General features: G+C 39.4%; 2 protein-coding genes and 1 non-coding gene across 9 annotated transcripts; 1 reads left to right on the forward strand and 2 right to left on the reverse strand.

The window, feature by feature from the left end:
- The first annotated feature begins 3009 nt into the window (after positions 1-3009).
- On the forward strand, positions 3010-25773 carry Trnt1 (tRNA nucleotidyl transferase 1). 5 transcript variants are annotated; one of them, XM_063286084.1, is made up of 9 exons: positions 3010-3137; positions 12795-12968; positions 16534-16727; positions 17700-17838; positions 19281-19407; positions 21141-21334; positions 21972-22225; positions 22365-22648; positions 24980-25768. In XM_063286084.1, exons 1-8 carry the CDS (start codon positions 3107-3109, stop codon positions 22611-22613), a joined length of 1362 nt encoding a protein of 453 aa, XP_063142154.1. In that variant the 5' UTR covers positions 3010-3106; the 3' UTR covers positions 22614-22648; positions 24980-25768. The 5 variants fall into 5 exon arrangements, with proteins under 5 accessions (XP_063142154.1, XP_038963555.1, XP_008761414.1 ...); XM_039107627.2 differs by lacking the exon at positions 3010-3137 and adding an exon at positions 3208-3391; XM_008763192.4 differs by lacking the exon at positions 3010-3137 and adding an exon at positions 11996-12138.
- On the reverse strand, positions 11260-11370 carry LOC120102573 (U6 spliceosomal RNA). Its single transcript, XR_005504209.1, has one exon. It is a non-coding gene; the product is annotated as a U6 spliceosomal RNA (small nuclear RNA).
- Crbn (cereblon) lies at positions 21473-42795 on the reverse strand. 3 transcript variants are annotated; one of them, XM_063285861.1, is made up of 12 exons: positions 42032-42795; positions 41488-41596; positions 38551-38666; positions 37738-37940; positions 36931-37080; positions 32978-33137; positions 27685-27747; positions 26711-26795; positions 26219-26334; positions 25762-25826; positions 25036-25167; positions 21473-24402 (listed from the first exon to the last, which is right to left on the reverse strand). In XM_063285861.1, exons 1-12 carry the CDS (start codon positions 42251-42253, stop codon positions 24222-24224), a joined length of 1602 nt encoding a protein of 533 aa, XP_063141931.1. In that variant the 5' UTR covers positions 42254-42795; the 3' UTR covers positions 21473-24221.
- Positions 42796-72089: the final 29294 nt, after the last annotated feature.

Below are 72089 nucleotides of genomic sequence, written 5' to 3' on the forward strand. Positions count from 1 at the left end.
ATATTTTGTTTCAGTGAAGAAGCTCTTTTGTGTCTGAAGTTGTCCATTGCTGTGCATGTCTCACTCTAGCCCCATAAACACATTTTACAGGTGTGTAAACTGAGGCTTAGAGAATTTACATAGCACAGCCTCTTTGTGATGCCTCCCAAATCCCATCGCCTGGAATGGCAGAAATATTAATTCTACAAGTATTGAGGTTGTTCTAGAAGATGATAACTGTTTGATTTAGAAGGAATATTTAGTTAGTAATGGCTGGTGAGTAAGTTTTCTTGAGAACCCTCTGACTAATTCACTAATTCACAATTCAGTCTGAATGCCCTCTCGTCCATGAAGCCATTTCTTGGTTCCCTCCTCCTCACTGACCTGCTGCTTGTCCATTTCTATTTTGTGTTGTTACTGATGTTTGTACTTCTGTCTCCACTGCATCCTGTCTCGACTCTGGGTGGATCATGTTTGTTTTAGTCCAGCTTCAATATTTCAGAATCTTTGCTAGGAGAAGGGACACAAAGCAGGTTTGGGAACTGCAAGGAAGGAGGTGGTTTCTGCCTTGGCAGTAGATTGTCTCGTGTGAACCTCCACTTAGAGCTAAACAATGCAGTAAAGAACAACACTAAGAATCTCTTTAGACTCTTTCTTTCTCTGATCTGAGGCTGCAGAAAACTCAGAATTTTGAAGGTGATTATTTTCAGTCTTTACCCTTGGGCCTCTGTTCTCTTAACTGTTATTGAAGTCCCATCTTTTAAAATTAATGACCCGGTATGAAATTTCAGAGCAGCTAAAATTGATTTGTCTATTTACTTACCTCTTTTAAATGTAAAATAAAATTGCATTTGTGTGTAAAATCCCCCAGCACCAATGGAAACTGCGATTCTACATTTGCTGAGAAATATCTTTATTTGTCCTCTGGGAGATCTTAAACTTTAGTTGGCTTCTATTAAACTTTTATGAGAACAAAACTAGAGAATGACTTTTCCTTCAAGCAGGTACGTTTTGTTGTTTCACAAAGGAGCACACATACCTGAAACAGAACTCCCCCACCCCCAACAAATTAGGGTGTTCCACTTACAAAGAAAAGATCCAAAGTAGGAACGGGTAGGGGAGGAGACTAGCAGAACTCCTGAATTGCAGACTGTCACATCAGGTCACAATCTTTTCTTCATGACTTATCTAAATATTGCCTAAAATGTCTTCCTCAAGTGGATGACAATGTTATTATCTCCTCACACAGTGAGAAGACTCCTTCTGCCTTCTCTGTAGTGTTCAAAGATGTCGATGTTTCTAGCAAGGATGGCAAAGTGAGGGGGTTGGGTGCACAAAGGGCGTGTCCCTGAGTGAACAGTCAGTGGGGAGTTCTACAGTTAGCTGTATTTTGTTTTAGTATGTGTGTGTGTGTGTGTGTCTGTCTGTCTGTCTGTCTATCTTTATATAAAGGTACACATGGAGAGGAGTGTGTGTGTGTGTGTGTCTGTCTGTCTGTCTTTATATAAAGGTACACATGGAGAGGAGTGTGTGTGTGTGTGTGTGTGTGTGTGTGTGTGTGTGTGTGTGTGTGTGTGTGTGTTGTGTGTGTGTTTTCAGGAGCCTTGTCATCTAATCTGGGGTGATAGTGTCTATCACTAGCTTGGCACCTGTCAGTTCAAACTTCCCTGATTGATCATGGGTAAGCCAAAAGTTATCTACCTATTTCTCCTTCCCCAGTTCTGGTACTACAAGGCATGATGTGTGTGATCATGCCTGGCTTCATTTTATATGCGTTCTGGGTTCTAAACTTAGTTCCCCATGCTTGGATATCAAGCATATTACCAACTGAACTATTTTCCCACTCCTTCTGCCAAATTTGTACTGGAAATCACACAACCTGCCTAAAAGCCAAAAGGGGAAAGTACTCAGTATTATCTGAGGTGGCTAATGGTATTGCACCTTGGTGGATCTTCCCATGGTGTTCTTGTCCTCCCATCTGCTTAGCCACTCAAAATGTAGCAGGCTGATTAATAGGAGAACCCAGAGACCACCCTCCTTTTGTAAAACACAGTTCAGGCGAGACATTTTCTGTAGATTGATCTTATGATATCTAGATAAGCAAATCCAGTTTTTAATATCCTCATGGCCTGGTGGCAGAAAAAAGCAGGGAGGAATGACCCTGTGCCCTGAGCTTTGAAGATAGAAAAAGGAATTCTCTTGGAGCCAGAAAAATCAATCTTGCTGAGTACTCAGAACACCACTCAATGGACTTATTTTAGGGTTTTGACTTTGAGGTGGTTTGAATTAGAAGTCTCCCAGAGGCTCAGACATTTATATCCTTGGTCTGCAGTTGGTAGTGCTGTATGGGGAACTTTAGGAGATGTGGCCTTGATGGAGGAAGTACATCACTGGGAACCAGCACTGAGACTTGGTAACATTGCCCTGCTTATAGTTTGCTTTTCTCGCTTGCCTCTTATTGCTATGCTTCTCCACAGTGACAGAGGCTAATCTCTGAAACCATAAGTTAAAATAAACTCCCCTTCCATAAACCTTTTCTGGTCCTGGTGCTTTTTCACAGCAGAAGGAAAGTAACTAACCCAGATGTCCAGAGACATGAAATATATATATATTTATGTGGTTTCAGTCTTATATTTTGAGTAGTGGTTACAGCAGCCATGGGAAGCTAATGCAGCGGTTGCCAATCATTTCCTCTCCTCGGTTCATCTTTGTCTTTTCTCAGTTTTCTTATAGTTACCATTCATCCCCCCCCCCGCCCCCGCCATCCTCCCCAGTGCTACCAACATGGCCCATGTACATAAAGATAGCAGCTTCAGCCTCCTTCCTGGGCCTCCATGCTTCAGTGATCACCCTTGGGAAAACACAAATGGGTTTATAGAAACCCCTACTTCAGTAAAACCATCAACTGCTTACTATGAAAGTTAAAAATAGGTCCAGTGTCATCCTGTCTGATCTGATCTCTGTGGCCTCCCCCTATGTAATCATTGTTGAGTAACAGTTCTGAATCAGAATGTTTGAATCCAAAATTCCACTTGAAGTCTGTGATGGCTATTCTTGGTTGTCAACTTGACTACATCTGAAATTTACTGAAACCTGCAGAGGATTTTTACTAATTAAATCATTTGAAATGGGAAGACTCTTAATCTGGATCTTTAGAGGTAGAAAGATAAACCTTAATCTGGATCTTTTGAGGTGGAAAGAGGTCCCAACATCTACTTGTAGCCTATATAAATGACATAGAAGAAGGAAGCTTCTGCTTGCTGTCTCTATAGTTGGGAAGTACATTTTTTTCACTGTTAGTAGATCCTACTTCTTTGGAATTCTGTTATCCTGAAGACCAGCTGGTGTATACAGACATCCAGCCTAATGACCTGAATAAGTACTAGACCTTCCACTGCTGGATTAATAGTCTGTAAGTAATTACACACACACACACACACACACACACACACACACACACGTAACGTATGTGTGTATGTATATATGTGTATGTGTATGTATATATGTATATATGTATATGTATGTGTATGTGTATGTATATATGTGTAGGTGTAGATATATATGTGCATATGAATATATGTGTGTACACATATAAGTATATACACACATATTATATATAATGGTAGACACACACACACATATATATGTCTAGATGGCTTTTATTACATATTGTCTTCTAATTGATGATTAGTAGTCTTGACCGTGGTTTGTGTCTGAAATAGTAACCTTACACAGACCCTTACACACTGTACTCTGTACCATACTTATCTCAGAGTATAAAGCACAAACTCAGAGAGAATTCTTCCTGGGCTGTTTCTGTACTGAATGCCAATTCTTCTGACTATGGAGTTTCCATTTCCTTTAAGGTTGGTTTGTAGTAAGAGATCATAGTAAATATCTTTTGGGAAAGAGAGAGTTTTGGATCTTCAGAGATCCTCATAGCATCCCGATAGTTCAATTGCACATTAGATGCATAAAAGTTTCTTTTAATTAAATAGCCTCAGAGTTCTTGATCTTGCTTTTGTAGACACTTCAATCGAAATACAAGCATTTTCTTTCAAGTGGAATTTTATGTTCTAATTGTTTTTCTAGTACATAAAAAGATATTTGGGGAGTTAAGTTATTTGATGTATGATTATGTACTGAAAAATTACCTTTTTTCAAAATCGTTTTTTAGTGTACTCTGTGTGTGTTGACAAGTTATATAGTCACAAGCTATGTCATCCCTAGGACAGTGCTTTCCTTTCCCTCCCTCTAATTTTTTTCCTGTTCTTTTGTAGTAAACTCCCTTTCTATGTTCAGTCCTGACTAACAAACGGTTCGTTTCTGTCTCCAACCTTCTCGTTTTTATGTGCCGTGTGAATAGAATCGTGTGTAGCCTCCTGGATCCGGTTATTGTTTTTAACGAAATCACAAAAGCTCAATTTTCCCAACAAATACCCAGGAGCTAGATGCTGGGGTCAAAGCCTGCTAGCTCAGAGGCAGAGAAAGTACTCAACTGACCTTCTTTCTCAGTGGAAGTCCTCAAGGGAAAAAGAAGTTCTTTCCCTCTCTCTCTCTCTCTCTCTCTCTCTCTCTCTCTCTCTCTCTCTCTCTCTCTCTCTGTCTCAAAAACCCCTCCAACTGAATGCCCCTCCTTTGTACTTCCTGTGCGGCTCTCTATTCATCCTTCTGAGTTCCTCTTACTCTCTATGGTTTATCCTATGTTCACTCCATGTCAACTGGTTGCTTGCTGGGCCTCTTGACCTATGGTTCACCTATGTATTAATGTTTTTAACAATGAACAGAAAACTCTTGGATTAAAGGTGTGAGCTAAGGCTGAGCCATTCCGCAGCTAGAAACAAGTTTTTTTTTCTAGTATATAGCACAATCTCACAGTTCACGGTGTGATTAAATATCCTGCAGTAAGCTGTCTTCATTTAAGAGTGGAATGTGCTGCTGGGGGTATTGGTAGAATGTTCTTCATTGCCAAGTATGATTTCATTAAGGACATACTGAAGTTTGCCTGTTTATTTATATGTTGGAAGAAATTTGGGATACTTAGTTTGGGATATTATATATAAAACTATAACCATTGAAAAATTCTTTGAATTGTGAACAGATTTTTCACATCTTAGTATTGGGGGGGGGGTTATAAGTTATCTTACAATACTAAGCTTTTTTCCAAAGTAGTAAACAAATTGTTTTCTTCAACAATGCATGAGAATTTTGCTCATTTCAAATCCTTACCAATACATGATAATGCCAAGTTTTTCAATTTTAAACATCATGCACATTTTTAACAGTGACTCTGTATGATTGTTATTTCCCTAGAAATTTGATGATATTGAATATCTGTACACATTAACTATATATTTAGTTCTACATATTTATTTATAAATAAACTGTGGATGTTTTCATTGTATACATTTTGCTGCTAGAATGTAACATCATATTTATATAGTTAGCTTGTATCCTGAGACCTAACATATTACTTGTGATTTTAGATTTTTTTGTTGTTCTTTTCTATGATTTCTTTTTTTTTCATTTTACATAAGTAATAAAACATGAAAGACCTTGTATTAGTCCCCCCACCCTTTTGTTGTTGTTGTTGTTGTTGTTGTTGTTGTTGTTGTTGTTGTTGTTGTGATAAAACATACTGAGCAGTATTAGGTCCAAAGAAGATTCTAATTCCCCAAACTCCAAAAGGCAGTCCCAACATTCAGAAATGCTATCAACCTAAACTATAGGAAGATTTCTGGTGGTGAGATAAAAACCTGCATTCCTCAGAAACTTGTGAGGTCAGTCTTTCCATACCAAAAAAACTATCACTGGGAGAAGGGACAAATGAATACATATGGTGCCTATTAGCATTAACAAAACAAATGCTGGCCTCCAGGCTCCCAAAAGGATTCCAGTCTTCCTTCCTCACTTCAGAGACCATGACAGTCTAGCATCCTACCCCTGCTCATCTTCTCTGGAATTTTCGCTTTCAGATCTGTGATCTACTTACAGTCAGTTTTTTTTTTGTGTGTGCAAAATGAGAGGTAAGCATCTAGTTTCATTTTTTTCTACTTATGATATCCACTTTCCTCAGCACTGTTTGTTAAAGAGCCTGTCTTTTCTCCTGTGAGTATTACCAACACTTTTGTTAAAAACAATGCATTTGTAGCTGTGATTGTTCATGTTTGGGTCTTCCATTTTGTTCTACATTCTAGATTTGTGAAGAAAAAAAAAAAGAAGGAAAGGAAAGGGCCATATGGAACTAACCTAAAATTAGGGCTCTAGAAGTCCGGCAGCAGCTGGCCTATCATAGCTGCTTGCCACGGACTCTACCCATGTTCCCAACAACTGCCCCCTGATATTTAAGATAGAAATTCCCAACTACCCAGTGAAATCATGACTCAATAAGCTGTAATTTTACAATTAGGTTTATATGTTAAATTCTCAATCCACAATACATCCACACAATAAACTCACAACCAAATGATAAAGATATAAACTTCCCACCTAGATAAGATAAATTGACCTATAGAAATCCAGCTCGTAAAAAATATTCATAACAACCTGTATCTATGTAGAGATGTATGGTGAAGATCATTTACATCTGCCTCCATGTTGCCTCCAATGACAAGCCTCATTTTATCTTATGTCTGCCTTCACCTACATAATGACATCAACCTACAATTGCTCCTGGTATGTTGGAGGAGAAAGTTTATTATAGATATATGGAAGAGCACAGCTAGAGTAAAGACATCTGGGATAGTCCAGAGTGGTTAGACCATTGAGCCATGTGGGGAGAGCAGGAGGCAAAAGGTGAGGAGATCAAAGGAACCAGGTCCAGCATCCAGGAGGCCAAACATACAAAAAAGGGAGGATAGCCAAAATATCTAGATTATATAGGGAAGGACAGCCCAGTCCCTGGAGAATTCTGGTATGTCAGCCACACCCTTAACAAGTGGAAATGAGGGGTGCTGGGAGAACCTAGAGGACAAGTCCAGTTTCATAGTTAAATGGGCACCTTATCCTTTGTCCCAGGTTTAAACTTACTAAACGTCTATTTTTGAACTAGTATCCTGCTGTTTTCATAACTGCCTTTGAGGTGTAACTTAAGTCAGGTGTGGAATGCCTCCAGCATCGTTCCTCTTGCTGAAGTTTCCTTTAGCTGTCTCAGTTTTGTGTGTTTTCAAACACATTTTCACTTTGTTTTACCTATGTCTGTGAATGTTGACATTTTGATGGGGTTTGCATTATTTTTAGTAAAATGGCCATTTTTCACAAAGTTCATTCTATCAACCCGAAAAGCTTGGAGGTCTTTCCATCTTGTGTTTTCTTCCATTTCTTTCTTGAGTGTTTTAAAGATTTCATCATATTGTCATTCTCTTCCTAGGTTAGTTTTAGTCTAGGTACTTTTAGAGACCATTTTGAATGATATTGTTTTCATGATGTCTTCTCTGTGTTCATTATTGGCATATACAGACATGGTTTTTTTGTTTTTTTTTTTTTTGTTTTTTTTAATGTTAATTCAATACTCTTCCATTGTGCTGCAAGAATTTATTAGTTGCAAGAGTTTCCTAATGGGATTTTTAAGGTCTTTTGTATATAATCATAGCACTGATTTCTCCCTATCGTATGGCAAGACAATTATAATTTCCTCTATATTGTTGAGCTCGAGTATTTTTCTTTCTGTTACTAACGGGAAATTAACATGATAGAAATCAATGCTTATACTTGAATAGTTGTTAAGCTCCAAATATTAAGGGAAGCATGATCCAAATTCTCCCTAATCTGATGTGAGCTGTTGATATTTACCCGGCTGTCTTTTACTTTACTGTGGAAGTCCTTTTTCATTTTAATTTTCTGAGTGAATGTATAAAAATTGAAGAAATAAAGTTTCATAGTTTCATAGATATGAAAAACAAAGTTGTGTAAACAAGGTTTTGAGAAATACATCTGGTCAGGATGCCTATGACAAACTTGTGACCTTTCTGAGAGATACATCTGACATCACGATGCCCAGTGATATGATAAAGTTTTGGTGATCAAGATTCTGACTATGCTAATTAGGACAAGATGAAACAAAACAAACAAAAAAACCAACTGTTCTCAGAAAGACCCCCCTACCCCTCCCTGTGGTAAATTCCGAAAACTACAAGATGTCATCCTGACCCTGCCTGAACACCCAGTTCACCCCTCCCCGCCTTCTAATGGATGTGGCAACTTAGCCCTTTCCCAGTGATTCACCAAGGTCAGGTGAGGAAAAGTGACAAACTGAGCCAAGAACAGCCCCTTGAGCAGGTCAGCCAATACCTGACCAGATCCTTTGTCCTGTTTACCACCAATGAGAATAGGCCAGCTAACCCTGTTGCTGAAGTCTGCCCTCTGTAACGAATAAAAGTTGTGTGCTTTTTGGGTTCTGGGTTGCCTCTCTCTGCAAGGATGAGCAACCCCATGTATGTGGATTAAAAACCTTATGCCCTCATGCTATTGCAGCAGTCACTTTGTCAATCTGTGCTCCTGAGGTAAGGCCACTATGGGGTCTTACAACAAAATACAAGAGCTCTTTTATGTCTCTAGGGAGACTTAATGGCTCTTCTTTTAGCACCTGTTGGTATGATGAGTTACCTCAACTGGTTTCTGAACTTTTTTTTAACTTGGATATTATTTAATTTACATTTTAAATGTTATTCCCTTTCCCAGTTTCCTGGACAAAAGCTTCCTATCCCATCCACCTCCCCTTCTATAAAGGTGTTCCCTTACCCATAAATCCCCCTTTCCTGTCCTCTCCCCTCAACATTCCCCAACTTGGCAGGACTAAGGGCTTCTCCTTCCATTGGTGCTCAACAAGGCCATCCTCTGCTACAAGTGCAGTTGGAGCCATGGGTCAGTCCATGCATAGTTTTTGGGTAGTGGTTTAGTCCCTGGGAGCTCTGGTATTGTTGTTCTTAAGGAGTTGCAAGACTCTTCAACTCTTTCAATCCTTTCTCTAATTCCTCCAACGTGGGTTCTGTTCTCAGTTCAGCAATTCGCTGCTAGCATTTACCGCTAGCATTCGCCTCTAGCATTTGCCTCTGTATTTAACATGCTCTGGCTGTGTCTCTCAGGAGACATCTATATTCAGTTCCTGTCAGCATGCCCTTCTTAGCTTCATCAATCTTATCTAGCCTGAGTGGCTGTATATATACGGGGGCACATGTGGGGCAGGTTCCTTCAGTCTCTGCTCCAAACTTTGCCTTCATATCCCCTCCTATGGAAGTTTTTGTTCCCTCTTTTAAGGAGTAAAGTATATGTGTTTTGGTCATCCTTCTTCTTGAGCTTCATGTGGTCTGTGGATTGTATCTTGGGTAATTTGAGCTTTTGTATACAAAATATCCACTTATGAGGGAGTATATACCATGTGGGTTTTTCTGTGATTGGGTTAGCTCACTCAGGATGATATTTTCCAGTTCCAACCATTTGCCTATGAACTTCATAAAGGCATTGTTTTTGATAGCTGAGTAATATTCCATTGTGTAGATGTACCACATTTTCTGTATCCATTCCTCTGTTGAAGGGCATCTGGGTTCTTTCCAGCTTCTGGCTATTATAAATAAGGCTGCTATGAACATAGTGGAGCATGTCTCTTTGTTTTATGTTGGAGCATCATTTGGGTATATGCCCAGGTAAGGTATAGCTGGGTCTTCAGGTAATGCAATGTCAGAGCCTCCTGGGTCCCCTGCAATGTTTCACCCCCCTTGTCAGACCCTTCTGGGTCTCCTGCAGGGTTTGACCCCTGCTCAGCCCTGCTGATGCATGTGGAAGCCTTTTGTTCCTAACAACGGAGTAGTTGGGCCTGGTACCAACACACCTGGGCAATGGTCAATTCATTCCTACCTTTTGTCGTCTCGGTCTTTGTCTTTGAGATTTAGGCTGGTCTTCCTGGATTTCTCCCTAGTTAAATCAGGGCATGTAGTCGGTCTTTTGTTACCGAAGTCCCAAGTCAGGGTTTCCCACTGTGCTTCCCAGATATTTTCTACCTGGTGAACTTGGGATATATAATTGGTGAATAAAGCTACAGGAGCAGGAGCCCCTTCCTCTTTTGGCTTGACACGAATAACCGTGTGTGTGTGTGTGTGTGTGTGTGTGTGTGTGTGTGTGTGTGTGTGTGTTTCTTTAATCCCGAAGGCTTTCGCCTGTTTCTCGGTACCATGTTGGTGGGGGCATCGACAGTGCAATGTCCAAATTTTCTGAGGAACCTCCAGACTGATTTCCAGAGTGGTTGTACCAGTTTGTAATCCCACCAAGAGTGGAGGAGTGTTCCTCTTTCTCCATACCCTGGCCAGCATCTTCTGTGGACTGAGTTTTTGATCTTAGCCATTCTGACTGGTGTGAGGTGGAATCTCAGGGTTGTTTTGATTTGTATTTCCCTGATGACTAGGGATGTTGAGCATTTCTTTAGGTACTTCTCAGCCATTCGATATTCCTCCGCTGAGAATTCTTTGCCTAGATCTGTACCCCATTTTTCAATAGGTTTATTTGGCTCTCTGGAGTCTAACTTCTTGAGTTCTTTGTATTTTTTGGATATTAGCCCTCTATTAGGTGTAGGATTGGTAAAGATCTTTTCCCAATCTGTTGGTTGCTGTTTTATCCTAATGACAGTGTCCTCTGCCTTACAGAAGCTTTGCAGTTTTATGAGGTCTGATTTGTCAATTCTTGATCTTAGAGCATAAGCCATTGGTGTTTTTTTCAGGAAATTTTCCCCAGTGTCCATGTGATTGAGACTCTTCCTCATTTTTTCTTCTATTAGTTTCAGTGTATCTGGTTTGATGTGGAGGTCCTTGATTCACTTGGACTTAAGCTTTGTACAGGGCGAGAAAAATGGATGAGTTGCAATCTTCTACATGCTAACCTCCAGTTGAACCAGCACCATTTGTTGAAAATGCTATCTTTTTTTCCACTGGATGGTTTTAGGTCCTTTGTCAAAGATCAAGTGACCATAGGTTGTAGGTTCATTTCTGGGTCTTCAATTCTACACCACTGATCTACCTGCCTTTCTCTGTACCAATACTGTACAGTTTTTACCACTATTGTTCTGTAATACTGCTTGAGGTCAGGGATGGTGATTCCCCAAGAAGTTCTTTTATTGTTGAGTATAGTTTTCGCTATTTTGGTTTTTTTTTTTGCCATTCCAAATGAATTGACAATTTGCTCTTTCTAACTCTATGAAGAATTGAGTTGGAATTTTGATGGGGATTGCATTGAATCTGTAGATTGCTTTTGGCAAAATGACCATTTTTAGTATATTAATCCTGCCAGTTCATGAAAAATATGGACCTGGACCGCTTCACAAATTTGTATCATCCTTGCGCAGGGGCCATGCTAATCTTTTCTGTATAGTTCCAATTTTAGTGTATGTGCTGCCAAAGCGAGCACTGGTTTCTGAACAATAAGTCCAACTGGTATTTCTTAGATTCACTCCTAAATAATATTAAGAACAAATCCTCTGTATGTTGTGCAATTCGGTTTGCTAATATTTTATTTTTGTTATTTGTTGATATTAGTTGGAGATTGTTAAACATTTTAAGTTATATCCGTACAGTTATCTCTTTTTGTAGAATTTACCCAAATATCCACTTAAGTGTGCTGGGCCAAGGGATCTGAACTTAGTTTCCTTTCAGGCTTTGGACTTTGTCTCATCAGAGTTGGACAAGCAGTCTGTCGTTTCAAAAATTAAGACACCCATGTCCCCTGAAGACAGGGTAATAGGAAACAGAAATACTATGGCGTATGCACGTTTTTTTCAAGGAAAACTAGGAAGATTAAATCACAGGTCTGTTTTTCCATTCTCTGCCAGTCTCTCCACTCTGCATAGCACTGAATAAAATTCAAGTTCTTCACGTTGTACGCAAAGCTGTTAACTGCTTGGATGAAGCGTTTTGACTGTGTCTCAAGTACCAAGAGAGGATCTTTGCTCCTTTTCTCTCCTTAAAACCTGGGGGGGGGGGGGGGGGGAGGTATGGAAACGCAGCCTCTCTTTCACGCAGGCGCAGGAGGATCTGGCGCCACTTAGTAAAACCGAGCCCTGTCCGGAGGAAGTGGGCGGGACCCGTAGTGCCGCTTCATTCGCTGCGGCTCTTTAGTGCGTGTAGACGTCACTGTGCCGCGACCCGGAAGTGCGCGTGCGGCCGGGACAGCGGACGGGTAAGCCTGTCCTCAGAATAGGAACGCCACGTTTCTAAGGCACCTTTCGACCCCGCTGTGCAGCGTGCGTCCTAACGCGCCCTTGGGAGATGGCGGGAGGTGGAGGCTGCTCCCCAATCTAGGTGATGCCCGGTCTCTCTTCTTTGAACCGTGGGCGGCGGTCGTATCTCAGGGCCGTTTCCCCGCGGTTTTCAAGAGTTAGAGAAAGCAGGTGGTTCAGACCTGCCTGAGGGTAGCTGTCCTCGCGGCGCCATACTTTCCTTGGGGTCCTTTAAGAGCTTCCACCTCTTGGAGATCGAGCAGAAGGCGAGAACTGACGAGGCAACCCCGCAAAGTTCCACACCGGGGGGCAGTAACCTAAAGGCAGACGTTGGGTAGGGGAGGAGGGTGATGAGCACATGTAACTGATGTGTTCTGGAAACCTGCTCTTCCTGCCAATCCAGTATTTTATTTTCTGGCACTCAAGCCCCTCCTTCCGATATAGTAAACGTAGTAAGAGTACTTGGATAGCTGCCATCGAAGTGGTGTAGTGTTCCTTAAAGGATCACTTTGATATTTTTGTACGCAGAGATGAGCTTGCTAGTTGAGCTGCCTGACAGCATTTGTTTGCCCTCCTTTTGGAGTTTAATTAGCATCCCCGTGTGTTTGCATTGTAGATGTGTGGTTGGTGATTTGTCTCCCGATGCAGAGCCTCTTGTACCCTTGGCACAGGCAGGTCCTGAGCTGTAGTTGGAGTAGATTGTGCCTTCTAAAGCGATACCTATTTACAATGAAGTTGCAGTCTCCAGAATTCCAGTCACTTTTCACAGAAGGATTGAAGAGCCTGACAGGTGAGACGTTAAGGTTGCCTTCCGGGGTTTGGAATTGTATACCACAGAAAATTAAAGGCAGATACTTTTCTGCCAACATTGAGATATTTTTGTGGCACCAATGAAAGAAAGACTTACGATATATTGAAAACAGTGGGAAGTTGACTGTAGCGTGAAGCACGACTTTTCTGTGTCCCCTCAAAAATTCCGCTTACCATACATTATGTAATGAGATCCAACACCTTTAGATATGTGTTCTCCTGAATGGAAGAGGAAACACATGCTTAGAAAGTGAAGTGTCTATCTATTTGTCTGTTTCCCTAATAACTCATTGAAGGACTTGGATTTTAAATTACAGAGTCTGTCATACAGTTTGTTAACATAGAAGCTGTTTTCCTTTGTGTAATTGCTCTCTGAGAGAACAGAAGGAAATAGAAAAAAATTTCCCTCTATTTCTGTATATGCACCTATAAAGCTTGTCTGTGAAGCAAACCGAAAATTGCTGCTGTCACCGTTTGGTCAGCATTTGGTTTTTATGTGGTCAAATGATGTTGAAGCAGCCTACAGCTGCAATTTAAAGCCTGCTGGTATGTCAAAAATGGCTTCCAGAAATATATTGTGTGGTTGTGTCAGAGACTTACATGCACTTGAGTTGCCTTTTTATTACTGGGGTGAGCAGGGTGCACGTTCTGTGTTGAGCTCAGGAGACTATTTGTAGGGGTCAGTAGTCTCCACTGAATGTGTGTTCCAGGAATGCAACTCAGGTTATCAGCCTTGGTGACAAGGACTCAGACATCTCCTAGGCCCTTGAAGTACTTTTAAAACAAATGCTGGGATTCCAGTGCCCCTTAGAAGGATGAACAACTATTAACTTCGGTTTTGCTCCATAAATTAGTTATGTTGAAAAAACTAGGGGAAAACATTGCTTTAGGACTAGGCTACTCCCAAGACTACTTTTCTGCTCTTGAAATGAGATAATGGTATTTTAGGTACCTAGTGAGGAGAACATTTAAGTTCTTTAGATGAAGTAGAGGGTTTCTATGCAAGGTTATGATGCCGTTTACACTGTGTTTTAATCAGGGTGGAAAATGCCAGAAATTCTCTGTCCAATAGAAAACTAAAAAGTAATGACTGAAATTAATAGTGTATGTAGAATATATCTAACACATATAACATGTCCATCAGACTGACAAATTTCAAATGCTGAGTAACCATAAGTGGTTGGCAGTGCCTAAACCCTACAGATATAACAGTTCCAATTTGGGCTAATTAAACCTGTTACTTTTTTCATATCTTCTCCCAGCCCCTAGTTTTCCCAGTCTCTGTTGCCTCCCCTTTAGAAACAATACTTAAGATGTTAAATATTATAGTTTCTTGAATATTTTTTAAAGATATTTTCCTTTTTTGAAAGTTTCATACAATTTGATCAGAATGAAACTAATTCTTAGTTTTTTCTCCCAAGTTCCTTTTTTAAAAATAACCCATCAGTTCCAATTTGTGCTGCCCATGTATTTATCTTACCAGGAGCCATACGTTTAAACACTATCTCACTGTTTTCTGTAAGTAGTTGATGTTACTGGACAGGAAGTTTGACCACTAGCCAGTGAGCAGGATTGAACAAGGCTGCCTAGAGTGAAGTACTCAAGGCCAACAGAGTTGGAAGTGAACTGCAGGGAGAGTTTGTTGTAGGTAAAGTGCGAAGCAAAGATCAGAGAGAGGAGACAGAAGTTGGATATGGGAGCGTTTGTTTACTGTGCTGGAGAACTCAGACATTGCAGTGATAATCTGTGGGAGAAGTACTTGGCGCGTGTTTACTCTGGGGCTTTAGAGTAAGCCAGCCATGGAGGCTGGAGTTAAGGGGCCAGTGGCTTGGTGCTGGAGCAAGGAGGTAAATGAAGACACCGAGAGCTCTGGATCAGAATAAGCAGAGGGGAGCAGACTGCTCTAGGAATTAAAGGTTTGCACAGCTTTTCTGTTGTTTGGGACATGAATGTCTTCATTAATCTTATGAACTTTGGAGATATAATTTTTACATTTTAAAGACTCTTAACTGGGGAATGGGTTGTGAGACTTGATTGGGAATTGAGGGGACGTGAACCCTTATTGTAGAGAGCTTATGGAAGTGTTACCTTGTACCAGAGCCCTTGTTTACCTAAGGCAAGAATGCTTAGTCAAGCCATTTTAGAAAATCTACAGAGGGAGGCAGTTTGATTAGAGTAGGTGGAAGAGTAGGATTCAACAACACACGTTGAGGATTATATTGTGAGTTGTGATTAGGGAAGGGTTAGGCTGAATGCATGATCCCCAAGGATACACCAAGCTGCTTCTCGCAGGAAAAGACGAATGCTGCCTACACCGGCCCACAGGAAGGCTTTGGAACTGACTTTACAACATTGGGACCTAGATTAGTTTGTTTTGAAAAGAATTTCGGAAGTGGAATCTGCATTATGGTTTCAGAAAGTAGAGACTATCTTTGATTACCAACTTATAATCTACAGCTCTCTATTCTAAAGGGCAGCCATTTTAGTGTCCATATCTGAGAAAAACAGATTTAGGTTACCCCAAGTTCATATTTCAACATGGAAGCAGGTTCATGAAGTTTTATAGTTCTATAGAACAGAGAAAGTCATAAGTCAATGCAAGTTTAAAATACACACAATGGGTGTACATCCTCTGATGTATTTTTCATAGCTACAATGAACTGAGGGGAGCTGTTCTATAGGACCAGGTTGCTATCTGATGGCATTCTTAGCTTTTGGATTGATAGAAGCTATTTGCTTTGTAGGCTGTCTTGAGCTTGTAGCTGGATGGTGAGAACTCAGATTAAAACTGAATAGAAAGCCAGGGTAATCCTTCATGAACTGTGCAAGGCATGCTTTGGATACTGTTCCCACTGTACATAGAACAAGTACATGTTGGTTTCAAATAATACATAATTTGATTTTTTTAAAGATTTATTTATTTATTATATATAAGTACACTGTAGCTATCTTCAGACACACCAGAAGAGGGCATCAGATCTCATTACAGATGGTTGTGAGTCACCATGTGGTTGCTTGGATTTGAACTCAGGACCTCTGAAAGAGCAGTCAGTGCTCTGAGCCACTGAGCCATCTCTCCAGCTCTAAAGTTTGATTTTTTTAAGGTTTCTTTGCTATAATATTTTTCATAGGTCTCCTGCATAAGGGTACTGTGTCTACATTGTCTCAAAGAGAAATAAGAGTTCCATTCTGCAGTATATACACACATACACCATAGAGAAGCATGCGCAATTGTTTTCATTGCTTTTTTTTCTGCTGTGATAATCATACTTACAGTGATGATTCTAAGGCCTCTTGGAATTCTGAACTGTCTTCCCAATAAGAAAGAAATCTCAAAGACCTCTCCTGCAGTTCTAAGGGCCAGTCTACAGAAGGAGAACCATTTCTGGAGATAGGACGTGCTTTCACTCTCACACAGACTGCTCAGTTCAGTGATCTGGATTACTTGTAATATATGACAAGACCTTGTCCTTATATGATTCTTAGTCTTTAATCACACATTGTGCTAAAACAAAACAAAAACCAGAAAATCCTTCTTTCCTCAGAATTATTTGCCAAAGAGAATCATGAATTAAGAATAGCAGGAGGGGCGGTGAGAGATTTACTAAATGGGGTGAAGCCTCAGGATGTGGATTTCGCCACCACTGCCACCCCTACTGAGATGAAGGAGATGTTCCAGGCGGCTGGCATTCGCATGATAAACAACAAAGGCGAGAAGCATGGGACCATCACTGCCAGGGTGAGTGAAGCTGGCCTCACTGGCTGTGCTAGTCTGTGACTATTGAAGTGTAACGTTTTTGTCCAATTTCTAAAAAGTTTAATAGAAATGTGCATGCCACCTACCCTCTGGAATCTTCCATATTCTTCCATTGGAGCTACTTACGTAAGTTTGATACTTTGCTCACTTTTACATTTTCTGAGGAAAAACCAAGTAAGTTCTCTGTTGTAGATTATGTTTTTAATTTGTAGGTTGGAAGATGCTCTTCATTCCTGTGATTTAGCTTCCTTGCCACCCCTTTCTCCACAGCAAGCCCATATAGTTCCCCTTTGCCCATCTTTCTAGGGTATTGATACTGTAGTTTTTAATTCAGGTTCAGAGTTTGCATTTATGATGAGTTATTAATAGTTGCATTCTGGAAATGTATTCAGGCAGGTCTCCTGGGCCATTCCACGGGACATTATTCTTATCGTGGGAAGGACAACTCCAACTGTATAACTCCATAAGACCTTTCCCTGGGCCGCAGTGATGCTGCTGATCCTCTCCACTCTTTCCTTCCCCATAGAATTAAACCAATCTGGGCTTTTTTTAAAAGGAGGGAGTATGATTTACAACAGGACATAAACTTTTTATAGTTGTATCTTAAGTTTCAAAAACGATTGTAAAAAGTTTTAAGTAAATGATATGACATTGCCTAACAACAACTTTCTTAGAATATATCTCCTTTTTAAATGAATGACATTTGATATACATTAAAGTAACTGTAAGAAATGTAGTGTGGTAAATACAGAAACTAGTAAAGAGTTTGTGCTGGCCAGTGTCGTGGCTCAGTAGGGAAAGGCACCTGCTCCCCAATCTGACAACTTGACTTTTGTCCCCAGAACCCCAGTAGTGGAAGGAGACAACAGATTTGGGTACCTTGGCTGTGCCATGCACATGGATACTTAACTAAAAGTTCAGACAATAACAACAAAAACTTGTGTTTAATTATAGCTTCATGAAGAAAATTTTGAGGTTACTACACTCCGGATTGATGTTAGCACTGACGGAAGACATGCGGAGGTAGAGTTCACAACTGACTGGCAGAAGGATGCCGAACGAAGAGACCTCACTATAAACTCCATGTTTCTAGGTAATCTCTTGAGAAGATGGGACAGCTCTGTCTGAGTGCTTCCTTTCTGTGTTAACCTTGTGCTATGAAGATGTTATCCAACATTTAATAAGCTGAACTTACCAGAGTCTGATGGCTGAAGTGAACATCACTAGCTGTAAATGGAGTGTTTTGGTCAGTTTCCATTTTAGTACTATAGTGAAGACTAAGCAAATGTCAGTGCTTAATGAGAGGGGGAGATGAATAGAGGGAGGGAGGGGGGAGGGAGGGAGGGAGAGAGAGAGAGAGAGAGATTGCTTGCTTGAGAGATTTTAATAGGCTCACAGAGTTCAGTGGAACCCAGAGTGAGGGAAATCTGAAAAATTTTTCAAAAACTTGTATTTTGACTTAAGGCTAAAATGTTATTTTTTGAGTTCTGGGTATCTTATTTATATGGTCTGCTTTTTGTTTTTGAATTTTGAATGTGTTCAGGTTATCTTAGAAACTCTTCTCAGTGTCTTGAATGCTGAATTAATATGTTTTGCCATCTTGGTCTGTTGTTTTGTTTTGTTTTTTTTTTCAAAATAGCTTTTGCATATTAGGGAAATTAACCATTAGTATCTTAGTACTGAGATATTTGTAATTTTCCCTTTTTTTTTTTTTTGCCAATAAACTCATTTATATTTTCAAAAAAATTTAAACCTTTTTATTCTTTTTGTAAATTTCACATCATGGACCCCAATCCTACTCATCTCCCCCTCACCTTATATCAGCCCTCCACCCTTGTAACCTCTCAACCAGAGGGGGAAAAACAAAACCTCGTGGAAGCTATACTGTTTCACAGTATACTGTTTTATCCACACTTCACTCCAATGATTCCTTGGTCTGGTACAAGGCCTCTGGCTTGTGCCGCACCATCAATACTGAAACCCCACTGGGACTCCTCTTGGAAATCCTGTTGTTGCCTTGGGTCATGAAAATCTTGCAGCCTTGGTTTTGTAGGACCAGCCTGTTCACATGCTCCAGCAGGTCAGAGATGGGGTAGATGTTTTTACTACTATGTCTGTTCCAGTGATTTAAGAGTTTCTTGTTTCTTAGTGTATGCAGATGTGTGTGTGCAGAGGTTGGGAAAGGCACTGACCATTCTGCTTTACTTCCACCTATTCAGGGTCTCTCCTGGTATTCTTATTTTAGGAATATTAAGTCTTATGTTTAGAAGATCATCTATTGCTGCCTATGTTCTGTGTCTATCTGGTAACTTCCCCTCCATCCTACTTTACAGACGTGTGGTAAATTGATTTTGTTTATTCTTGAAGGTTCTGTCTCTCATTTAGTAGTAATATACTTGAATACTGTTACAACCTAGGTTTTCATTTTTAAGTCTTACTCTTATTGAACTTTACTGCTGTGGTAGTTTTCAGATGATTTTTTCTTCCCACTAAATACTTGCTAATGATGTTTCTTCGCTCTTTTCTGATGAATAGGTTTTGATGGTACACTGTTTGATTACTTTAATGGTTATGCAGATTTAAAGAATAAAAAGGTTCGATTTGTTGGACACGCTAAGCAGAGAATTCAGGAAGATTATCTTCGAATTTTAAGGTATTTCAGGTAAGAACTTATAAATTTCAATAGAAAATTTGTTTTTCGTATCACTTCTTGAGGCACCCTAAGTCTCTGTCTTCAGTGTTGAGTAGCACCCTTTGGCTTTTATTCTGAAGTAAACATAATTAAACCAATCTTTGTGGTATGTTCTGTATAAAAGCTTTAAATCATTAATGCCTTTTTTGTTCATTGATCCTGTGGCTTGAGTCCTTACCACAGCCCAGGTACTGTGCTAGGTGCTCTGATTACAGAGAAATGATTTAAAGTGTCTGCCCTCACAAGCTTAAGAGTCCAGATGCTCTAGAACATACCTGCTGCCTCACCACAAAGTAACACAGAAAAAGAGATGCTATTAGTGAGTGCTACAACAAATCAGAGTATAAAGATACTTAAAAGTTGGATAAACTTGCTAAGTGTGAAATGCATTGATAATTGTGTAGCTGTTAGTGGTTTTAATTTTTGTAGATTTTTAACTGATGCATAAACACTAGCTATACATGTGTATGTACTTACTGTCTTGATAAATTGGAATTGAAGGTAAGCACATCTCTTCCCGTAAAGCTATCATGTTATGACAAAAGCATTCAATCCCCTTCTGAACTTTTTGGTTATCTATAGTCCCTCTACTCTGCAGCAGTGATGAGAATGTCACCGTGTGTCCCTGTCCCTGTCCTCATGAATATATCACCTAACATCCTAGTCCTCGGCTTGTGAGCTTAACCTAGTTTGGTTGCATGTGCATTATGCATTACTTAGCTTTTCGTGTCTTGATTATTTAACTCTTATCTCTAACTTTGTTTATTGTTATCAACGACAGGATATTGCTTCTAGAGTGGTAGATGTGCCTATAGTCCTAACACCGAGGGAGCCTGAGGCAGGAAGGTCAACACCAGCCTTGGCCACACACTGACTTTGAGGCCACTGCACCACATTTGGTGTGTTTCATTTCCTCTCAGTTGACCATCAGTCCATTTTCATTTTTTTGGCCACAGTGAACACAGGAGAGGCAGATCACCCCCGACACTGACCTGACTTCCTTTGGTTTATATTAAACTCTAGGGTGCATCTCTGTTCAGTCTTCAGAGGAGCTTCCCCAGTTTTCACAGTGCTTGTACTAGTTTAGTTCTGGTTAGCTTTGCGAGTGGGCTTCTGTATGAACCCCACTTCTCTTGAACTTGTTAACTTTGATAACAGCTATTCTTATTGGAATAAGATCCTGTAATTTCATGTGCATTTGAGTTTCTTGTATAAATAATGCCTCATCAGATGTACCATTTTAAACATATTTTTTAAGTTAGATCTTGATAGTTTCTTACCAATAACTTTTTTTTTTTAAATCCAAATTCTAAGGGAACTACCCTCCCCCTAAAAAAAAAAAAAAAAAAAAAAAAAAAAAAAACAAACCGTTCCTGGCTAGTAAACACCTAAGAACATTCATTGTCACTGATTGAGAGCTCAGAGCCATGTAGTACAGCATACTTTGTCAATAAGTCCAAGTTTTCTAAACTTGAGTCTATGCACACAGTCTATTTAAACAGGCCAAACATCAAGGCTTAAAAGTGTAGCACTGTTTATGCTTGGTTGATGGATCCCTCACCTAGATTTAGAGAGGACAACCCTAATAAAAATGGAAAATATTGGAAGTTGTGATCCAGGTGTGCACAGAAGTAACAAAACTCTGAGGGTATATCTCTTTTCTTTGTAATGAACTTAAAAGTCACACATCAAATGTCTTACAGATTTTATGGCAGAATTGTCGACAAACCCGGTGACCATGACCGTGAGACTCTAGAAGCAATTGCAGAAAATGCCAAAGGCTTGGCTGGAATATCAGGAGAGAGGATTTGGGTAGAACTGAAGAAAATTCTTACTGGTGACCATGTAAACCATTTGATCCACCTGATCTATGATCTTGATGTGGCTTCTCACATAGGTGAGAACGGGTTATACAATGTGTGAATTTCTAGCAACAAAATACTTAGTGTAAAGAGTACTCTTACTCTTGGGTTTTGTGTTACATACCTAAGGAATTTAAAGTAGTGAAATGAAATTCTGAGATAAACTTGGGGAGTAAGGATGGAAACTGTTTATTTATGGGTAAAGAATAGCTGAGAGAACACTTGAATTTGATGAAGCTGTGCCACTTTGCAGGTCGGGTTGGTTTATCATCAAAAGGTCCAAAATAAAAGTTACTTCACAGAAAGGAGGAGGAAGCAATAAGTTAATGCATAATAAGCGCTTTTACAAGCATACTTTATATTCTAGACAGTAACTTTGACTCTATTTCACAAGAACATAAAATTACTGAGTATGGAATGGGTGCAGACACGACCATGACGAAGAAGGCATATGTTGTGTACCTGCCATGATCACAGCTCCTAAGCTTTGAACTACATTTTGCTGTGGGACACAAGAACATAAGATTTTCTCTAGGAGTTAAGGGAGTGGCCAATGGGCTGATAGTGGGCAGTGGAGAAAGAACACTGTACATTCTTAAAAGTCTGCATAGTTGAAGAGATGAGTGAGGTTTGTAGTTAACAAAAACATGACTTTTTCCTTTTTTAATACAGGTTTACCTGCTAATGCAAATTTAGAAGAATTTAACAAAGTCAGTAAAAATGTTGAAGGCTTTTCACCGAAACCAATGACTGTTTTGGCCTCTTTATTCAAAGTACAAGATGATGTCACAAAACTGGATTTGAGATTGAAAATTTCAAAAGAGGAGAAAAATCTGGGTTTATTTATAGTTAAAAACAGGAAAGATTTGATTAAAGCAACAGATAGTTCAGAACCATTGAAACCATATCAAGACTTTGTTATAGATGTAAGTATGTGTTAAGTTTGATCAGAAAATAGTTCTCACTGGAGAGAAGTAATTTTTTAAACTGTAGATTTGATGTAAGTATTTAAATAGTAGAATGAAGTTGTAAGTGCTTAGTATGTGATAAAACTGTGTCACTTAGTCTAGGGAACCGGATGCAACTGCCCGTGTTTGTGAGCTGCTGAAGTACCAAGGAGAGCATGCTCTTCTCAAGGAGATGCAGCAGTGGTCTGTGCCGCCATTCCCTGTGAGTGGACACGACATCAGAAAAGTGGGCATTTCTTCAGGGAAGGAAATTGGGGCCCTGTTACAGCAGTTGCGTGAACAGTGGAAGAAAAGTGGTTACCAAATGGAAAAAGATGAACTACTAAGTTACATAAAGAAGACATAAAAAACGAGCTCCGTATAAAACAGTGGGAAGTCTTGGTAAGACTGGTTTTCTTCTGTCTTACTGAAACCCTAAGAAACAGCACGAGTATACATAGACAAACTAAGCTCAAGCCTGCCTTCTCTTAATACAGCTTAACTGAATTTTCCAACTGCCAGTGCCACGTGAGAAAGTCATAGCTTTCATTTCATAACTCATTTAGACTGTTGATCTTAAAATGTGGGAACTGTAGAAGAAAAAATGTGTGTGCTAAATGTTGTCTTAGCTGTTTCCTGAATTTTAAAATTAAGTAGTCCATAATGACATCTATTTATACAGGATTGTTTGACTTCAGAAAGTTGCAGGAATAACAGGAGGGTGGTGTTGAGACTCCTGCCTTTATAACTATCAGGTGCCACAGATAGTGAACACAGTTTATTTTACTAATTAAATGGATATGGCTTAGATTTTTGATATTTTATAATTTATAATTAACTCTACTTACTGCATAGCCACTCGTAAATATCTGTGTACTGTGTAAGCAAACAGCAGCTTTTGGATTTGAATTTTCTTATAAGTCAAATAGGGTTATGTTGTATAAAAGGGGGTGTCAAAATCTACTTCACCCAGGTCAGTAAAGACCTGGAGGATTTTAAACTATGGCATTCCTGCCTTGTCATCTGCACAGATGGAGTGACATCAAAGCTGCTCTGTTGTGTAAAATTGCTTTAAATGGTACTATCTGAAAGTAATGGTAACCAGCATGTGGATCTCCTCAGGTCATACTGCAGCAGTAAGGCATAATCCCCCCACTTCATTACTGCAGCTTCAATGTAGAGAAGTAGAACTTTAAAAAAAAAAATGACATTGAGGAGAAGCCTATTCTTGAGTTACATTTTATTACTGTACTTACACTTTAAGTATTTTTACCTGATTACTTTGACATAATTCACCTAAATAGAATAGATTTGGATATAGGTAGTGTTGGCCAGGTTTATTTAAATAATGCCCTTCAGTTGCTTTAACTTTATTTCCTGAATGGTATAATCCTAGAAATATATACTATTCACTTATATTTGCAAATGAAATGCAAATTGGACATATACATTAAAGGGATCTAGCACATGACAGGCTCATCAAATAAATAGTGCAAATACACCGAATGCTATTATTTTTTTCTGCTCAAACTGCTTATTTTACTCTTTAATATTTTCAAAATTTACAAATCAGTATCTTAGACAAGCTAAAGAAAATTGAAAGGAGCAAAGTCCTTTTACAATTACACTGCCTTGCCTCTGTCTTGTGCTTACCAAACCAGCTTCTGGAACATTCATCATTTAGAGCAGCGATGCTTTTTTCCTGTTCCATAGCCATTCCCATTATTTCACTTGTGTATTCTTTTCCTATCAATGACATATATCCAACAGGATAATCACTGGGACCAAGCGACTAACAGCAAGTACTTCTGAATCCAACCTTGCATTTTATACTGCTTTCTCATTCCCTAAACAGGTTGCTCTTGAACTTGGTAGCCAAATGCTGTAACCCATTATACATATATATCAGAGGCAGTGATGTCTGGGCAGATCTGATTTGAGAAAGTATGTCAGAAAGTCACTCCTACAGGTGCACTTATAAGCAAAGTATTACTTTGTCTGGACTTATTTCATCTTCAGTCTCTGGAATTGTAGGTAACAGAGCAGAGCGAGTTAAGCCCCAAAATTTTTGAGGTGACATGTCTTTTTTGGTGGCTGTAAATTTCCATCCAATGTGGCTTGCACAAATCTTACACTGGGCAATGGTCCATGCATACCTATAAAAGGAAGGAAAGACATAAGCTAATGAAGCCTACCTGGTTTTAACCTTTGGTCTAGGCTTGTCATGAAATTTCTCCTAAACCTCAAATTTATAAAACTACCTTGTTATATATAATTTGATACTGTATTGATATTAATGATTTCATAATTTACTGTACCCATCTTTATGTTGCCTTTTGCTCCAGCTCACTGCTTTCTTTTACATTTTGTTGGAAATGCAGGTGAGGTAGATAAAGGAGAGCATGAACTCCTCAAAAACAAGGCACTTTTTGCTCTTAAGTTACTATTTTTCTCAGGTGAAGGGTTGTGCATATAGCACTTAACATCAGCAGATTAAATCCAATGCTAGCTTTATAGTCCTCAAGGATGAGGCCACATAAGAGGATTTTCTTCTTCAAGAGCAAGGATAAGTCACTAATTCTTCTGCCACTTCCAAAGTAAAAGGGAGACACAGATTAAAAAACAAGCCAGAAAAGCAGGATTTACGGTTTCTATATCTCATATGTCCCTGCTTTAATCTATTGATGAAATGATCAAACTATTCCTGTCTTGTTTGTTTTGTATCCTTTCTAGACGCTTCGTTTAACACTAAATGAAGAGTCAACAAAAAAAGTAAACAGCCGTATTACCCGGGAAACCAGCTGTGCACTGTAGAAGGCCGGCCTATCAGATTCAGGTTGGAAGCTTTATACACAGTCAGTGTCTCATGTACATATCCATGGGGATTCACATATGCTGCCATTGGACCACATAAGGATAAGCTACAAACAAAGAAACAATGTGGAGAATAAGACAAAAGAAAAATAGTAATTCCAGATTTTTACTTATTTGGGATATAAGTTATACTTTTTAACCTTTGAATTTTAGGTATTATACAGTACTTTGTGCAAAATGTAAGACCAGTACAGGAGGTTGGCAGATATTCTGTTGGCTTGCAAATGTTCTTTGATGATTCAAAGGGAAATATTCTAGTGTTTATGAAGCCTAGTGAGGTCACGTTTTTATCTTTGGACAATTAGCTACTTTCCCCAGATGTCAGTTTCCTTAACTAAGTGTTATGTTTAACAGCATTGGCACAAGTTCGAGACCCACTCAATTTTGGTCCTGTGTGAATTGTTATGTGAATTGAAGCATTCACGTTTGCTTGAAGATGGCTATCTCTAAATATAAATTGAGGGGAAATGTTATATAGACATTAGAGATGTTTCCAGGCTGGAAGGTGGCCTCCCTGTGTTTATGTGCTTTACTGAGGATATTACATCCTCACTGGAGGAAATATGGAAAGTGGAACCACAGATTCTGAAAGGGAAGATGGAGATATATTGAGACAGATTAAAATGCAATAAAGATCTTACCTAAATATTTCATTCTTTGTTGTTATTTCTGTTTCTTGACATTGTTTACAGCAAAGGGAAGTACACTAAAAAGGTGAAAGGGAAAAGTAGGCATGTTACCCAGATGATGAATAAATTTCTCTAGGGCACTAATGTATTGAGTTGTAGGTCACACTTGCAAGCAGACAAATTTACATTATGGACTGCAAAAATAATATGAAATGGTTTAAATTTTCACACTGAATATACCTTATTCAAAGTTGGACAAGACTTTCTTTATATATTGCTAATTCATCAAACTTGAAATGATATAAGTTACAGAGCATTTCAGATAGAGATGTTTTAATAAAAACTGTAGCAGGTAAGCAAGTATTTCTAGTATCAGGCTGTATTACTACAGAATTGAGGTATCTTGTGATCTCAACTGTCTATGTAGCCTGACTGACATCTAAGCGACAGACATGGATGCTTTACTCACTTTGTTCATGATGTCTAACTCACAGCGAAGCCGTTGAATAGCACTGCCAATTTTAAGGAGCTGAATTCTTAATACATCATCAATAGGAAGACAAGCAGCTACTCTGTAAGAAAAGTCTTAAAAGGCAGAGTGAGGTTTTCAGGCTTTAAACTTAGGAATCATTATTATACACTTAAGATATTTTCCTTTAAGTCAAACATACTTGAACTGACTTATAAACAGAGATAAGATATAAAGCTGTCTTGGAGCCAGCTTCACTTGTAAAGGCTCTGTAAAGAACAGGAAGTATCTACATGACAGTCACTTCTACAATTCAAGTTAGAAAAATAACTAGATACTGTGGCTTGAAATATTAATTTAAGAAAAAGATGTTCAAAGTAAAAGAAATGTAGATACCTTTTCAGAATTCAAAGGTTGGTTTAAACTGAGTAATATTTAAGGCTTTTCCCCCTTTTCAACAACATGCCAGAGACAGCCAAGTACTTGCCATACCTATTGGGTTTGCAGGAAGAGAGTCCTCTTTGAGATTTTCATCCCATTCACGTAGCTGTTTCTTAATTCTATCCATTAATGTTTCCTAGTTTAAAACAAAAGCCGCAATAAGGTTCAGCCCTTAAAAACATACACTGGTAGTAAACCCAAGACTAGGTCTGTATTTTTAAGGTAAAACTGGTTGAATTTAACTCCCAGGCTTCTTGCCTTTAGGCTATCTATCCCAAGGAGTATGATTGTAAAAGCCTTTGGATGCTCTTCTAGACTGGTCCCTCTTCTGACTTTTCAAGTCCTTTTCTGACGTAGTGCAAATGGCAGTGTGCTCCTGTAGTAACATCTGCTGCTATCTACAGACTTCTCTTGACAACTAGTTTTTATAGAAGGTGCTCTCTGCCCTTTCCCAGTCATTAGCACACTTACACAGACTGCATCTGAGCCTTTGTGATGACTCAAAAGCCTGCTGAGAAAGGCAGAGGCCACGCATTGCCCTTCAGTGGTATGTCACAGCATACGTGCTCAAAGTCCTTGTTCACTTTGCCTAGGTTTTGGATTGCTTGGTAGGGATTCACTAAGAAATACAACATGTTTAGTGCTTACTCTGTGTAACTGACATTGGGCTTTGAAGGCAGTCTGTTCCAAATCACGATTCTTTTAGTTACCCTAGTATTGTTTCTTAGAGGGTTTGTAAGCAGTGGCAGTGTATGCTTTTACCTGACAAACACAAGCCTTTGCCAGAGATATGCAAGAATATACTTCCTGGGAAATAAGTATTGAGATGTAACAATTCTTATATTCTTACTTTCACATGACCCTCTATAATGTCAGTAACCAAAGTTTGTCATCATACTTTGCTAAGTTATGTTATAGGACTATGAAAATTCTAACAAAAGACAACTCCCAGAAACACCTGCCTGTTTTTACTTGAATAAATTACAATACTAAAGAAACATACAAGTTTCAGTCAAGTTACTTACAGCATCATATAATGAATACAGCCAGCGAGGCCATGATGTCAGATTTGCACAGTGAAACTTCCTCTGAAACAAAATGTGTCACTTATTAAAAATCTGAAAATGATTAGTCCTACAAAACACTTCAAATTTTAAAAAGATAATCACCAACAATTACCTGAAATGTATTCACAATCTGAAATGCTTGACAGTTATACTTTTATGTACTAGATCTCTGGAATCCTTATTCTTATAGAGATATAAATACTTTGAATACCATAGTGACAAGGATCCACTCTGAGAAATGCTGCTCACAAAGTACACTCAACATGACCTGAGCGGTGAAGCCACACACCCATGCTGCATGGTACACGCTATTGCTGCGAGACTACAAGCTCCCATGGCTATGTACTGAATACGGTAGGCAACTAAACACAAGAGTGTATTATAAACTAAGCTTTAACAAGTATAAAAGAATAAGTGATGTGCTAATAAGGGATCTTTACCATGGATGGATTATGCAGAACTACTAACTGTTCTGGTGGGGGAGAAGGAATAAGGAAACCTAGGCTATTACTGTCTAAATATTGCTATAGACTATATGTAATACATATTAAATATATAAATTATTCTCTTCAGCAATCTTGGCCAAGATAAATTCAAGTAGAGGGTTTAGAGGTGTATTTCAAGAGGACACGATTTTTGTTTGCAAATATTTTAGGAATTACCACATGGTATAGATTTTCTGAAGCACCCATTGGACTACATCTCAAAGTAGATACTCAAAAGGAAAAAAAAAATACAGCTTGGTATAAACTTCTGTTTCAGCCTACCTAAAAGTGATCTGGACGGTTTCCTACTCATGCTTAGCTCAGGGGTCTAGCCTAATGAGCCACAACAAAAACTTAGGTCCTCTCCAGTAAGCTGTCCTTTGCTTCTAAGGCCATGCGTTACTGTCATAGTTCAATTAGAGATTTTTAAAAATGTGCTACTAATAACACATGACTAAGGAGTAATCGCCATGAAAACTAGTAATACTATGGCAAGACTTTCATGTATTATAATACCAGACGGCTACCAGAAGGGTCTCCATTTTGAAGGTAAGTAAACCCAAGCACAGGAGGTCACAGACGTCGTAATGGAAGCAGCTGGGATTGTGCTTACTCAATGTGTTGATCATTTTTGTATCTTTGGGATATTATACATCTATAAGTAACATAAAAAAGTAAATCACAGCCCATGACACTTATACTTTTGGGAAAGAAGTCTACTTCCTAAAATTAGAAATTCTTTAAATTACAAATAACAGTTTCTGTTGGAGTTGCTGACACATCCAACTAGGTAGTAAAACATACTTTCATATTGAGATGATCACTTCTGTAGCAGCAAGCATTATAAAGTGTAGTGCAAAAGTGTAATCTGTTACAAGATAAAGACAAGCTCAATGCATTTATTCACATAATCATAAGCAAAAGATAGATGGCATCTTAACAAGTAATGGGGATACACTGAACCATGCCATCCTTCTGTACAGCCCCGATGTATAAACAAGCTAGCAAAGGACTTCTAAAAATCTTTATTCTGAAATGTGTTTAATATGCTTTTAACAGCAATCACACAAACAGAAGGGAGAGCTGTTAGTTCTTACAGAGCAACTGCCTGAACTCAACACTCATCCATGAGTCCTTGATTTGCTGGCAAAGGGAGTGGCTCCTCTCGTGTCAGTGCTGTTGATAACCTTCAGCAGTTCATGGGTGTTCCTAAGGTTTAATCTGTAAAAGGCTTACCCTTTAATAATCTGTAATACTAGCGAGAAAGCTAAGGGCCATCTTCACATGAAGAATACTAAGGCAGCACACTAAACTATACTTATATAAAATCAAAAACTCCCTGTAAAATAACACACCAAAACAAAAATACCTGATGACAACCGAGAGGAAACAAGTGTGATTACAATGACAAAAATCACAAGTTCTCAGAAGCCAGAGAGCCAGTAGGAAAAATCTAAACAGAAACTTCACAAACACACAAGGCCCTTAAATAAAATGCTAAAGGTAATTAATTATGCAAGTTAAATTCATAAGGCACATTTATCAGTTCAACAAATGTGGTTGTGTACTGTGAAACCATGGGAACAAAGAATATTTAACAGTATGAACCTCTTTCATAGGGAGCTGTTAAAGTCAACCCCAAGCCTTTGCTGTCACTTCAACTCACCACTAAGGGTGAGCATATGTACCTGTGCAAAAAGAATCTGTCCCTTTAGTGCAGGTCAAGGAGGCCTTGGTGTGTTGTTAGAATGTAACCACACAGCAGCCTGCTGCAGCTTTAAAAAAGGAAGACCATGTCTATCAAAGGATACAGAAAAGTTTCCTGAAAGACACTGTTAGCAAAGAGAAGGAGAGTGGCTATCCTTTTACATAATGTATAAGAACAACAACCAATTTCCCTGTATTTATAAACTCTAGAGGACTAAAAGCTAGCCTTTGGGAGAATACTTGAAGGCCAAGCTTTTGTTAGTGCCCATTACAACCCTGCTGTACGGGATGCATAGGAACAACCTTGTGGATGAATCCAGTACTACACTTACTTCCTATTTCAGTGAACTCTTGTAAATAACATGGATAAGCTAGGACAGAGAGGTAAATTCAAGTTTGTCATCTGAGACAATCTCTTCCAAACATTATAGTGAGCTCAGAAAGGTGCCATAATGTAACAGGAAAAGAAAAGAAAAGTAAACGCTGGTTTCAAAGCCCACATATCAGGAATGAATTCTCTAGTAGAATGAGCTTGAAGTGTTTCTCAATTAACTTAGCTAATGTTTTCCCCTTCTCAACATCCACCATGTTGCAGTGTGTATGTCTATCAGGTGTCTGCCACTTGTCACAATGGGACATTGTATAGATAGAATACTTATGGAAGCTTCAACACTATTGAGGGAGTAGTTTATATATGTTGAAGATTAACTAACTGTATCCCAGGAAGACCATATTCTCCAAGATCCTCATCTTCCTTATAAGAGGTATGACAACTACCTTCAAATCATGCTAGCAGTCGCACACACCATTTCAGAGTAATGAATATCTACTTACAAGCGCGGGAGGCGGACTTAACAGGAAGTGCTGACTACCCTTCCCTGGAGCACTCCAGTTCTAAAGTCTATAATTTTTAGACACAGAATGGGTCTAAGAGGTATAGCAGAGCTTACAAGTCATTTTCTAAAAAGTTTTTTTTTATTTGAACCAAGAAACCTTCGAAATAATCTGAAAAATTCAAAACCTGAAGGATTCTTTTTCTTTTCTTATTCTCTTAAAACCTCTCACACACCCCCCCCCAAACACGCGCGCGCGCACACACACACACACACACACACACACTTCCTTCTGTTGAGGGCTTGGCAACTCTGACAATCAGCAAAGGGCTCCTGAGGGCAAGTCCGGGATGACAGAGAAGACCACTCAGTAATGCAGTAATGTCATGAATCTGTCCCCAGACGAGCAGAAACCAATCTTTGCTTTTTGAGCCAGTGAGCAATTCAGTAGCAGGAAAAAAAAAATCAGTATTCAATGTAAACATATCAAGGAACTTTTGCCATAGAATATGAAGAATTTAAACAATAAGTAACAGAAAAGTTCAAGTTCTTAAGTTGTGTTATGTGTTTAACTGAAGTTCAAGTTTAGAATGTCAAGGCCCTGTGGGCAGGACAGGATTTGCTACACAGGGTCAACAAATCCATTATTAACCACAGTCCCAACATATACTCAGAACTTTCCAAAGAGTTAGTTTAGAAAATCAATATAATTAAGGATTCCCATTACCGTCCCAGTTTGAATTATAAATCTCAATGTAAGTCCTCCTGAAAGAGTATGGAGCCATTGAATGGACAACTAAATATGGGCATAGCATGCAGTAAGCATGCGTCTTGACAGGAGGAGTTTTCCACATAACCACTTCACTAGGAAACAAGAGGCAGAGACACGTGTAAGCATTAAATAGCCTAATTTTAATGAAAAATAAAACCTCCGTGGTAGAGTTATCTTTTGACATACTTAGTCTAAGAATTATTTTTAAAACCATTGTGAACATAATTCCCCACTGTTATATTTTAAAAGGGTAGATACACTGAAATTCTTTATACCCAGTTTGGAAAAGTAAGTGCTGTGCAGATAAACCAAAAGCTGCCTATGACTCAAGGCAATAACAATGTCAAAGTTTCAAAATATATTACTTTCGTTATCCTTTCTCATGTGTTTAAGAAGTTTAATTATACTTTTTAGAAACACTACGTAAAGCACTATGTAAAGTATTATTCATGAATGGCTAACAGAATGGAGGACAGGAAGAAAAGTTAACTGTATACCCTAACAGTTATGAGACAATCAAACAAAACTTTTCTAGAAACTAAACACTAAATGTGAGAGAATAGTGAAAAGAAAAATTACATATTAATTCAAATCAGTTTATGATACCATGCTACTTATATAAAAATGTAAAGTTTCCCTAAGCTACTAACAACAAACATGGAATTTTTTATAATGGAAATAATACTTTTGTACTTTTACAAAGTACTAAAAAAATTTATTTTCAACTTCCAAATTAGTACATTTCTCAGTTTTGGGGAAATTGTAAATTTAGGAAGCGTGTTTTGTACTTACAGTTGTATTTACATGTCCACCTACAGTGAGGTTAGTGCCTCACCAATGAGGGAGAAGAGCTTTCACTTTGGTCCTAAGAGGTGAAATCACTTAGCCAAAGAAATACACAAGAAGTAATGCTCAAGCAAACACAGCTGGGTTTCCTCAGCTGGGAACGAATGTAGGGCCTTGGACATGCTAGGCAAGACCTCAACCACGGAGCTACATTCCAGCAGCAAGGAAGCAACACCTTCAACTCTCAGGTCAATTTCTGAGTGGCAGGAAGCATGGAGAAAAACAACTGACAAAATCATTCCTCTGAAAAGTCCCAGGACAGCATTCCTTCCTACTGCCACTGAATGCTAGCCCAAGTAATTCTGTCCCTTCTTCTATGCAGCACTTAACTCAAAGCCAAATATGATAGGAACTCTGGTTCCTACGGAAACAGAGCCACAGGCCATTAATACATGTGTGATAGGCATAAAATCAAGAACGTCTTACAATTGTGTGACATTTCACCACTCCTGTAAGCTACTTTTCATAAATAACAGCTGGGGAATTATGTTTAAATCCATCTATAATTAAGGGAGCTACAGTGTCTATACAATGACATAAGAGTTGTGACTTTTTTAAAAGCAATCTGTCTTCAGATCTAGAAGACGCATAAGAAGTTTGCATCTCACCTTCTGGTATTTCTGCCACCATTTACATGAATACTGGTCTTCCCAAGAGATAGGTTTTGAAGGAAATATCTGGCACTTATTGAGTGATTCTAACTGAACTGCAGACATGGTTGACGGCAACACACACTCTGGCAAAATTTGCACTTTAGCTTGCTGGATTCTAAAATAAAGAGAATCAAGCATGTTGTTCATTTTTAAGATGCACTAAGTTAAACTGTAAGTTTCTTGACATAGGATCATTTTAAATATTAAGATTTTTCCAAGTTCCCCCTAGTAAGCAAATTGACCAAATGGTAATACATATATATATATATATTCTCAGCACAATTTTAATAAATCTTAATATAAAGTATAAGATGTCTTAGATAGGGACTTCAGTCTCAGAATTATAATCAAGAGATTATACATTTCAGATAAATATGCAGGCACAAATGAAGCAAAATTTATTTTAAAAACTCATCATATAGGCTACAGGTTATCTTGATACATCTAATTTCTTCAATATTCTTAGACAATACAACTTTCCATTCCCTAATCTCTAGACTGAAGCCTCACACTCATTATTTGTCATTAATATCCAGAGAGTCACAGGCCAAACACAGGTAGAGAAAGAATGGACAAAATCTCACACAAATGTACTCTGGACAGCAGGACTATAGCATACCACCCTCCCACCCCCACCCCAACACACAGACACAGACACACAGTTCCTAAACAAAAATGTATTGTACCAAAGACATTGTGGAGCCAACATCTTCTATATCATCCCAGACCTTTGTTTCTAGCACCAGCTTTCCAAACTGCAGATGAGAGAGCCTTCATGGTCTCTATTCAACATGTCTGTGGGTGTGGGCATGCATGCAGGTGAGGGTGTGTGTGTGGGGGGTCTGTTGGTTTTCCCTAATGTGTTTATGACAGTTTTTATGATTATAGTAACACTGTTTTATGACAAAGGTTATAAAAGCGTGTGAAACTAAGGAAAATCTGAACACTTTAGGATTTTGCATTCACACTGACGAGGGGCTATTTTTATAACACTTAATAAGGAACTACAAGTGTAGATGGTTAATGTATAAGGAAAGTCCCAGAGCATCTACCTACATCTCAATGGATCGACAAATGTAGTTCAAAGAAAACAACACCGTCTCTTCAAAACCAAAATGTTACACTACTTTAATTTTCAGCTGAAGTGTTTGTGATGTATATAGTTCAAAGTTTTTAACTACAAATTACTTATCTCAGATATGACAGATAAGAAATCTTCCAATTCCAGCAGGATATGAATTTTTCTTTTTCTGTATACTTCTAAGAAAGTTTCTGAAGAGTCCTGCTCTAAATCAAACATACCCTTCTATATGTTATCATATTATATATTATATATAATATATAATATATAAAAAACAGACTTTTAACAGGGAAGACTAGAATGTAACACTGCTTTTCATATATGAAGTGTAATTTAGGCTAAAAACAAAAACAAAAATTGAACCTTTTTTTTTTTTCTTTTCTTTTTTTCGGAGCTGGGGACTGAACCCAGGGCCTTGTGGTTCCTAGGCAAGCGCTCTACCACTGAGCTAAATCCCCAACCCCACAAAAATTGAATCTTAAACTACAGATTTCATAGGATTAAGTTTCCAATATGCTAAAAAGAAATTCTGGTATAATGGTCAAAAACTAGTTTGAAAGTCAGAATACAGAAGAAACCAGCTATTTCTTACTTACTTTTATAATTTTGAGTAAATAACCTCTCTGGTACTTAAGCTTACTCACTTCCAAATGAAGACTGTCCTAGACCACCTGAAGGTGTTCTATCATTTGACCATTTTAAGTGACAGTGGACAAGGGTGGAAGTGGGACTACAGACTCTTATTCCAGAGAGCTTCTTAGCGGAGACATATCTTCTGAGAAGACAGTACACAGTGGAATATGGAGTACTAGAAATGAGTGTCCTCTCCGAGGCCTGTCCGCATGCCAGTGTGATGCCAATCCTCTCTGGATTTTAACCATGCTTCTTGCTTTACTTTCTGACAGTGACTACTTCTAGCTTATGTTTTAGAGTTTTACACAACTAATCATTCAAGTCACATACAGAAATACACTATCTCCCAAGTCAGTTTCTTTTGTAGCTTCTAGAAAGTAATATTCAAAAGTAACCAATCTGTATCAAGATGTATACAGGAAGTAAATTAAAAATTGTTAGTGTCAAGGAAATCCTCAGTAACAAAACAAGCAGCCAGTTACTACGATATAGATCACTGCTGCTATCACTCACACAATGCTAGCCCAAATGTAGACCACACAAGCTTCAGTCACTCCTCCACCAGCTTGTCTGCCAAGTGACTCAGGCATAGAACTTTATCAAGGTTTTGAATCTTATACAGATTCAATAAAATGTTCTAAAGAAGGACCAGGAGTAAACCAAGTCACTCAACACTGGATACCCTACACAATTTTGTTGTTGTAAAAATATAAAAAAATAAAAAAGTAAGGCTGTCTTTTACCTCGCTAGGTTCGGCACCGCAGTGCCCCAAGATTTCTGCTAGATATCTTGACGGAAACACATCCCAACTCCACAGAGGCGGCCCAGTGTCTCCAGCAGCCGCACACTTTCCTACACTCAAACCGTCACATAAAAGAACACACAACACAATAGTCTTTGACCCAATTGGTAAGATATAATGGCCCACCCTAAACATACAAAGCCCAATACACATCCATCCCTTGAGAACATTAATAACAACCTGTAAATACACAGAGCAGAATCTTAACATCACCTGCCATGGCTTCTCCCCTCTCCTCTCTCCTGTTTCTTCCTTTTTCCTCAGTCTCCTCCTCTTCCTTCAAACTTTTCTCCCGCACATCCTTCCTTCTCGTCCAACGACAGACCTCCTTCTATCTTGTACCTGCCTCACCTGTGACATCATCTCACACAATTTCTTGTCCCAAATTGCTGCCTGTCTTGTATCTACTTCAGTTACTTAATATTTACACTGTGTACAATATGAGCACAGTGGATAGTAAATCTTGTCCTCAAGCAGTTTGCTTTCTTGTTGATTTCTACAATCTTCAAAAGCCTTCCTGTGCTCGAATACCACAGGAAATAAAGAGGTCTGCCAGAGCACACACTAGTGAACGATTCCCCAGAAACAGATGGAACCTAGAGGCTGTCTCCTAAGACAGAACAGGTGCTTCCTGTGTGCCAGAGACAAGACAGGACACGAGGTAAGACAAATGCCTGCTTCTAATTCATTTCCTCTTTAAGAAGATGGGTTAAGTTAGCAGAATTTGATGGGAAAAGGACACCATATTTCCTGATCATATGAAAAGCTATGTTAACTCTGTTGCTATCTCGAGGGAACTTCTAAGCTTCACAGAGAAGAAACAACAGCATTTCTTCATTCTTCATATAAAAGACATCTTGGGATGATATACAACTGACACTGCAAACAGCCACAGATCTCCACAGCTGGTACAGCTGAAGTGTAGCAGTTGGCAAGTGTACTCAGTGTGGCCTTCAGGCAGCGCAGGAACGCTGCCAATCCCACACCTGTCCTGCTGATCATACTGATTACAGCTTTTGCCTTCTTGCCTGCCTTAGACTCTCATATGCTGCAGAGAGCTCTTCAATTCCAAAGTCTTTCCCCCAGCGTTACTACCTTTGGGGTTTGTATTAGTGTTCTCCAGCCTGGAGTGGCATTACAATCACCTAAAGATATTTGTAAATGATGCCACAGCCTCACTGCACATTAAGTCACACTCAGGACTGCGAGATGAAAGTGAAGCCTCTACAGTTTTACTGACAGGCGACTGGTAAACATCAACATTGGAACTCTGTATGGGCTTTCACCTTAGAAGGCAAAGAGAACAACTGATGAAGTTATAAGGTAACTAGTAAACTATAAACAGTAAGTTAGACAAGCTCATCTTCCCGTAAGATGTTCAATGTTTCTTACCCATCTGACTGTGTTCGAAGTTCAAGGACCTTGAACCTCTGCCGTCCGATTGCTTTCACTTTCACTACTTCAATTCCAAACTCCTGCTCCTCTCGATACGCATAGATCTCTGCTGTAGTTCCAAACTGTGCTTCCCTTTCTTGCACATTACTTCCAAGACAAAAATGTACAGAGTTTTTAGCGTGGGTTTATAATTATGCAAAACTGGACAAAGCCACACAGAAGGGCAAACAATTCAGCAACTTACAGCAGCCAACCCTCACTGTCAAGCCAACACACAAGGCTCCAGAAGGCAAACAGTGCATTTTAGAAGAAAGGTAGACTTTTAGGTTTCACTGAAATAACCCAGGGCTAAAGAGTTTTAAATTGTTATTTCACAAAATGAGCATTCTTTCGCTTCGATAGGCTAACTAGCAGTACTGTGCATATGTGGGGGAGGGGCAGGGGAGTGGTGGGAGGCTTCCTGTTTCCATCTCCTGCCTCCACCAGTTTCCCCCATTTGCCACAGGATATTTGAAGAACTGCTTCAGTGCAGTACGGTTTTTGTACTGGCATTACATGAGTTTTGAAAAGGAAAAGTAACCTTTACATGAAAATTTAAAAGCTTAGCTAGCTTTAAATAAAGATAGTTCTGCACTCAGATTTCGGGCAGCTTTTGACACAGCTAAGCTGTGAAAGTAGTGAAACCCAGGTGTGAAACAAGGCTGTTTGCTTCATACCCCTGTCCAGCATCTGCAGAATCCCAGCTGGCCTTGGCTGCCACACCGACCTTGGAAGTGCGGTAAGCGCCTCTGTCTCATCTCTTACCTGTATGCAAGAACTGCAAAGGTTCTGTCCTTCTGGATTAAATTCCGAACCATACTGACTTCTTGCGGGTGAGAAAGCTGCAGTGGTAACGTCTGCCCAGGAATCAAGATCATCATCACCTCAGGAAGAACTGGAATCACCTGACAGCTGTCGTCGTCGTGCAAAGTCCTGCCGTGAAACTCTTCCATATCAGCTCCCAGGTACTGGTCAACAACAGAGTGGACACACACTTACTACACCTCAACCCACTAAAGAATAAAGCAAAGTAAGGAGACCAGACAGAGCTGTCGTTTATTTGAATAAACTTGGTTACATATGCAGGCCTCCATCAAACTCTAATTTTTTACCTAGTATTTCCTATTAGAACTCCCATTTTTATGAAGAATCTATCACTATGTTGTAGTTCAAAATATTTTAACCAAAACTTCTCTATGTCCAAAGGTGGCAAAGCCAGAGCAGAATTTTAGTACCGAGAATACTGCCCCACATCTCAACAGTTCTGAGATGACATTAAGAACACTTAATACCTCACTTATTAGTAGAACCATTCAAAAGGCAATTCCTCAAAGAGTCCTACCCACAATAGGTTTAAAAATTAAAGTTTTATGTTTACATATTAGAAAATAGTAAGAATCACATGAGGATACAGTATTACATTGCTGCCATGGTTAAAATTACATGCTTATGCACTGGAAACTAAGTCTGTTTTCATCCATGAGTTCTAGGATCAGCTAATATTCAGGAGCCCTTGAGAAAATCCTAGCCATAGTTAAAGGTCCACCTACTGTTTTGCTCACTGACTAAAGTACATACTGTATGTGAGGTTGGCAGACTGGTATCAAAGTTTATGATATTTGGTTTTCTGGCTTCTTTACTGTCCTGGTCTTCAACTTCCATTTCAATTTCATCATCTTCATCTTCACTGTCAGCTGAAGTAGAATAATAGAGGGAAAAAAATGAGATTCATTATAATTAAAAAAAAAAAAAAGCCAACTCTGTTCCCATTCACACACCCTGAGTTGGGGAAAGACAAAGCTGATAGACACAGCAGCAGAGGCTGGGTCGGTGACTGTTCTGCCATGGTACTACTCCCCTGCCCTGCCCTGCCCCACCCTGCCCTTCCCTGTCCTCTCCTGCCTTTCCCCTTCTTTTTTCTTGTTTTTTAATAATCAACTAGTTTAGGACACTTTTAAGATTTACAGGAATGCTGGAAAAATAGAACTCTAGCATGTCAAGACTATCGCACAGTACATTCATCTGGTATTCTTGTCACAACTAAGTTATCAATATTGGCAAATTACTGTTGACTAAATTCCTTATTTTATTTGGATTGCCTTAGATTTTCAGCTATTTATTCTCCATTTCCTATTACCCCTCCAGGACATCACATTATATTTAGGTGCCATGGCTCTTGTGCTGCCTTGGTAGGTGCATGCTGGTTATTCTGTCTTCTTTATCAGGACTTAACACAGCATCCCTCAATAGGGGAAGACTAGATGTTCTTTCTCAGAGTTCTGCTGAGGGACAGCAATGTTTCTTCCCCTTGATTTTTGATCAGAAACAGCCACCAACCTCCTTCACTGTAAAAATCCTCCCCACCCCATCCATGCTACATTATTAGAAAGCAGATTACTAGGTCCAGTCCAACAAGAGATAAACTACGCCAATCTCCTGTATACATGATTTTTATCTTCTCTATCACTATGAATTCTGACACCTTACATAATAAGTTCCAATTGATTAAAGCTTAGCTTCTTCATCTGAAAAAAAAATATGAGGCTTGAACAAAATAATCTCTGAGGTTCTTTCAAACTTTAGCTACAAGGAGTTTCTCTGTGAAAAAGAAAGCAAGAAAGAAATGAGCAGGCAAGAAAGGTCTGTTAATGAAACTGGGGGAAAAATACCATTTAAACTTGGCTCAGGGCGCTGCTTTTCCAGTGACTTCCCTCCTGGCTTGTACTATCATATTTAAAAATGAAATGTTTGCAATTATTTTCATAAAACATTGCTTCGTCATTTTAAACTTAAAAATAAAGTTGGCACAAAGAAAATATATTTTAAAAGAGATGTCTTTAAGAACTGTACTTTTTGTTTGAAATGAAAGCTAAGCTGATCCACTTGAAAACTTGATGCTATGAAGGGCAGAGATGAAAAAAATCAAAACATACCACACGACTTTCTAGAAGTGGTGTTCAAACAAGTTCAAGTTGTTCTCCTGCCAACTGTGGATTCATTTCCCACTCTATGACTTTGTCCCTTGTGGTGTTTGGAACTGTCTGAAGATATCTTTGACTGTCACAACTATAAAAGCCCTGGTAATCCAGACTAGGAGTCATCCAGGCATGCTCTTAAACATGCTGTACTGTTTAAGATACACCTTATAACAAGGGGTTCTTCAGCCTGAAAGGGTGACAGTTTCAAAGTTGGGAAACTATGACCTAATCTAAGATTAAAACCTCCAAAAATTTTTTAAATGCATAAGGTTTCATTATAAATTGGTCAGCTTTCCGATTTATGGAAATTATTATTTATATCAAGTTATCTGTAAGTAGGTTAACAAATACACAAAGATTTCACTTTATTTTTATTATAAATTCCTATATATAGGGCTCTGTCAAAGAAAGAATGTAATTCAAGTTGTATGCATATAGTTTTTATGTATAACATTTCTGAAAACGTTTTTCTTGACATTAGGGAAGTTTATCAAAAGATAAAGACAAAACTAAAATAAGAAAAACATTCTAAATTTAATTTTTTTTCACTCACAACTCTGAGAATATATATTTTACTTGACAATTGGAGAGACACAATCTCTTCTTTACTACAGCAAGTTTAAAATACCTGCTATTAGCTCAAGGTCTAATACACCTGAAATTTCCTATGTTTATTCTTTAAAAGAATTTGTTCTGTATGGTGGCCATTTTATTAACAAGGCTAAAATTCACTTCTCCCACTTGGTTCTGTTTATCTTTGAGCAATTATCTTGTCCAATATAGGCTCTTCACACCTAGAACGTTAAGCACTGGCCCTGCATCCAGAATTTCTCTCCCTCTGTTTACACTACTACCAAGGAACAGACTCAACAGCAGAAGCACAGCTTTCCTGAGGCAACTAACCAAAATCTGAACTATCCCACAAAAAAGTTCCTAACTGAAATGACTACAGATGCCAAGTTTTCAACTACTCAGGACTAACCTAGTCCACAACTGTATCCTAAGTAAGTCTCCATCAGAAGATTTCCAAATTCCAGAATTATCCCTACCCATGAATAATCACAGGAGTTGGAGACATAGCTCAGAGGATTTGGGAGTACCTGGTTCCAATCCAGCAAAGAAATACAAACCCAGAACACCCTAACAGCAGCTGCTTATACCGCTCTAAGTGAATTGCACCTGGGGTTGTAATTCTTCTCAACAGACTTACCCTAACTGTGAACCTCCTCAAAGTAGCACAGTGACGGTTTTCATACAACGGTTAACACACTGCCTGGCTGATAGCCATAACCAAAGGGCTCTGACATAGTCTGTGTTGTCTACAGCATTCTAAGAGCAGTGTGTACCACTAGTTCAAGACCTTTCAGTGAGTCTTCAGTATTGCAACATACGTTGTCAAACACCACAAAAGCATATAAAGCAAGAGAAATCGGTAATACTAATTCCCTTGAGTATATTATTTGCAGACTTGTGAAAAACTACCAAATAAGTGCCCCCACAGAGAGACAATTAAGAGATACCAGCTGTGATGACAGACCAGTCCACTGCGGAGCCCTCGCTCTGCAACTGTGTTGCAGACCTTCCACGTCACTGAATGGTACACATTTAGTAATCCGTCGATAAGTTTCTCCTCTACGAGCAAGGCTCTGGACAGATGACAGGTGTAAAAATAAAAGCAGAAATGCATGCAAAGCATTCACTGCGGGGGCCCATGACCTGCAAGTTCCTACTACACGTTAGCTGTCAGTCTTATTCAAAGGCATAAGAGCAATAAAAGTTAACGGCTGCTAATGTGACCCGGTTCCCAACTTCGCCTAGCCCCAGAATATTTTCACGGACGTTAGCTTGGGAGAAAGATGGAGAGGAATGGGAAACCTGTTCTGGGCAACGAAAGACCGTCGCCCCAACATCCCGGACAGCCCAGGAGACAGGCCGGGAGGAAAGCGCAGGGCTCCGGCGGGGGAGGCTCACGAGAGGCTCCCACTGGCCGCTGAGCCAGGGTAGCTGTCCCCATCCTCCCTGAGGAATCGGCCCCGGGTCTTGGTCTCCACCCATGACTAGGCGCCCGTCCCCGAGGTTACCAGGCAGAAGCGGCAGGTGGTTTCCCATGTTGTGCGCAGCGTCCTGGTGATCTCCCTCGCCGGCCATGTCTGTTTACCCGCAAAGGAACCTGGGAAAGGGCGGTGCCGCGACGCAGGGGGAGGATCTGCGCAACGCTGCCGCCACGCTCCCGGGTCACAGCGCCCCCTGGCGGCTCCAACGAGGCGAGCCGAGAGCGACACAGCCGAGCGATCTGAAGGCATGGAGGATGATCATGTATAAGGAGGAACAAGAGACCCAATGCTATCCATAGCCATTCATGACACTGCCTTACACAGGTTATACAGCTCTCTTCTCTTCCCAGCCACGAAGACGGTTTTACAGGTGAGGAACCCAAGTCTGTTTTTAGTGTCCACTTGTAGCAAATAACACCTCCTTATACATCATCCTGTTGTCTGGAAAAATAGACTGATCCAGAGGCCATAGCTGGCTTTTTAAAACAATTTCAGTAGCCCTCGTATATAGCCTCAAATTAACATGTATCAATATGAAGCCGACTGACAAGAACAGAAAAAGGCTCATAATCACCTGGAAAATAAAACTGTCAGTATATAAACTAGCCCAGTCATAATGGCTTCACTAAGAGAAAAATGGATCAATGTAGCGTAAAACAATTACAATATGCTAGAAGAAAGAAAATTGTTCTAGCACTGGAATCGTGGGTGAATTTTTTTTTTAATTTCAAGAGTGTATACAATGTATTTCCAACATGTTTACATTGAAGAAAGAAAATTTGAAAAAAAAAAGGAATGATGAAAGATATCTAAAGAAGGAAGTAATTTCAGTAGGCAGGGGAAGGAGAAAACAGTAAACGAATAAAGTTTTAAGACAGTTTACCACAAGAAGAATTGCTGCATTAAAAAAGTCACAATCTGAAAACATTTTGGAATGGTAGCTCAATATGATAGGCTCTCCCTCGGTGACCTACATATATTCAGGACAGCTTAGGACAGCTTAAAAGTAGGTAAAGACTTGTTTATTAGGAGACAGCTCTAAGGTGAGTTCACTGATCTCACAGGTAGAGGTCAGTGAAGTCAAACATCCATGCTAAAGCAATGTGATTTTATAGAACATGATGATGAGCTGTCAGCTAGGAGCTGGGATTGTGCCCATACCTGGTGAAAAACTGAGCCCCTGGTCGGGTACACATGGGTGGATTCCAGGAGACGCTGATGTGTTAACCAGAGTTTTCACTCTGTGGTTGGTGGTATGGGAAGGAGGATAGGCAGGGTTTCCCAGCTTGTGCAGGGGATGAGCAGGGGTTCTAGACTAACACAATCAATTCCATATCACTCAGCCTTCTGTCGCTGAGTCATTCTGGCCTTGTCTAAGCCAATTTTATATCCTCAAGTTAAACGGCTGTTGTAATGAGTAACTGGTGTTAAGGTATTATTCTAGTTAGAGAGAGGACGAGTCAGTTCTATACCACCATAGAGCACTGGGCATAGATGGCAGCTAGTAAAGAAAGAACAAAAAGTTCAACCAAGTGATAAAAGAAAGTGCATAGCTCTACACATATATTATGTATTTTTGTTGTTGCTGGATCAATTTAGGTACAGTTTAAATACAATTTAAATAAATTGTTTAGCTGCAGAATTTTCTATATACAGCAAGCATCTGATTTCTATTTTGTATGTCTGTCTGTGCATGTGTTGTTCACATCTTTTCGTTCACAGGGGAGCAAGTGTGTCAGTGAGTGTGGAGGCCAAAATATCAACCTAGACTTTTATTACTTAGGAGTAGTCCACCTTGTTTATTGTGGCCATGTCTTTCACTGGCCTGGGAGTACACAATTAGGCCAGGATGGCTCCCCAGTGAACCCCAGGGATCCACTGTCTCTGCCTCTGTTGCGTTGGATGGTGTTACAAGTGAAGTTTACCACCACGACTGGATTAGAAAGTGTATTTTAATATAGATTCTTGAGATTAACCTCAGGTCCTCATGCTTGCATAGCAAACACTTTACCACCTGAGCCACTTCCCTAACCCTAAGTAGTTAGTTTCTAAATAAGGAAGCTCTTACTTTGCTAGGCTTCTCTCAAAAGTGCTCTTCGATTAACTGTCTGGGAGAGAAAGAACCATTTGAATCCTAGAAAAGTGCTCTCACTTGATGACTCTTGCTCTCTCTCTCTCTCTCTCTCTCTCTCTCTCTCTCTCTCTCACTCTCCCCTCCCTCCCTCCCTCTCCCTTTCTCTAGCTTGCTCTCTCCCTTCTTCCTCCCCTCTCCCCTCTTCCTTCACTCTCTCTCCCTTCTCCCCTCTCTTGTTTTTAGCTCCAGTGTCATCAGAGCTCTCATATGTTTGTCTTCCTCAGTTGTCTTTTATCTCTCTTCCTTTCAAATTCACTACTCAGTTCTTTTCATTCTTCAGTTCATCCTTCTAACATGAACTCCTTTATCTATAGCTTCACCTTTCAGTAAGGATCACAAGAAATTACTGGAAAAAAGTACACAAGCAAGCATGCTTCTTGTATTAAAGCCCTACATACTAGAAGTAAATAAGAACCATGATCATATACTGGTGTGCACATGGATGTGCACATGTGTGCGTGAGTGAGTGTATATGTACATGTACATGTGAGTCTGCGTGTGTGTGTGTGTGTGTGTGTGTGTGTGTGTGTGTGTGTGTGTAGTAAGTCAGGTAGGAAGACATCTTTTCTTTAGTGTACTCTGTCAAATGCTGGGTCTGACAGCTATTGCCCTGAGATGTGTACTTCCATTTCTCGTGCAGTAAATCCCAGTTACAGGTGGATAAAAGATCTTGTCTGCTCTACACAGGTCTAGAGGGGAGAAAAGAGGGAAACCTGTTCTGTAAGCAGAAATATAATCAGAGGCAGGGTATCTTTCATAGTCTCCTCAGTGTCAACGATTTTATTAATGACTCTCATATTTCAGTTATATGTAGAATAATACAGGGTTTGAAGAAATTGTTATATGCAGCTTTCACAGCTGCTGTAATATTTTCTGGTCCTCCAGAGTGTATCGAGGTTCCACAGAGGTTGTGTTATTTGTGAGAAATGATTGTTTGGGACAATACTTAGGGCTGCAATTTACTTCGACCTCCTACCACCGCATCCATCTCTGACTTGACAGGTAAAGTAGAGAAGATTTTTGCAAGATGGTAAAATGTCGGGCAATTTATGGCTCTTAGACTTTCATACAAAATTGTTTTCATGACTCACCTGGATATTTCCAATGGCATGGGACCCTTCCACCACAGCTGAGGACCAGGGCAGAAAGTTGAGCACAAAACAGAAAGTGACTTTAGGTTCTACTTTCTTCCTCACATTTTGGATCATAATTTCCCCATCCTTCTCCTGGTTCTGTTTTCTTGGTGCTGTAACTGTTGACTGTATCCAAGTGGTTCCATATCTTGCTACAATGACACAATACCACCAGCTCCATGCAACAGAAGGTTACTTTTGGCTCAATTAAGGTGGAGATGGGGGCTCTCCGGGACTCTTCTCTGTTGATGAACCATTAGGCTACTTTCCACTTCCAGTAACTCTCCATTGGAATTTTCTTCTACAGTCACTAGCTGGAGAATGAATCACTGTTGCTTAAATGTCTTCTGTTCAGAGTGAAACCTAACAATCTCTACTCATATTTACTTGTCCAAAACTAAACCTAGGACTCTGTCAAAGTTGTCGTGATAGAATAATTCTAATAACAGAAGTGGACTTTGGTCGTATCAGGAACATTCGCTTCAGGATGACACACACACACACACACACACACACACACACACACACACACACACACACACACACACCTTGACTATGTGGTCTAATCCATCACTCCTAAGCTAAACCTTCCACAGCATGTTGCTATCCTGAATTTGATAGGCACTCCTAGTACATGTTAAGTACTTTTGGATCTAACCATATTGAGGATATAGTGCCAGGGATGAAAACTGGCACACCATGCAAAGGCAATTCCCCGAGTGAAGCTTCCAGCACTTAGAGATTATTCTGGGTGAGTTGGCGAGTGAGTGATGAATGTATATGAAGACCGGAGAGCTTGTGCACAGCTCTGTGGACTTTGTAAACACAATATGCACAGGCTATTCTAACGTTATACAAAATATTTGCTTCAGTAATTAAAGGTTACCATATTGAAACCTGTTTACCTTAAGAGCTATTTTTTAAACGTTTTTTAAACGTTCTGTATTTGTATCTAAATACAGAAACACATGGTATCACCATACACTGTTATTTTTTAAATTTGGATTTTATTTATTTACATTTATATTTTAAAATATATATTTAAATTTTCCAAGCTTATTTTCTTTGGGCTAAAACTAAGAAACACACACACACAAACACACACACACACACATACACACACACACACACACACACACACACTAGCTGATGCCTAAATAGGGTCAGGCTTACTATCACTGCGCTCTACATTTTCTGTATCATGTCCCATTGGAGGGTCCTCGGGGCCATAATATTTGGAGTGTGACCTGTGATCACAAAGTCTTTGAGAAGGACCTGCCTGGAGCTGTTTACATTTAATTAAAAAAAAAACAAGTAGAAGGAATACAGTCTTAAGTGTCTGTTAATGTATATTACAGTAAATATAAACCAGTAATATACAATGCAACAGTTGTCTATTAGAGATGTAACAATTGACTGTCAGTGCACTGGTTTACACTGGTGATCTGACCTGTTGTCAAGAGCAAAGTTTTGTGCTATGACATTGGGATATCACTAGATGGCAGTAGTTCTTCAGTTACATCATATCTTCATGAGTCACTATAACAAAAGCAGTCCAGCAGGCCGGTACTGATTTGGGATTCCCGACTGCTAGGCAAGCACTTGAGTCTTAAATCAGAAGGGTTACTCCTGGTCTTTCACTCACCGGTAAGCAAGTGTTTGTTAAACACTTAACTCTGATTAATTCAAGATTGACATGTGGGCTTTGTATGTGGTTTCTTTGAATTTATGGCATTCTTGAGAGGTCTGTTCTCAGCCTATCCCAGCGTGTTGTGATCTCAAGTCAGTTTCCATGTAAGGAAGATGGTAAGGATTTTCAACATCTCAGTCAAGGTCCAAGTATTTACACCTCTGCCCTTCTCAGCCTCCTTACATCTTTCTTCACTCTGTGTTCCTAAGTTTTGAACTATCCTACTGGATCCCGCTCAACTGTCTACATCAACCCCATCAGCATCCTCCTCTTCCGATGGATGTGCTAACCATATTCCTGCTTCTTGTTGCCCTATGAGCCATTCCTTATCCCTGCCCTGGATACTACACAAGTGTTGGTGTCACTCAAATCACTGTTGTACATTTTGTTTTGTTTTGTTTGTCTCAACTATTAGTTGGTTTTCTCATTGCTGTGACCCAACAAGAAGTCCCTTGGGGGAAGTTATTTTGTTAGTGGATTGAGAATACAATCCACCATGATAGAGAAGATATGGTGGGACCATCTCTCAGCTGCGACTTCAGGAGCAAGTGGAGCTGATTGATCATATCTATGTGGATTTGGGAGGAGACATGGGACCAGAAAAGGTGGGACCTCAAGGTCTGCCACCTGGTGATCTACTTCTTCCAGGTAGGCTCAATTTCCCAAAGTTTACAAAATCTCCCCAACAGGACTACCACCTGGGGAGCAAGTGTCAAAACATGTGCACGTGTGTGTGTGTGTGTGTGTGTGTGTGTGTGTGTGTGTGTGTGTGTAGCCAAACCACAATAGGCTATGAGTGAACTCTCAGCCTTCATTTGAAGATTGTACACGTTGATGGTTAACGGACTGTCAGGTTGATGGGATATAGAATCACCCAGGAGATGACTTCTGAATATGAGTTTCTTATTAACAGAAGTGGGAACACCTACTTTCACTATGGATGGCACCATTTGATTGGCTAGGGTTCAGTTGAGCAATAGCATTCATTTTGCCCTGCTTCCTGACTGTGGATACAAAGTGGCCAGCTGCCTCGTGTTCCTATTGCCATGACTTTCCCATCACTATGGGATGTCTTCTCAAACTATGAGGCAAAATAAACTCTTTCTTCTTTCACTATGCTTGTCAGGTACTATGTGATTACAACAGCAAAAGTGACCAATACATAGAAGATGTCATAGGTTATCGTTTTGATGTTTATCTAAAGACTACTTGTTAGTGAATTGTAAAAATGCAGAGGCTCATGGTTTGGTTTTTACAAAATTAAATTAGGGCTTGATTAAGGTTTGCCACAGACTTTAATTTTGCAGTCTGTCAAGAAGTCTGGCAGCCACCCAATGTTTTACCAATACTATAAATCTACTGAGAATGTACAAGCATGAAGCAGAGAGATTCCCAACACTTTTTGGAAGAAAGCTCTACTATGGCACTTCTTACTTTTCCAGCATCGGCGCAGTCCTAAGGTGGTTTGGCTTTAGTTAGTGTTCTTGTTGGATGCAGCTGAAAATGTACAAAGATTTGCCTGGGTTGATTACTGAGGGGGTTGACTTTCAGAGACTGTGCTGCACTTATCCTGTCCATCGTCTTCTAGAGGTTCTTTGCTTTATAGAGCCAGCATGCACAGCACAGGATGAATTAGAGCTACTGCTCTGTTGTCCTGAGTCAGAGAATAAGAGAGTTGTGATTTGCAGCCCAGCCTGATGTCTTCTGAGCTTTGCCATATGACCATTTTCTTGTCATCTGGCATCTCCATAGGCTGATGGTTTGAATGGAATGGCCCCATAGACTCATGTATTTGAATGATTGGCCCATAGAAACGGACACTATTTGGAGGGGTGGCCTTGTTGGAGTAGGTATGGACTTGACAGAGAAAGTAGGTCATTGTGAGGGCAGGCTTTGAAGTCTCACATGCTCAAATTGAGACACATTTGTGTCACACAGTCTCCTGATTCTTGTGGATCCAGATGTAGAACTCTTAGCTCCTTCTCTAAACATGTGTGCCTGCAGGCTGCCATGGTTTTTTTTTTTTTTAACCATGACTAAACCCCTGAAACTATAACCCACCCCCAATGAAAGGTTTCCCTTTATAAGACTTGCTGTGGTCACGGTATCTCTTCATAGCAACAAAACCAAAAATAAGACACTGCCACAGGCAAAGCAGAGCATCCTGAAATTTACTCTTTCCATTCACAACCCTTCTCCTTGTTAGACTTGAGTTGAAAAAAAAACATTGGTGAGACATAGATTATTTTGAAACACTGATGCTGAAATCTTGCTGATGACAGAAATTGGATATAATCGATGAATACAGAGACTACAAAATGCTTATTATTTAACCCCTTTCCCAAAAAGTTACTTTCTACCTCACTCAGATTAATAGGCTTTTAGCTGGAAATCTTTTCTGATATTTTTCAAGGAAGAAAGATATTCCCTATATTATTTTGAATTTCTTTCTTTTTTCCTTCATCTATCCTCCTCCTATATTTTTCTTCCTTTCTTCTTTTGTTTCATGAGACAGGATTATACTCTATCGTCCAGGCTATTCTTGAGTTGACTCCAAAGACCAGGATGGCCTCAAGTTTAAGATCTTCTGTCTTTACTTCCTGAGTGCTGGACTTATAGCATAAAGCCTCCACACCGTATGAAACTTTATTCTTCTCTTCTACTTGTCTTGCTCTGCAGAATGGGCAGTGAGGCTAGAGATCATGCTTTATTCATCTTTTCATGTTCAGTGAACGGTGAAGCATAGGATGCTGATAGGAGATGGTTGAATTTACCTCAAGCTAGGAAGGGAAGACTCAGCCATCTTTCAGGTCAGTATGGCCCTATGGAATCCAAGCTGGGGCAGAACAAAAGAAACACTGAAGGTAATGGCTATAATAAACTATATCCACAGAATACTATTTGTCAAGCCTTGGGAGAAACTTCTTTTCATAATATTATGTAATGATGCCGGTAGTCCAGAAGAGACGCATCTATAAATCAACTTAAATGTACCAGGGAGCTGATATCCCATGATTAGGGTGGCACAGCTGAATAAACAGAGCTGAGAAAGCAAATCTAGGCCAGGCTATTTCCAAAATAAAGCAGCCCTCAACCACTGAGCATAGTGAAAGGGATTAATATGGGATAGGAAAAACAGTCAGGGTAGGAAGATGAATTTCTTCCATGGAAGTTGTATGAAAGGAAAGAGAGGTGAGAATTACAGTATATATGTTCACTTATCAATATGCTCTCTTTCATGACAGAAGGGGACTTGCAAATGTGCCAAATTGGAAATTTCGAGTTGGTGTCCAGGTGAGCTCAATGTAGTCTGATGGGTCCTTATAAGGATGCAGGAAGGCGAGAGAGTCCAAGACAATGTGATGGTAGAAACAGGTTCAGAGATGTGACACCAGGAGCCAAGAGTTGCAAGGCAAGAAGTGTCTCTCAAAAGCTTCCAGATTTTTGAGCTATCCTTTCCACAATGAACAAACAAAAACAAAAACAAAAAACCCAAGATTTGTTTTCTAGTTATACTACAAGTAGAGGAATCATGTGACTATGCCCATTAACTACAAATTCTGCCTCTGCCAAGAATCAAATATTGTTCATTCCTGGTATGTCTGTTGTCAGGAATTAGGTCATGAGAAAACTTATTCCAAAAGGAAGGTAACTACCAGATAAAACCTACAGCCTCACATTCTTGGAGCACATAGTTCTTCTGACATTACCCCTCCTACTGTTCTCTTACTGTATGCTCAAAAACATGTCTTTCTCTATCCAAATATTGACTTGGCTGAATCCTCTCATTGTTCATGATTCAAAGTCCCACTAATGGGACTTTTAAAAGAGATCTTTTACCTTTACTTCTAAAAGGTATTTTTACCTCCGCTTATCCTATAGTGGAACCAGAAAGGAGCAAATGAGTTTTCCCATATACCCATCAATCAGTGCTCACAGGTAAGCAAAAAAGGGAGTTGGGGAAAGCTATGAGTACGCCTACACTCAGGTAAGTTGTGACCAACCTATCACACATGGGAAATGAACAAAGTCCTGGCCCATGCATTGGGAGCAGACTGGGCTTAAGTTTTGATTCTAGAGCACGGAAAGAAAAATTCTCACTCAAAGATGATTATTGTCTGCAACAGCCAAGTGCAGAAAAGAAAAGCTGTCTGGAAGCACAATCTACATCCACAGAGTCTGTGGTTATTCTCACTGCAGTGACAAAGATTCCTAAATACCAAGTAAATGCTGAGAGAGACTACACCGACAGTAAAGGATGAAATATGTTGATGTAATTAAACATGTATTGATGAACTCATATGACCACAAAGTATTGACTACTGTAAATTCCCTTAAGTCAGGAAACCTGTTGTTAAATTTCTCATTTACCAAATATTTTAATACTCACTTTAAAACAGTAAATCACCTTTATTTTTGAATATGAGCATAAAGATAAAAGTGAGTGAAATTTATCTGAGTTATCTGCTGTATCTGATCCTTCTGGACTGAATGTCCTTGGACAGGCTGCTTAACCCCAGGTCTCTGTTTCCTCATCAAAATGTTCAGTGGAAATGATATTTCAGATTTAGGGTAGGGAGTGATAAGGATGGAGCACAATGCATTGTGCATGCTAAGCAGTATTAACCCCATAAGAGCGAGGAGAAAGAGCACTGATCCAAATTATCATGGCCAAGTTAATTAAAGCAAGCAATTAATTAAATAAATTTATTTTTATATATGGGGATAGATTGCCTCCCACCTAAAGGTGGGGTTTAAGAGATCAGCATTGGATATAGATTGGTAAGATTAGGGATTTTATAATTGGGAATGAGAGAGAGAGAGAGAGAGAGAGAGAGAGAGAGAGAGAGAGAGAGAGAGAGAGAAAACACTCAGGGTGGTGGTGTTTCCAAATGGGGAATTTAGCTGGCAAACAGGTGGGGTTATAGACTCAGCATAAGCCTAACAAGTTGGTCATAGCCACATCTTGAAACCAAGACATGTTTGCAAATTGGTCATAACAAGGTTGTCATAACAGCAGGTAATCATAACAATCCTTCGACAACGGCACAGTTGTCACTTCCTGGAACAGGTAGTACAGAACCATTTGCAGTTAAGATTACTGGAGGGACATAGGCCTCTCCTTGAAAAGCAGAGATTTAATCATAATAAAGATGAACTTATGGCTTTTAAGCTTAAGATAGAGGTAGGCTGGATTATTGTGGACTCTTCCACTGGGTTGCTGAGTTATCCCAATTCCTGGGTGGTTCATATTTTCCAGGATGCTTGTGGCAGGAAATGCACTAATGTAGAGGAGAACAAAGCAGGCACCATCAAAGTTTAGATATTAGCAACTGCTAAACAGCTATCCCCTGTTGAATGAATACTTCTTCTACGAACTTGCTTTTCCTTTTGGTTCTCTTGCCACTAACTAAGCTGTGGTCTCTCTGCTCTAACACCCATTTTATTTTGTGACATTGGAGCTCCTACAAGGTGCTAAAATGGAACTTGCAGGTGGAAAGGACTCCAAAACTTTCTGGTCTTCATCTAGCATGTGGAGGCACCAGTCTAATTCCTCATTTGCTTCACAATAGTGCCAATGTGTTTTCTAGGCAACTATCTTGAATATTCACAAAGGTTGACTTGCACTCCCTCAGAGATTTAGCACTAGTTGACTAGTAACCCTTCTTTTGAGGCCCAAAATTCAACTCAACTTGCCCCTACTTAAAGTTTCTGACTTCTGTATCATCGATTTGGTTCTCTTGGAGGCAGCTACTTCTTCAAAAATGCTGCCTCCAATATGTCTTAATGTTTTCATTTTGGTTTTGACTTACCTACTTAAAAATATATATCTAGCATATATCTAGCCACTCTTCCTGATGCAACCTCTCTTTTCACATAGCAAGAATAGCACAAGTCTTTTGAGTCTTTATCCTGATTGATTTGTATTTTGTATGTGTGTGCTTTCCAAGGATAAGCTCTTACTTTGAATAAAAGCCAACCAAAAAACAGTTAAGGGAAATGAGACTATAATACAGAAAATTGAATGAAAGACTTGAAAACTGAGTCAAAGCCTTATAAGAGATGATGTTTAAATACCCCCAAAATATGAGTGGATATGCCACTTCCTTAGTAATATGGAAAATGTTATTTCAGACTCACTGAAATACTGAGTCAGTATACATGTACATTGTGACATTAAATGACAAAAACAATAGACAATCTACAAGTATTCATAGTGTAGGTAATGGACAAAGTACTGTTGAGTAAAAGAAGCCAGCACTTCATATAATAAGAAGACCAGTACATACAATTCTGTCTAAAAGGAAACTTAAAAACTTAAAACAGTGAATCTGGCAGAGACCCATGTTGAAATATTAGGCAGTTCTTGAGGAACCTGTGGAAGAGTAGGAGAAGGATTATAGGAGGTAGACGAGTTGAGGACACCAGAAGAACACAGCCCACAAAACCAATTAAGAATAGCTCATAGTGGCTCACAGAGACTCAAGTGGCAATTATGGAGACTGCAGGAGTCTGTGCTAGGTCCTCTGAGTACATACTGTGCTTGCATATATGCCATAGTTGTTTATCTTGGGGTGTTTGGAGGGCTCCTAACAGTGGAAGCAGGGGTGTCTCTGACTCTTTTTCTCGCTCCTAGGGCTGTTTTCCTCTTACTGGGTTGCCTCATCCAGCCTTGATATGAGGTTTGTGCCTAGTCTTACTGCATCCTGTTATGCCATGTTCAGTTGAAATCTCTGGGAGCTCTGCTCCCTTTTGAAGGGAAACAAGGGGAACAGAGCAACAGTGGATCTGGGGGAGAGGGAAGGTATATATCAGGTTATTAGGAGTTGTGGAAGGAGTGGAGGCTATGGTCAGAATGTATTGTATGAGAGAAGAAAAGAAGATAAAGAAAAATGAGTCTGGTATTGAAAATTAACATTGTAGTTAACCTTGACCTGGTGTAAGGGGCACTGAGTGGGAGAGGAAAAGGGATCAGTGGTGTTGATAAGATTCTATTTCTAGGCAAGATTGAAAGTTTCATAGATGTAATGATTCCATTCATTATATAATAATTCATTGACTTTTAAAATTTTGATTTATGTATGTGTTAAATTCAATAAAACGTTTTTAAAGTATTTAAAGCCTGACATTTCTGAACTTCATTCAGAACTTATTTTGAAAATTTATTTTCGAAGTTTCTCTCTTACTAAGTTTTAACTTTCTTTAGAATGTGAGGCCTGTCATTAGTTTCTTCCACCTTCCTATAAGTCTAAGTCACAAAACAAAGTGCTTAATTCATTAGTTCTATGTTACATATAGCCAAGCAAGCCTATAGCTTTATTATTGAGGGATTTTAGTTGGTTTTGAATTTCCATGGGTCAAGACATTGCCTGATTCCAGCAAATGCTCAATAAATGTCTGTTGAGTGAAGGTTAGGGAATATTTACCTAAAATATCTTCATTACTCTTCTCACTTCTTTAATATAATATCTTGTACAGTGAAGACATTCAAACATATTTGTTGAGCATTTGAAAATGAATTCTGAAACCATAATTACAGTTTAAGCTACATGGTGCCTCACAGGAAAACTGACTTTACATTCTTTTTACTAGGCAGTGAACTTTCACTAATTTTCTAGGTAATGAATGCCACTCTCCAAATACATTTTTCTGCTTAAATTACTTTTTGCTGCAAATGTTTTTAGATATCTAAGAAAATAAAGTCATTTGCTTTTCCATCTTCGGGATGCTTTTATTGATAATTTCAGAACTCGAATGCTGTGATAATGATAATAGTTGCCAGGTCAGCTTGATCACAGGTTTATTCTGGCAAATACATACTTTAAGATACTCATCCTTAAATTGGATGGGTCTGGAACTGTGAAGGAAAGTAAGTAACTTCTGTACCAGCTTGTCAATCTCTCTCTATCCAAGGTAGACATCTCTAATCAATAACACATTAGAACTTTCAGCTTAGTAGACAAGAGCACACAATGAATTATAGTTAGAGAGTAATAAGTTGGCAAAGCTTGGTTGTCTGCCATAAATGATATAACCCAACACATACCCTTTCAATTCCAAAGTTCTGTCTCCTGTGATGACTTCAAGGCATTGCACAGTCTTCAAGTAATTCAGAATCATCAAAGAAAAATTACACTGTATTTTTCACATTTTCCAGTTAGCTTATTAAATGATCAACCTTTGCAAGTGATTATTCATTGTGCGGCAATCATTTAACACAATTCTTCTTAGTTACACATTGCATTTCCAGAATGAGATTTAAAATTAGCACAGGGACAAATAACAAGTGTCCCCATGGAATGCAAATGCCTTCAATCTGAAATTCCATTGTCCCTGGAGTATCAACGGAGAAATGAATTTTCTTACAACTGTGTCACTTGACAGGTAGACATTTGGCTTGCTTCTTCTTCCAAGGACTGAGTTTGTAGAAATCAGGAACAAAGGTCTAGGAAATTGCCCCAGCAAAGTCTTGGGGGCTTAAGTGTTTTAATGATACCTTTGTGTTAAGTTTAATATAAAAATGGCTCAGAATCACTAACTTTATCCAATATTACGTATATTACACTGAGTGTCTGAGTAATTGCTGACAACTTGATAATATGGTATTATATGGTAGATGTGAAGAAAATTAGAGATCCATAGTTTTCAAATAAAGTGCAGGTGAGGAGACTGTCAGAGCACCAGCAAATAGTGAGGGCCTTTTATCTCCTTCTCCTTAAAGAAAAAGGACTGTCTTCCATTTAGTCACCGGAGTTGAGGGAGAATATAATTTCTTCCCTTCAGGACCGTGTACTCTCACCTAGTGAGCATACTTTCAGATTGGAGGTTAGAAAACGGCTGTGCATGGTCTCGAGTTATAAATGCAGTTTATGAAAATTTTAAGATATTGATATAAAGAAGGCATCATCTAAGTCAGAGTGAACAAAGGAGAAATATCCCAGGACTGAGAGTTAACAAACACCTGACATTCTGACTGTATTATTAAGTCCAACTTTTAACCTTGTAGGATGTTTCCATTTGTATAATTTTGTAGCAAAATAAGGTAACCCAAGTTTCTCTCAGTTCTAACATCATAGAAGACAGTAAAGTTCAGTAGGTTCAACAAATACATCAGAGATAACATAAAAGTTAGCCAAATAATTTAAGATGGAGTGAATTGTAAAATGCTTTAAAGGAGGGGTCTGAAGAGATGGCTCAGTAGTTAAGAGTACTGGTGTGCCCCAACCTGCGCGGGTGTTCAGCGGAAACCTGAGGAGGGGGTGAAAGAACGAGGGACAGGAGGCACAAAGAAGGAAAGCAAGTCATTGTCTGATCAAGCTCTCAAACTTTATTTCAGGGCAGTGGCTTATAATGGCAAGCAAGTGGAAAGGTCACACAGGGCCCAAGGCCAACTCATTACTGTCATCACCTTCTCAATGTTCTTTCCAGAAGAACATTCCCGAAACATTCCTGAGAACATTCCTGAAATAGAGTGTGTATAAGTGGGCTTGGCTCCTGGCACTGGTGGCTCTTGCAAAGAACCTGAGTTTGATTCCCAGCACTCAAATGGTGTCTGACAACTATCTATTACTCCAATTTCAGGGAGATAAGTCACCTTCTTCTGTTCTCTGTAGATAATAGGCAAACAAGTAGTGCATAAACATGCAATAAATTATATAATATTTATATATTTTATATATTTGCTTATGTGCTATATAATTATACATATATACATTACACATTAATGCATTGTACAATATATACATAATTATATATGTATATATGTGTGGTATATCAATCTATTTATTCTATATAATAACAATAAAAGTTAAACATATTAAGATAAATATTTTAAAGGAGACTATACCTATTATTTCGTGATGAGAGTACCTTCCTCTGTATGAGGAGGCATGAACTTATGGTTTAGATTAGTATTTGTTGCTTTCTTGTGGTAGCTTGAATGAGAATGGCCCTCATCAGTTCATGTGTTTGAATATTTGGTCCTCATTTGTGGAACTGTTTGGTAAAGATAAGGAGGTATGGACTTGTTGGAGGGGGTGTGTCAATGGCGGTAGGCGTTCAGCTTTCAAAAGACTCAGGATACTTGTGAGCTTTCAGTTATTTCTGTCATCATGCCCTTACTCTACCATCATGAGCTCTAACCTCTGAAACCATAAGTTTCAGAAATTTAAACTCGTTCTTTATTAGTTTCCCTGGTCATGGAGTTTTATCACAGAAATCAAAGATTACCTAAGACAGTTGGTGTCAGGGAGTGGGCTATTTCTGTGACAGACCTGACCAAGTGATTTGAGGGAGGGATGTGCAAGGCTTTTGAGCTTTGGACTAGAAAAGCTGTGAGCTATGTGGACTATGGAGGACCAGCTTAAGAGGTTTCAGAAGAGAAAGCTATGAGAAATATTATGATATTTTTACAAAGAATAAAAGAATGTGCTTAATAACTTTTCTGATGGTAAACTTAAAAGTAATGGACTAGTTTCTTTGGTAGATGAGATTTAAAGATAGCCTAATATGACTCTGTCATGAGATTATTAGTAATCATTTTTATACAGATCTACAATGAAAAAGGTATATGTAGGGGAAAAGAGAAATTCAAACTGTAGATCCTGAAGAGATAAAGAATATTAGAAAATTTAATGCTGTCAGCAAAGCTTATGCTGAAAGATGTGAAAAATTAAGAGGAGGCTTAATATCGGGATACAGGGAGGGCCACACTCAGGGCAAGAACCATCCACCCAAGCTTTCCTCCTGTGAAAGGAAAAGGCCTAAGAAAATTTCAGATCTTAACAAGAAAAGACAAATAAAAAGGAGGGCAAATTCCATCCCAAGCAATCCACTAAACTTGGCAGGACTCTGCATAATTGTTGGCTTTAAAGTCATAAAGGATACATAAGTAAAGAGGTTCTGAAATCTTCCTCCATTGATGAGGGGAGGTGCTGAGGCTAGCAGTGTGGAAGAGGAGTCCTTAAATAAAAGCCCTGAGGGATCATTATGTGAAACTATGAAAATGAAGCCAGAGCTGTGCTAAAACTCTAAGGTTTTAGAGGTGACAGATCTGTGGGATGTCTTCCAAGGAGAACAGGAAGTGGTACCATCCTAAGACAGAGAAGTATGTTGTAGGTACCAAAGCTAGGATAAAGCCATCTAAGTTCTCTGATATCAGACATGGAGATACAGAATTTGGAGTTTTCCCTGGAGCTTTCATTCTTCTTTGGTATATTGTTTTCTCACTATTCCCAGATTCCTTCCTTTTGCAATGCTAATGTATATTCTGTGCCACTGTATGTTAGAAGTATATAATCTGCTTTTTGTTTTTTAAACGACAACAACTCTTTGACAGGATTAGAAGGATTCCATACATGAGCTTCTGGGGGCCATTTTGATTCAATATGCTTCAGTTAGGAAGTGTATCTTTGATGGAGGAGGTGTGTCACTAAGGGGTCAGCTTTGAAGTTTCAAAACACTTGAGTTATTCTTAGGTTGCTTTCTGATTCCTGCTAGCTTTTTGCTGTTATGCCTGTGTCCTACCATAATGGACTAAACTTCTGAAACCATAAGCCCAATTAAACTTTCTTTTATAAGTTGCCTTAGTCACGGTATTTTGTTATAGCAATAGAAAAGATACTTCCCCTCCACTTGATATATTCGAAATAAGGATTAACTTCTTCATTTGGTTAAAAAGCCTGCCAAAGCTGATACACTAATTGCTTTTTAAGACAAGCTCAAATAATACAAATTCTAAAATGCTGTTGACATAAGCTTACCCAGCAATCCTGCTTCTCTTTGAATGATAAGAACTCCCGTAGCTGTGAGAGTACTTTGAGTGTGGTTTGGAGTGTCCCTTGACCCTCTGAGTCTCTTAATGAAGGCAGTCATGAGATATTTCCAAGCTCTTTCTATTCTCTCTCTCTATTTTTGATTATGTGTGTGTAAGCGTGTAAGTATGTATAAATCACAAGTCACCCTCAGTTGTCTTTCCTCAAGATGCATTTATTCCTTGTCACTTTTTGTGAACAATGTCTATTATGGGCCTGGAGCTCCCTAGTAGGCTATGCTAGCTGGTCATTAGGTCTCACAAATTCAGTTGTCTCTACCTCTCTAGTGCTGGGATTATAAATATATACTACCATGCCTATATTTTGTTTAAATGTGAAGTTCTGGGGATTAAACTCATGTATATTTACATACATATGTGCATACACTATATATATTTCTATGCACACAATTTATATGTATACATGTTTTAAATCAATTACTTGTAAATAAGTACTAAAAATCTAAATTTTGGAACCATCATAAGTATGAGGCTCAGGTCAAACAACACTGTTGATAGTGTTTATAGTAGGTCCTGGCTTGCCCAGTAAATGGTACACAGTACTGAACTCCAGCCTATTTCTTTTAATTTTAGTACCTGTTTATTAGTTTTTTTTTTACTATGGTCATAAGAAATAACCGTGATTTATAAGTTCAAGCACTGCAAATTTATAGTCTTATAGTCTGAATGGGCTATAATAAAAGTGATGGTAGTTTTCTTTTCTGGAAATGTAATAAAAGACTTTGCCTTTTATAGCTCTGAGAGGTTGTTCATGTTTCTTGGACTATAGTTGTCCTTTTCCATGTTCAAGGTTACCAAATGTTGCCTCTCCTTGACCCTTCTTCCGTCCACCTGCGTTCCTCTCCCTCAGGCTGCAGCTGAGAACAGTTCTCTAGTTTCGTAATTAGATGTGATGAGGAGTGACCTCACTGAGTGAGTGAAGTTCCCTATGTAAGGAAAGGCATTCATGGCTTCCGAGGATCACAGTGTGGATACCTTTGGTAAAATAGGATTTCGACACTATCATTAGTAGAAGTCTGTAGGAGGACCTTTTTACATCAGACATGAGATGTGGGAGGAAAGTTTAAAACTTCCATGATAAAAAATAAACAGAGCTCAGAGAGCCATGGGGAAGTACTTCTCCCATGGGGAAAGTGGGACTCGGGGAAGTGCATGGCTTGCTCAGCCTTGCTCAGCAAGTCACCCAGGCACCCAAGCTTCTTCATATAGCTTCCTCTTCTGTGGCTCCTCTGAATGGGTGCTCACTATATCAATGAGTTTTGTTTTATAAAACCACAGGTAGACATCTCTGTTCTCCTAGAAGGATAGTTTTCTGAGAATAGGAATTTGTTAAAAGGTTTGAAGATGAAATGTCAAGAATGTTTGCCATTTTACAAAATAACCATTTTAATCCCAAGTGACAAAATTACTCAGTTGCCAAAGGGACATGGTATTTAAAAAAAAAGGTCACACAAAATTGAGGGGCTCAAAATATGATCTTTGGACCTTGGGACATTTACGATTCTGCCTTCTGCTCTTGTCCATTCTTCAAGTGTGTGAATATGTAACCTTTTATCCATCATCCACACCCATAAGTGACTCACCCACACAGACTGTGTGTCAGGAGGCCCTGTGATCTATGGATGAACAAAAGACACTGTGTGCTCTTACATGATTTATATAAATTCACCAAGGTACACAAAAGTGTTTCCTGAAGCTCACTTACACCAAGACACCAGGAATGTCAGATTCTTTGCAGTTACACATCTACAGAGGTAGACAGAAGCAACCATGTATATGCGATTCAGCAAGCTCTCAGGATGATATTGACCTACTGTTTTAGAGGCAACAGTTTGATTGGTGGTCACCACATTCCTGTGTTCTGCACAGTTCTCTGGGATCCTGAGCAAGAGTTCGGAGAGGATAAGGAGCAGGACAAACAGCCAATTAGGGCATGCCCCCTCATATTCCAAGGATTCATTCCAACTGTCTGTGCTTTATTTTCTTTGGGAAGATTGCCAATGTCACTAATGAAGTGAACATTTCCCTTAATGAACATCTGGGAACCTGTAAACACCCTAAGTGCAATAAAGTCCACCCAAGCTGAAATTCTATGCAGTGTCAAATTTGAACCTATGTACGATTCTGTTTTTACCTTTTCATTGGTTATTTTGTTTATTTACATTCCAAATGTTGTTCCCCTTCCCAGTTTCCCCTCCTCAATCCCCCATCCCATTCCCCCTTCCCCTGCCTCTATGGGGGTACTCCTCCATCCACCCATTCGGGACTAACTATTGTAGCAAACCCCTATGCTGGGGCATCAAGCTTGCACAGGACCAAGGGCCACCCTTCCCATTGAAACTTTTCTATCATGTTCTCTTGCTCACAAATAGATTCTTTTTATGTTCCCCCACTCTCTGTCTCTGTTGCTATCTCTCTCTGTCTCTCTGTCTCTTTCTCTGACTCTCTCTCTGTCTCCCTGTCTCCCTGTGTCTCTGTCTCTGTCTCTGTCTCTGTGTGTGTGTGTGTGTGTGTGTGTGTGCGCGCGCGTGTAAACAGCACTAATCAGAATTCAAAGTATAAATCGGATACCATTAAAGGCATGTTCGATGTGATCTAACTTCATATTCATGAAGACAGACCCTGGCACTTTCTTTCTATGCATGGAAGTCGGCTCAGTCATAACAAGCCTCCCAATGGCAGGGCTTAAATCGGTTGTCCAAATGTCACTTAATAACCCCATAGACTCTGGCAAACATCAAAATGTGAATTTCCCAGATGTTCTGACTTGACTGTTGATTCAGTGAGGTACCAGTTCATTGGTAAAGACCACAGCTTCTGTAAGAGGGCTTCTCATGACTAAAGACACATCACTGAATAACGAATGCCTTATCCTAACAGTCTCGCTTTCAGCAACATGCCCCGAATTGCTGCATCTTTTGAAAGCACTAGAGGTATGTATTTAAACCAGTTTTACTGAATTTTTTGAGCAAACATCAGTTCACATCAGTCACAGAGATTTTTCTAATTTGTACTTTCCTATAAAGTGCTCTCATTAGTCTTATTTGAAAGATAAGTTTTATTTATTTAGCTTTCTTTACTAATTATCATAATTTGACACATAGTTGTTGAGTGCCTGCTATGTGTCAGGGACAATGTTAGGTGTAGGGTATGTAATGGTGAAACACTCAAATAAAAATCTCTCACTCAAGTAGTCTATTAAGCTCTAATATAGACCAGAGGGGAAAACAAAATAATGAAAATACATAAGCAATAATCACAAAGAAGCAGAGGAGATGAGGCAGAGAAGATGAAGTGGCTTTAGGCTGAACTTAAAACAATTGCTTCCAAGTTCATGAGCACATATTAAGTCATAAATATCTAGTAAGGGTTTGTATCTGCTATCGTTGTAATTGCCCTTCATTTCTCAATAAATATTTTACAATAGGAATCTAGTTCATTAACACTGCACAAGATTCAATGTTCATCATATCTGAATTCATATTTGATTTAATGATTGAAGGTAATGAGAAATTTTAGTGTGTGCGCAGTCCAACCTGTGACTTAAATCAGGAATGCAGAGATCTACAAGCCACAAGATGGCATGGTTGGTATTTACATAGAAAGGCATATGTGTGTGTGTGTGTGTGTGTGTGTGTGTGTGTGTGTGTAGTGGTAACATTTTGAGGACTGTGATCTCTGTCTCTCCCTCCCCCTCCTCTTCCTTATCCTCTTCTTCTTCCTCCTCTTCTCTCTCTCTCTCTCTCTCTCTCTCCCTCCCTCTCCCTTCCTCCCTCCCTCCATCCCCCCTCCCCTTTCTTTCAATGGATAACAAAATGAAAGTATACAACAAAATGAATTCCTTTTTAAGACTACTTACCTGGAAATTTAAAAAAGGAAACACCCCCAAACTTGTACATGAAAACCGGTGTTAATTGTGTGAGCCATTTCTACTCGAAAATTTGACTTTACAAAATGATGTGAATAGTATGAATTCCTCTTTTTTTCTAAAATTCATTTGCCACTAGTACAACCTGTCTCCTTTCTCTTTAGTGAAATGATTAAATAATTCACAAACAAAGAAACAAAACAGGGAAACTAGCTTGGCTGTTAGTGACCTTGCCCTTTGACAAATATCTTTTTTATAGATCAAAATATAACAAATTTGTGCCTTTGATTTCAGCCCCTTCCGGGATCCCCTTCCCCACACTGCACTGGATGCACTGGTATTGTGTTACAGTTCCCTGCTCAAACACTCTCCCTGTCACCTCTCACTAAGGGAATGAGATGCTTGTTCTGCTCTTCACTCTAACTGGTTGCTTTTGTCGTGGTGAGCTCTTTCCCTCTTTGTTTCTGTAGATAACTCTCTGGAACCTTTAGACTTGTGTTTAGAATTTAGCATATAGATTTGTTCACTGCTCCTCAACCAGTCCTTTTGTGTGGTCTCCCTTTGTATATATGAGCCTCCATCCCTCTCCCAACACAACCAACACAGCCTGCTCTAGTTGTTGGCATCATAAAGCTTACTGCCACTATTCATCTCTCTCTCTCTCTCTCTCTCTCTCTCTCTCTCTCTCTCTCTCTCTCTCTTCCTGCCTCCCTCTTCCTTTCTTTCTTTTTCTTTCTCTTTCTTTCTTCCTTCCTTCCTCCCTTTCTTTCTTTCTTTCTTTCTTTCTTTCTTTCTTTCTTTCTTTCTTTCTTTCTTTCTTTCTTTCTTTCATGATCTTGTCCTCCAGCAGCAGGTCGTCATCCCTATAGAGGTACAAGGACTTCTCATGTTTTCCCTTGCTCTGGATGTACCTCCTGTAAATTGTAAATTTCAGTTCCATTCCATGCAGGCAGTAGAGTGAATAACCAAATCTTCACATTTTGCTAACTGATTCTCCTCACACCGAGGAACCTTTTTGCGGGTAAGTTTCTTGATTTAGGGTCTGAAACAGCTCATAATTCCTACTTGGCATCTTGGAGTTCACCTGACTAGTGCACACTGTGGAATGTAGCCACTAGTCTCGATTGCGATATTTTCTATGGGATCTTTTGGTGACCCTCTGAGTCCTCTGAGGCCTCTAGAAAGTCAAGCTGTTCTAGAGAGCACTTTGCTTTTAGCATTTTATAATTTGGTAACTAGGTGACATGTACTTTACACAACCTTTTCCTATATAGTTCCTATATACTTTTTGTTGACATTTTGTTTGTTCGTTTGCTTCTTGTTTTCAAGACAGGGTTGCTCTGAATAGCCTGGCTGTCCTGAAACTTAACCAGACTTGCCTCAAATTCTCAGAGATCCAATCTGCCCATCTCTACTTCCTGAGTGTTGGGATTAAAGGCATGTGCCATCTCTGCCCAGCTTTTTGTTGACTTCTACCTTATGTACACTGCTCTTGTGTGTTGGTGGTAAGGTGGCAGGGTGGCTGGGTAGAGGCTAGGGATGAGTCCTCTAGTTTTCCCTTCTACATATTCTGTGTCCTTTCTTCTGTAAAAGTTACTCAGAGACAACACAATTAGAATGAACACCTTATCTTTTAAATCCTGTTTAAGTGGCATAGTGACTTTTGCAAGTCGTCTTTTAAGTCCTGCTTCAAAGAATGGTAAGACCGAACAAGTTAAATACAGAGTGATATTAAAAATGATAATTTAACCTTCAAAGAACGGATAGGTATCTTAGTGACATTTCTCTTGGACAAAGGATAAACGCAAGTCAGCTGCTCCCAAGGGCAGGAAAGGGTCTTTGTGTACTCCCCACCTTCCCCAGCTGTACCCTGGAGCTGTGCATTGGTACTGTTGCTTCCCGTTCTATGTTTTAAAGATTGAGTACTTACAAAATGATGCTTATCCTGAATTGCTTGCTCTCTAAGAACCTTCACTCTGAATAAAGCAGACAGGTAGGGTTGTCGGTCTGAATGGAAGGAGAAGGTTCCATAGAAGCACAGTTGATGTGATGTGGAAATGGGACTACAAGCCAAAGGAATGCGGGAAGCCAGGAGAAAATGCAAGAAAGTGGAGGACAGAATTGGTTTTTTTGCCTCCTTTAGCTTCTTTCCACTGAGACCCTGGGATGGGCTAAAACCTCTTCATTAGCACAACAGGGGAAGTCCTGACACCAAGCTATCCCTGCCCAGCAGTTGTCAACTCTAAGCTAGTGGAAAACACGTAATCTATAATCTTCCTCTGAATTGTACTTATTTTCATTTGTGTTTTTATTTTCTTGTCAGAGTGCATTAGGAAACATGCTGCATGTCCTCACTCTCTGGAAGGCTTATGCACATTATCTATATAAATGTGTGCAGTGATATAAGGACCACACTTTAGAGCGCGAAGAAACCGAGGCCCAGGAGCATTTGGTGAAAGGCACACATGGAAATGATAACAAGGCTTCAAATCTGGGCAGACATCTTAAGCACACTGGCCTCTCTTACATACGATACTTCATTTTAATAGGAGAGAAATTTCACCATTTTCCTGCACGGTAGGTAAAACTTGCTCTGGGTTGGCAAAGACCGTTTGTGAAGCTCCCAGTCAATTTAGTTATACCAGGCCTTTGAGAGTGCGAGTGCTCAGGAAGATGAGCCAACATTCTGAGGCAGAGGACATGGGAATAGTCACCTCGGATTCCACTTGGCTTGAGCTGTGCACATGCCTCATCTAATAACACTCCTGGTAGCATGATTCCATACCGGGCTGCACACACATGTACAGATGGGAACATCTGCAGCGGGATGCACACACATATACAGGTGTCAGCACCTGTACTGAGCCGCGCACACACTCCACTCAGAACAATGGACTCCATTTCTCTTGCCTTCAACAACCATCAAACTTAGACAGATTCTATTTAGTCATTTTCTATTCCTGTCTAAGTACAAAGATGGAAAGGTCAATCTGGCCTGAATTAGTTTTGAGTACATGCACGGTAAGGTAAAATTGTGTCCTAAAGTAAATTAGGGAGATTCCCCTACTTACCATCTCATGCATAGACATCATTAGGCAGAGTATAGTCAAAAGTCTGATGCATATGGAAGGGATATTTCATGTAGGGGAAAGATTATATATATTAATATTATATATAAATATATATTAATATTATATATAAACCTAATATCTAATGTATTAATAAATAAAGCTTCAAAAGTTTGAAACTTCCAAACCAAACCTCCTAATAACCAAACTCCCTCTTCTTCAACCCTCATAGAAGGAAGCCCAAAAGAATAATCAGGGCCCTTGAGTGTCATCACTCATGGCCACACTGCTTTCTTGTAGTGTATTCTGATCTTTTCTATTGTTTTACTTTGAATAAAGTTTCCTTAGTGCCTTGCAGTTTGTGTGGGCTTTTATTTTATGCTTGAATAAGAGGCCACAAACTTGGAAATGCCAGGCCCAGGTCCCAACCTGCTCTCTATAGCTCCATTCAGCAACTTCTGCTGTAGGGAATTGTTAGGCTTTAAGGCACCAAATACATTGTTTCCCAATAACTCACCACTGCAGCCCAAGAGTGAAGCACTTGGAAGGAAATGCATTTGTTTTCATTGAATACCCTTATGGTTTTAACCATTTTAATCCAATTTGTGGCTGCAAGGTACCTAAGTGAGAAAGGCATTTGATACCAAGTTTGACCACCTGAGTATGATCCCTGGGCCCCATATCATGGAAAGAAAGAAGAGACTCCCATACCTTGTCTTTTGACTCTTACATGTGTTCCATGGCAAACATATTTACATACGTACATACACATACATAATGTAAAGTTTAAGCACCAATGAACAAAACATGTCTGACAAATCTTTGAATTTCATTGTTTGCAAATCACACATAATTCTACTCTGAAGAACCAAAGGCTTTGATACTATTTCTCACTTCATTTTAGGGAACAGTTTTTGGTTGCTTATCCAGGAATCACCAAGTTCCAAGGTTAACTACAGAAAGACAATGAAATTAAAAAAAAAAAAAAAAAAAAACACAGACAGTCCAATACATGCTGGTGCCAAGTTGCAAAGACATCTCTTCAATAAGACTTCAGGGCCTGTATTCTTTTTTTTCTGCCAGAACTACTTTCTTCTTAGGCTCTAGGAGCTCTGCATGGACCCATATGGTAACCACTAAGGGGGCCACATAAATGTAAAAACATAAAATTGGATGCTTAAGTCTGCATTGTGGCTTGCCTTGTATGCACCAGGCCCCAAATTCCAGCATCATAGCATAAACCCAGGTGTGGCGGTACACGCCTTCAAACCAAACACGTGGGACATTGAGTCAGGAAGGTCAGAGATTCAAGATTATCTTCATCTAGATAAGGATTTCAAGGAAAGTTTGTATTAAACCAAAATAAATAAATAAATAAATAAGGAAAGGAAGGAAGGAAGGAAGGAAGGATGGATGGAAGGAAGGAAGGGAGGAAGGAAGGAAGGAAGGAAGGAAATTGAATGTACACCTCCTTACTGCATTTCGTGTGGAGACTGGGCTGTACTAGAAGAGACACTGAACATGCCGATCTGAAAGAGTATTTCTTACTGCCTTAGCTGTTTCTTAATATTAACCAGTACAAATCACACATGCATAATATATTGGATTCCAATAATAAGATACCTTGAAGAAATACTGGAGTTGACTTAGTTCTTTAACGGGGATATTAGCAATAGTCTATTGGTTCATAGCACCTGGGACATAGAGTTGGTCAACAGAAGACTGTTAGTTCAGCTAGGAGAATGAACTAGAGGTCATCTTGTGATTGTTTACACTGATTTATTATTTATATTTATGAAAAATCCATAAGGAGGTGGGCCATTTGCCTCATGCATTTAGCAACAAAGAAACAAGCTAAGAGAATGTATATGATTTGGACTATATTAAGCTACCAAAATTAAGAGATCAATGCTTACTCATAATTATTAACAGAAACCTGAGGTATAGAACAGACAGACGTCCTGCCTGGTGTGTGTGTGTGTGTGTGTGTGTGTGTGTGTGTGTGTGTTGGGGGGGCTTTTGGGGGGTGTAGAAGACAGCTGGAGTTGTCCTATCTTTTTGTAGGCCCTGCAATCAAACTGGTGGGGATCAAGAGACCCAGAAGCCATACAGAGCTCTTGTCATTCATTGTCTCTGTAGATATCAGCAAAACTAAAGAAATCTTAAAGCAGTGCTGTTTTAGTTAGGGTTTTACTGCTGTGAACAGACACCGTGACTTACAAGGACAATATTTCAGTGGAACTGGCTTACAGGTTCAGAGGCTCAGTCCATTATCATCAAGGCAGGAGCCTGGTAGCACACAGGTAGACGTGGTGGAGGAAGAGATAAGAGTCTTACAGCTTCATCTGAAGATGCTAAGACTAGTTCCCAGGCAGCTAGGATGAGGGTATAAAAGCCCACATCCACAGTGACACATTTATGCCAACAAGGCCACACCTCCTTATAGTGACATACCCTCGGCCAAACATACTCAAAGCATCACAACCGCTGAGTTGGGGGCTGTGAATTCTGGAAGCGTGTAAGAAATTGGGGTCTGGTGATTGCAAATTCATTAAACTGTAGTTGCTTGGGGACTGAGTTCTGAGAAGATTTTCTGACTATGTGAGAATGGCCCTGATAACTTTTCAAATCTGATCAAAAGTTCATCCACCTGGTGTAATCCATGTTTGAAACTGGGTCTTGTCATACAGCCTAGGCTGATCTCAACTGTGTGATCATATCAGCTATATACAAAGATGGTTACAAAGGTTAAAAAGTATAGTTTGCCACCATTCAGGTTTTAGAACTTTTAGTTCTGTCTGAATCTGAACTCAGATCAATTTTCCTATGCCAACACTAAAGATTGAGCTTTGAGCTTTTTTAAAGCTGGAAGGAGAAATCTTTACCAGTCTAGGCTGCTCTGCTTTCTCCAGAGATGGTGGTGAGGAAATGAATTTCTGCCTAACAAAGTGAGAACAGATTGTTCATGATGGTCTGTTGTCCCCTGCCAAACTCCTGTGAGAAGCTGCCTTACGTTGTGATACTGGGCTCTGGAAATTGGCCAGATACATGTCCTTGGGTATTCTGAGACTCAGGGCCCAGATATAATCATTTTCTGTACCAAGTTACTTGGTGAGGGCATTCCCAGTGACAGGTAGAGTTAGGAAGTTTATTCCTTACTACTGGTATAGACATGTTAGAAGGCAGTTTTGCAATTTCCTACAATGCTAAGTCCTGGTCTCTTGAATATCTGATTGTCCTGAAGAAATGTGGAGTCTTCTCACCACTGTGACCCTCAGAGTAAATAAAGAGAATCACGCCAATTTTCAAACGCTAAACGGTGACAGACAGATGGGCTGTCAACATGCTGCATCCTGCCCGTAGGTGTATCTTATATTTTAATCTAAACTCCGCACCAAAGTTTAAACTTAATGATTGTATTTAAAAAAAAACATAACTAGCAACAGAAAACCCAGGTTGTCATGAAACTTGCATTTCCTTGGCATTAACTTATGACCCTTGAAGCAATCAGGATTTCGAGCTCTATTGCAATGGGTCACATCTATTTATACAGTTCTAGTTACATCTAATTTATCAGAGAGCTGCTTCCCATTAAACTCATTAGACATTGAAAAGCTCATAAAGCCAACCTATTCAAAATACTCATTCTACTCAGTATCCAGGTTTGGCAGCACAAAACATACATAACTGCATACAGTCAGCTGAACCCTCACGTGGCTGACTGCGTGCTATGGCTGACTGCGACTGCCCAGTATCTCAGGAGAGTACTCACCACATATTATTAGCCTAAGAGAAGGTCAAAATTCAACATTTCATCTGTAGTGTCTACGGAACGCACATTACCTTTACTAAGACAGCAAAATCATTGAGTTGAATCACACTAAATGGGGATGTATTGACACCGCAAGTACATAAGCACTCTAATAATGTAACATTCATATAGGAGATGGAAAGCATAAATTAGGGTATTACATACCTCTTGGGCCTCATAGACAATTTCTCAAATATTTAAAGAGTGGATTTTTTCAAAGGTGCCATTATCACAGGAGACTCTAAAAAACAGGCAGGCAATGAACATATATGGGATGGGGGAAAGGGCTGTATCACGAACCAGCTGTATCACATCTGCAGTTTTATTCCTATTTAATCATCACCTGAATGTCCTCAGAAGAATGGAAGAAACTTTATCCTGAGTTACAGGATGCTAACATTAGGGGTTGACAAAACCAGGGTTTCTTAGAGGGTGTCTTTAGAAGACCCATCCTTGAATGTATTGACATGAGAGGTTCTTGCTTTCAAAGTATTTGTGATCTCCCTGCCACCTCCTGGTGTGTGCGTGCGTGCGTGCGTGCGTGCGTGCGTGTGTGTGTGTGTGTGTGTGTGTGTGATTAAAGCTCAGAGGATAACCTCAACTGTCAATTCTAAGGCACCTTTTATATTTTTTTAAAGACAGGTCTCTCACTGACTTGCAACTTCTTGACTCAGCTGGTCTGGATGACCTTGATCCTCAGAGAGGCTTCCCATCTTGCCAGTCCTTGGATTACAAGTATACCAACATGTCCTGCCTTTTTTTATTTAAAATATGAGTTCTGGGTCTTCATGATTGAAGCAAGCACTTTATGACTTTATGGACTGCACCATCTCTCTTACTCCTTATGTGGCTTTAGAGGAAAACTGTTGGCTAATTAGCATGTGCAGGAGCGGCTCTATAGGGTTAAGATTTGGTTAATGTTTAATTTAGTGCATTTTATATATTTACTTGCCAAAAGGACTTTTAAAAGACAGACAGCATCCATTAATGCTGTGCAGAGATTGTGTGCTATGGCATACACTTTACTACATCACAGGCACAGGTACAGAGGTGCATGCAGCCCAAGGGATCTGTGTGAGACCTCAAGTACAGGCTCAGACCTTGAGGGATTTGCATCTTAGGATGCTTGTAAATTAATTCATTTTCATTTTTCATGTTTTTCGCTGGAAACAAAGCTCTTCTTTTCTCTCTTTTTACAAAGACATCTATGAAACAAATTAGCAATGGAAAGTACATTCTCCTTGCATTTTCTGAATTTCATTTTTCTGAGATCTTCCCTCTCTGGTTATAATGGGTGCTCATCCCTTCCAAAGCAACCATTATACTGCAAAAATACTGAAGTCTTGCAAGAGCCAGGCTACTTACTATGGAAACATCAAGAAAACATAATTATTACACAATGGGACTTCCCTTCCCCCCCAACACTGGAGGAGAAGCATTTTTTAAAAAATATTTTCTGTTTCATGGTTTCTATTCTCTTTGTTTCTCCTTTCCACACGGGGCAGATCAGAATGGTTTATTACATACATTTGAAATGAGAATTTTAAAAGAAATCTACTTCCTTCGAATGAGGGAAGCTTAATCTTTTATGGCACCTCAGGGGCAAGTTTGGAAGCTTGAAAAATACAAGCGCTTCTGGAGCACTAAATTCCTTGAATGAGTTTATGGAAATGCTGGTCCCTCCAGGGGATGTAACATCCACAGCAGGCTCAGAGCAGTGCATCCTGTGAGCCAATTCTACCAGGTATTAAGCCAACCCGGATATGTTATGAGGCCAACTCTAGATTTATATCTTTAAACTGTTCTGAATGGTTACAGTTAAATGCCTGATGTGAAGTCCCATCCCTTTCACAATGAAGGGAGATATTGGTCAGGTGTTCTGTTCATGCTGGACTCATTGCTGATTTTCCAAATTCTCTCAATGGTGACATCAAGTGCCTTCTTACAGGACTGACCAAACATCAGGCAGGCTGGGGAGTATTGTCCTCTATCAGAAGCTTGTGTCAGGCACCTGAAAAGGACTTTTTGTTGCAATGGTAGTGGTTCAGAGATTGAACTTAGAACCTTGTGCTAGGTACTGAATCACTTTAGAACTTTAAATAGGATTTTGCTATTAACAAGTTAGAGAACATTAAGGAACTTTCAGCGCTAAAATAAAATTGTCTGGGGATGTAGATATAGACTCTCACTGAAGTCCAAATGATAAAACTGCACAAATGTACCATGGATATGTGGACCAGGAAATGGTTAGTGTGTGCTCCTGCAAGCCAACACATTCTCTGATTCTGTTAGTGAGAGCACAGTATGTAGCTCATGCCAGGTGTCCACATTTCACTACTTAACATTAATGCTTGCTTGATACAACTACTATAGTTTGACAGAGACTGTGATAAATCAGGGCTTGTACAGAGTACTGATAGGGGACAAGAAATCTAGAAAACCTAATAATATGGGGACTGTGGCCATTCTGAGACCATGCCTAATTATGCTCATATATCCAATAGTTGGTTATTTGACTGATCTGAGAACGCATGAGCCGACAAAGAAA

This window comes from Rattus norvegicus, chromosome 4 (genome assembly GCF_036323735.1).
Source record: "Rattus norvegicus strain BN/NHsdMcwi chromosome 4, GRCr8, whole genome shotgun sequence".
Taxonomy (NCBI): domain Eukaryota; kingdom Metazoa; phylum Chordata; class Mammalia; order Rodentia; family Muridae; genus Rattus; species Rattus norvegicus.

Excerpts from the sequence above, each read along its gene's own strand:
- Crbn (XM_063285861.1), bottom strand. The coding sequence starts at position 42,253 with ATGCCTTCAGATCGCTCGGCTGTGTCGCTCTCGGCTCGCCTCGTTGGA. Across the intron at positions 33,138-36,930 it reads CTTCGAACACAGTCAGATGG|AATCCAGCAAGCTAAAGTGC; the intron begins GTAAGAAACATT and ends TCTTTATTTTAG. Across the intron at positions 27,748-32,977 it reads GGTGGCAGAAATACCAGAAG|AGGAAGTTTCACTGTGCAAA; the intron begins GTGAGATGCAAA and ends ATTTTGTTTCAG.
- Trnt1 (XM_063286084.1), top strand. The coding sequence starts at position 3,107 with ATGGGAAGACTCTTAATCTGGATCTTTAGAG. Across the intron at positions 12,969-16,533 it reads AGGATTGAAGAGCCTGACAG|AATTATTTGCCAAAGAGAAT; the intron begins GTGAGACGTTAA and ends TTCTTTCCTCAG. Across the intron at positions 16,728-17,699 it reads ATGGGACCATCACTGCCAGG|CTTCATGAAGAAAATTTTGA; the intron begins GTGAGTGAAGCT and ends GTTTAATTATAG.